The sequence below is a fragment of the Ixodes scapularis genome, unplaced genomic scaffold, assembly GCF_016920785.2.
Source record: "Ixodes scapularis isolate PalLabHiFi unplaced genomic scaffold, ASM1692078v2 PGA_scaffold3__209_contigs__length_174095766, whole genome shotgun sequence".
Taxonomy (NCBI): Eukaryota; Metazoa; Arthropoda; class Arachnida; order Ixodida; family Ixodidae; genus Ixodes; species Ixodes scapularis.
In genome coordinates this window covers 116,895,239-116,967,327 of record NW_024609868.1, presented here as the reverse complement: position 1 = coordinate 116,967,327, position 72,089 = coordinate 116,895,239, and the positions used below count along the sequence as shown (strand labels likewise).

The window sequence follows — 72,089 nt, the reverse complement described above, 5'->3', positions numbered from 1 at the left end:
GTCTGTCCAGTGGTAGATGCAGCATTAGTAGCAGAAAATGTGGAACCTGTAAAGGGCGACAGTCTGCGCGAGAAACGCTTCTGGTATTTTAGCTTCAGGACAATTTGATTTAAGTAAAATCTCAATTTTAGGGCTTAAGGGACTAATAACGAGATAGACACCTTGGCTTACGTTTGTTATACATTACTCGAGGGATGATATAAACAAGTGCACAGATACCAGCCGTGTAGTCCATTGAAATACTATCTGAATCCAGCAAAGGTCAAATGCGAGCAATGTTCATAATAAATGTTCCTTGCTTTTTTACTTTGCCTCTGCACTTGGGCTGTCTTACTTGTGATTCTCTCCCCATGGCCCAGACTGTATTTAGCATGTTGCTCGAGCAGCATGCAGCTTTTCTGCTTCGGCGATCTTGTTTAAAAACTGAGATACAAAAAAAAATAGTATACATAACCTGCCAATTCATTCAGACCATCAGCAGCATTTATTGTGCGAGATGTAAATCTATAGTGATGCTCCTGCAATTGTGGCCATATTTCTTTATTTTCATATACCAGCTGTGATTCATGCGTTGCCTGTCCTGTCAACCATACTTAAAATGCTGGTTGAAGTTTCGCCTGTAGCTACGGGCCATACCTCAATAAAGGCACATATAAAAATTTACACTTCCTACGAAAAACACGCAAAAAATTAAATAGAAACGACCGCGCCGACAGCTAGTTTCGTCACAGCCTTCACAGGGCGAGCGGGGCGAGTCGGGGAAAATTCTCTCCTCGCCGTGACGTCACTCCGGTTCGCCGTAAGGGGGCGCCACGCGAACTTCTCGGGGCTAATAGAGGAGGCTATGACACAGGCCGGTGACCTCTCTCGACATAGAGAGACTTCTTTGAAGTTCGTGTTAAAGTGTTTTGTGATGGATCGTATGGGACGTATGGATACGATCGACAGGTGAGGAACAACTTATTTACGGGCTTTCTTGGTCATGTAAGACGGAAGTAAAGTGCTGCAGTCGATTTGTTTTTTAAATATCGTGATAGAACGCAGTTTTGTTCTTCGTCATTATCCGTTTGCTATTGCGCCGAAATTTATAATTATGCGTGGTAATATTCTAGTTTTTACTGGAAGGTAAGTAACAAGTTTGTGTGATTATTGAAAGTGCGTTGTTTGTGCTTATGTGTTTATTTATACTAATGTTATTTTGTTGCCTTTACAGTATTTGTACTAGAATCCTTACTGTATTAAGGTAATAGCATTATTGTATACAGAATAAGTTATGTTTTGTTCTTAGGCACCTCGAGCCCACAGGGAGAAGTAAATTAGTTGACTGGAAATAGTAAGTTTAGTACCCCTGCCACACGGAAAAGTTAATATATCTTGATTAAATAATACGGCATTATCAGCTCGCTGTTTTGAGTGATTATATGAGCGTCGCAAGTTGATTTGTCGGCCCCATATTACATTACTTTAGCCATGTGGCCGGGGTATGATGCAAGAATTCAGTGACTGCACGCGATAACATTGCTTACATGATCGTAAGTGACATTCCACTAGCGTGTCCACGTTGTCTACGTCTATCTGATTTTTCAATGTGACCTGTTTTGCTGTGTCCAATCACTGCGTGTCTTGCCATTTTGTCGAAGTATTTCTGTGTAAAATATGCATTCCTGCCGCAATAATTGCGTGTATCAATGTTTTCTCCTATACGCCTTCCTCGCACCATTTTATACCGATCACTTAGCGGTGTAATATTTTGCCCGTGTAATGAAATGTTTCCGAGACCCGTTGCTATGTGCAGCTTTCAATTTAGCTAATAAGACACGCTTATGTGACTAAACGCACGTTACGACGATCGATCCACACGCGTTGCCTTCGCTTCGCCGCGTGCCCCCGATGGCCTTCCCTCGCGACGTCGCGAGTAGAGCGCTACGGCCTTGTCTTCTAGGAGGTGTTGATTCGGCTACGCCTCCTGTACCGCCGCGGCACCTCCCCCTCTCCCTTTTTGTGTCGGCGGAGTGTCGGCGGAGTGTCGGCGAAAAGGCATGCTACATCAATGTGTGACCCCGACTGGAAGCCCGCACTGAGAAACCGGATCGAGAAGCCCCGCTGACTAGCGTCCAAAACGCGATGTCCGAACGTAACGACGTCCCATTGGACTCCGAGGCTCTTCTTCAGACTTTTTGGGCCTGGGTTGTGCAGGGGAAACGACGCGGCTACGTGCGAGCCATCGTCGACGGAGGCAGTCAACGTAAGTTTATCCGAGAGGATGTTTCGCGCAAGCTCGGCCTCAAGGTTCTAGGAGAAACCAGCCTCCGACTGAATACGTTTGGCCAGTGCTCGACACGACCACAACGGCGACGACTGGTCGAGGTACGACTGCGCAGTCAGTACGGCCAAGAAGAAGGCGTTGTCGAGGCTGTCGAGGTACCCTTCATTTGCAAGGACGCCGTTCGGGTACCCGCCGACCACGTGTTTATTCTCCGAGTGGAGCAAGACGGACGCTGCAGTGCAGGTGCGCTCCTGTTTCCTGGAGTTCCGGCGGAGGAAGGCATATCTCTGCTAGTCGGATCCGATCAGCTACGGAGGGTCACCGGAAACCAAGTGCTGCGGTGTGAAGAAAATCAAAAACTGGTTGCCATCAGCACCATTTTTGGGTGGACCTTTCAGGGCCCCGTGTCCCACCATGGCTTTCTCAGCGGCAACGCCAACAGGATGGTATGCGTTTTGAGGGTCGGACCCTCGGAGAAGGAGGACGTCGGAGACGTGCTGCGCGGTTTTTGGAAGCTGGAGAGCATCGGCATCGCTGATCGGCCATGTAGCAAGACAGAGGAGCACAACGAGGTACTGACCGAGTTCAACGAGACAATCAAGAAAGTTGATGGACGGTACGAGGTAGGCTTGCCATGGAAAGCCAACACCGGAAACCTGAAAGACAAACGTACGCTGGCGTTGAAACGTCTCGGAGTTTGACGAAAAGACTTTCACGGAATGAGTCCCTTTCGACTGAGTATGACAGCGCCATCGGCAGCTACATAACAGCAGGACACGCTGAGAGAGTTCCAACGAACTCTCCAGACGCCGAGTCGTCACGCTACCGGACGTGCTACATGCCGCACCAACCGGTCATTAAGAACGAATCGGAGACAACGAGACTACGGGTCGTCTTCGATGATTCTTCACATCCTATCTGGAGCTGCGTCACTTAACAAACACCTGGACAAGGGACCGAACCTGAACGCTGACCTCGTCGGGATCTTAGTGCGCTTTCGTATGCACCCGATCGCTGTGACGGCAGACATAGAAAAGGCATTTTTACAGATCGGTGTCCGACCACAAGATAGAGGCGCACTCCGCTTCCTATGGGCTCTGAGAGATCCGGTGACAGAGAGTTCTGAATCACTCGTCGAGGAATGGAGGATGACTAGAGTGCCATTTGGGACTTCCGCCAGCCCTTTTCTGCTTACCGCCACGCTTGTGCATCACCTGAACGGTGTAAATGGAAACCTGAAATCAACAGCAGAGCTGCTTCGCAAGTCGTTTTACGTCGACGACTTGCTGGTTGGAGCCTCAACAATCGAAGAAGCAGCGCTACTACAGGACCAAGCCAGTCGGATATTAGCAGATGCAGGGATGAAACTACGAAAATGGTCAACCAACGCTACAGAGCTGCAAAATTCGTTTGACGGGGGTTCGACGACATCCGCCTTTTCGGAGCTGAAGGGAGTGCTTGGGCTGTTACGCGACGGGACACGGACACGCTGGCTGTTCCCGTGGAGAGGGTACTCAACTTCGTTACGTGCAGCGGAAGGACGAGGCGCCATGTGCTCCGTGCGGTGGCCAGAGGTTTCGACCCGCTGGGACTCCTGGCATTTTTCGTGATACGAGTGAAGGTTTTGTTCCAGCGAATCTGGGAGTGCGGGCGCGGAAAAACGACGATTTGACCGACTAGCTGCTAGTGGAATGGCGTCGGAGGAGTGCCGAACTCCCGCAGATTCTGACGGTGCTGATTCGTCGCTGCGTCATGAAGGAGCCAAGATAGATTGGGAATTCTCTACAACTACACATCTTCTGTGACGCGAGCCCGGTGGCGTACGGCACCTGTGCCTATCTGAGAGTGGAAGGAAAAGAAGGGAAAGTCGAGGTAAACTTGGTGTTCTCAAAATCCCGTGTGGCGCCTATAAAGCGACTGACACTCCCTCGACTCGAGCTGATGGCGGCAGTGATTGGAAGATGAATAGGCCAGTACCTCGGGGAGGTCATGAACATTCAAGAGGTGTTCTACTGGACATACAGCATGATCACGCTCCACTAGATTCGAGGGTCAGCGGCAAAATGGAAACCATTCGTGGCAAACCGAGTGATTGAGATACAGGCTGGAGAGGGGCCTTCCACGTGGAAACATTGCCCTGGGCTGGAAAATCCTGCGGATTTGATGACGCGGGGAATCAGCGCGGAAGACCTTTAAACAAGTGAACTATGGTGGAGGGGTTCAACTTGGCTTGTCAAGGCTGAAAAGGCGTGGCCCAACCTTCACCATCTCCGAGGGCGTTCCGGGTTCCCTGGTTGAAGAGGAAGGGAAGCGGGAATAGCATGCGTTGCAGACTACAACCGAGACAACTGCACCGCTGTTGGAACTGGAGTGTTACGGCACACTGGAACGAGTCCTCAGGATTACGGCGTGGATCATGCGGTTTGTCAAGAACTGCAGAGCAACGCGATCAGCAGGAGGGCCCACTGACGGCTGAAGAACTAGGATGGGCAGAGACTTGGTGGCTCGCAAGGACGCAACAAGAGGCTTATCCACAAGAACTGACAACGCTAATGGCGAATAAGAAACTGGAAAGCCGATCCAGCCTCGTCTCCCTCACCACCTTCGTCGACCCCGATCGGCTATTGCGCGTCGGGGGACGATTTCAGCAGCTGAACGAGACCGTCGAAGTCAGGCACCCGCTACTGCTCCCACCCGAACACCATTTCACAGAGCTGCTAGTGCGAGACTGTCATCAGCGAACACTGCACGGCGGGCTTCAAGATACTTTAAACCGAGTCCGTGAGCGCTACTGGGTACCGCGGGCGCGACAGCTGACCAAGAAGATCATAAATCGGTGAAACGCTTGTCGACTCGCTCGACTGAAACCGGCTGCTGCTCCGACTGCACCGTTGCCGCAGGATCGCGTGAATCAAGTGGACCCTTTTGAGATGGTCGGCATCGACTTCGCTAGTCCGCTAATGGTGAAGACGTCTAATTCTGACGAGAAGTCGTATACCGCGCTTTTCACCTGTGCGGTAACTCGAGCCGTGCCTCTGAAGCTGGTCTCTAGCCTATCGACGGAGGCCTTCATCATGGCTTTCCAGAGCTTCAGTGCCCGAAGAGGACTGCCCGGTGTCATCTATTCGGACAATGCTTTTACGTTTAAAAGAGTCTCGAAGGACCTGTCCGGTATTTGGCCGATCTTGAGGAGTGATCGATTTCAAGATCATTGTTCACAAAATCGAATCAAATGAAAATTCATTGCCGAAAAAGCAGCGTGGTGGGGCGGCTTCTGGGAACGAATGGTTCAAACCGTCAAGCGAAGCCTGCGGACATTCTCGGAAAAAATCGGCTCGGCTTTGAAGAATTTACAACTAATTTGCACGAGGTGGAGGCCGCCTTGAACTCCCGACCACTGGCAACAATCGACGACGACCTGCCAGACCAACCGATCTTGACTCTGGCGCACTTCCTGTCAGGCAGGCGACCGACAACCTTGCCGTCAAAAAACCTGGACAGAGTAGGAGAGTCAACAAAGGCTGAACTCTCCAGACGTTGGCGGCATCGTCAAAAAGTAATGGACAGTTTTTGAAGAAGGTGGAAAAAAGAGTATCTGCTGCAATTACGCTCAGCGCACCAATCGACAGAGACGCAGGTCAACAGCCTGAAAGACGGAGATGGGGTCTTGGTGCATGAGGAAATGCACCGCGAATACAGTGGAGAGTGGGGCGAATTGAGGGGGTGCAAAGGGGATGGGACGGTCATGTGCACTCGTGTTTGGTGCGCCTTCCCAACGGAACGATCCTTAGACGTCCAGTACAGCTGCTGTACCCGCTGGAACTCGCCACGTGAAAAGTGACAGTCCCTCCTCGTTCCGCGGGGAGGGCGCGGTTCCACAATACGCGAACAACGTACATTAGGGGAAGACCCCACTTATACGCAGCCATCGGGATTGCGGGTGAGCCCCGTTTCTTCCCGGTTGGCAGCCCCCCCCCCCTCCCCCCCCCCCCCCCCCCCCCCCCCCCCTTGGATGACTTGCAGCTGCGAGCCAGACACTCTGGCGGCGGAGGGGGCCCGCTGAGGAGGAGCCGGGGGAAAGTGGGGAGACAGGTTTCGGGACGGGACGTCTTAGGCGAGTGTCTGTGTGTGTGTGTGGGGGGGGGGGGGGGGGGGAGATGAGTGTGCGTCAGTCGAACGGAGGAACTCGAAAGAGAAAGATCGCGGCGACGCCGACCTGAATAATGACTGTCTATACGTGTATTCCTATATTCCTGTAATCCAGTTGATGTAATATAGTTGTTTTGTTTATTTCTGAATTCCTTTAGTTAGTATAGAACCGCGCGCGGCTTCTGCCACAGCGTGTACTTGAATAGTTGTACTTTACTAAAGTGTTTTTCTCTGGTACATTCCAGGGGAAGTACAACTCACCATTTCAAAGTACATTCCCAGAGTTAGAAAACAAAAAATGGCGTATCGTCACGTGAAAACGTTCTATTGTATTTCGAGACGTTATGTGGGCATTTCTGTGATGGAAATGGCGGCTATAAGTCCGATACAAATAGGCACCCTACGAGATATTGTGTTAAATAGTTCGTCAACGAGAGTAAAAAAACTACTCTGTGGCGACTCGACGTTTGCCGCCATTTCCGAAGAAACTGGTAAACCTCCGATTACCCCTGGAGCAATGCATACTTGTTAAAAAAAAACACTTTATACTGGATGAAAAGGCACCAACGAAGGATTGTGTTAAAAAGTACTTGTGCTTTACTTTGAAAGTAGATTGTATTTATAGTACTTTACTTCAAGTACATTGCACCCGGTTTTCTTCCTACTTTACTTTAAGCACAGAACCTCTCATTTACTTTGTACTTTAAGTATTCTCAGGTATACTTTACGCAGCACCGTAAACTACCAAACATTTTCTGCAAAATTGAGCTCCGGCAGTGCTAAACCTCAAAGTAGAAATGATACATCCGCAGTACTTCATTGATCAAAAAACAAACAAAAAATGCATATCAATTAGGCCTCTCAAAGAACAAGCTATTAAAGCATTCCTGTGAAAACAAGCTAGAAAAATCTCGCTAACGGATCAAACCTATATACTTTCTAGTTACATTAAAGTAACCTGAAAAGTAATTCGCTACTTTTTTACGGTAGTTAATAAAGTACTCAATCACTTTCTGTCTAAGTATTTTCTACTCTACTCAAATTACTTTAGAGGCCAATACTCAATAACTTAATTACTTTTTTTAGTAACTTGTACACGTCTGGCTGTGCGTGGCGCATTTTTAAGGCCTTCAAAATGTCTCGTCCGTTCCCTCGTTCACGAGTTTGCCGGATTGAGCTAAAAAAAACATTTCAGCTCAATCCGGCAAGAATTAGAAGGAATTTAGAAGGAATTTTTTCCTTGCTGCTTAATCTTGATGATAAAGAATCTACCGGTATAGATAACATTCCAAACGCTTTTCTGTGCCGTTACGCGGAGTGGTGTGCTAAGTATCTTGCAATATTATTTCGGAATTCTCTTGTAGAAGCCAGAGTACTGACTGAGTGGAAATACGCCAGTTATTCCCATTTTTAAGGCCATAGACAGACAGCTGGTGACGAATTACCGCCCCATTTCATTGCTATGTGATGTGGCATGAAACATACAGCCAGCCAAGTGCCAGGGAACGGAATAATCTTTATTTTCTCAGTGCCGCGCTTATCTATATTTTCCAGGGCTCACGATAGCGGCGTGTTGCGGCACCTTGACACAATACACCTCCCCCCCCCCCCCCCTTTGTTTTAATTGTAACGCCAGCGCTCCGGCTGTCGCGACGTTCTTGTGCTTCGACGAAGCAGTACTGGTTCAGCTGACGCCGTGTTCTTGCATGGCTCACTGAGGTCTTGAACACCAGCCGGAGTAGCTGCCGGCAGGCCGCTGTCGGGAACTTCTGCAGGCGGCGCCGTTGGCTCTCGTCGCCCTTGGTCTTCCAAGCCTGTCGAAGAAGGCTCCAGAATGTTACGTTCTGGAGCTGGTGGAGTTGAGTCTAGTTGAGGTTGGGCTGGAAGGTTTCGAGAAAATGGTGCAGGACAACAAACAAGAGTTTGCTCAGGGAAGGGAAACGTCGCCTGTACTAGGTGGTCAGCGTGGACAAAACGCTCTTGGTTGTTCACGCTTACAACGCAAGTCAGCGCGCTGATTCGTCTCAGGACGATGCCCACTAGCCAAGCCGGATCACCTGGTCTTGTTCCCTTGACAAGGACCCCGTCGCCGTCTTTGAACTCCCGCCACTGAGAACCAGGTCGCTTTGCATTCTGACGCTCCTCCTGTGCCAGTCGATCGCTCAGCTCCGGATGCAGTAGGCTGAGTCGCGTTCTCGGCGACCATGACAGGAACATTTCCGCTGGCGTCTTGCCCGTTGTTGTACATGGCGTGTTCCTGTAGTGAAAAAGAAACTGATCGATACGATGCTGGATGGTTTTGCGAACTCCGGCTTGTCCTTCATCTTTCAGTTGCTTTTGTAGGTTTCTCTTAACAGTGAACCAGACGTTCGGCCGCGCCATTAGACGCGGGGTGGTAGGGGGGCGTAGTCTTGTGGCGTACTCCATTGGCTGAGAGGAACGTCTTAAACTCCGTCGACACGAACTGCGGCCCGTTGTCAGTGATTACTTCTTCCGGTAGTCCAAAAGCTGAGAAAATGGTGCGCAACGTTTTGACGGTTTTTGAAGCAGTTGTAGAAGTAATATAGACAACCTCGACCCATCTAGAGTACGTATCAACAAGCACGAGCAACCAATGAGGATTGCTGTACGCGAAATCCAGGTGAATCCTTTGCCAGCGTCGTGAAGGCCGCTCCCAAGACGTTATGGGAAGGCACGGCGCAGCGTTCTGAGTCAATTGACAAGCTGGACACTCCTTTACAGTCTGCTTAATGTCCTCAATTTGCTTTGGCCACCAGACGTGGCTTCGCGCCAGCATTTTCATCCGAGTACCGCCTGGGTACCCCAGAGAGAATAGCAACACCGAACGTTGCAGAGAACTCGGCACGACCACACGTTTCCCCCAAGTGATGCAGTCATTTTCAAGCGATATATATATATATATAGTTCATGCCGTCTCGAAAAATATGGCAATAGCTCGTCACCGCTTACTTTTGCGGGCCATCCATTTCGCGTGTACAACAGCACCTTAAACAGTACTCTGTCTTTGCTCGTTTCCGCACGAATCTTATCGGCTGATAAGGGTAGCTCATCTATTGCGGAGAACTGGACGTAGCCGCTTACGTCATGCGTGTTCTTTAATGGAATACGCGATAGTGCGTCTGCGTTCGCGACAGATCGTGCCTTTCGATACTGTTACGTGTATCGATACTCTGCGAGCAAAAGCATCCAACGCTGCATGCGTGCGGCAGCTGATGCCGGAGTAGGCTTGTCATGCCCTAGCAAACCCATCAGCGGGAGATGATCCGAATAGATTGCGAATTCGCGGTGGAGAATGTATTTATGAAAGTGTTTTATACCGAAGACGACCGCAAGAGCTTCTTTTTCCAAATGTGCATACCCCGTCTCTGCCTTGCTGAGAGTTCGTGATGCGTATGCGATAGGCTTTTCACAACCATTCACAACGTGAAATAGCACAGCGCCTAACCCGCAGGCAGAGGTGTCTGCGACTAGACCTAGCGGCTTCGACGGGTCGCAGAATGTTAGGATGTTGTCTTGTGTAAGTCACTTTTTGCTTTCTTGGATGCATCTTTCTTCGACTTTTGACCACCGCGAGTTCCGTTTACTGTGCAGAAGCTCTTAGCGCGGTTTTAGCTTCGCAGACATGTGGGGAATGAACTTCGAATAAAATGCAAGCATTCGGAGATTCGCTTTGAATTCCGTTTGGTTTTTTGAAACTGGCGCATTTTTTTCACAGCCTCAACTTTTTCCGCGCATTGCCGCACACCCGAGTTCTCAATCATATGGCCCAAGTACTTGACGGAAGTTTGAAAAAACTTACAATTTTCTTACTTCGGACGGACTCCATGGCTATGGAACCTTCCAAGTACAGTTTCCACTCGCTTCAGGCATTTGTCGAGTGAAGCACCCGCAATAAGGATGTCGTCCAGGTAGCACGCTACTCCATCGAGTCCCTTGAGTATCTCGTCCACCACGGACTGAAAAAATGCCGGGACACTTGAGATTCCGTACGGCATGCGGAAGCACTTGAATAACCCCAGGTGTGTGTTTATGGTTAGCAACTTCTGGGAGTCTTCGTGCACCTGAATTTGTTGGTAGACTTGTCAAGTCTAGTACTGTGAAAACTTTCCCCCCAACAAGCACCAAGAAGATGTCTTCTACAAGTGGAAGCGGGTAGTGATCCGTCTTTATGCATGGATTGAGTGTGATTTTATAATCCCCTCACAGTCTCTCTTTGTGCTCGGCCTTCGGGACGACAACGAGTGGCGTGGCCCAGTCGCTCTGCAGGACCGGCTCCGGAATCCCTCGTTCCTTCAGATTCTGGATTTCTAACTCGACCGCGTCCTTTAAGGCGTAGGGGACTGGACGAGCCTTGCAGAACACAGGACGGGCTCTGTCTTTCAAGATGACTTGCGCTTGCGGTCCTTTTATCAAGCCTACTTCTGAAGAGAACACCTGCTTCTACTACTCTAGTAGACCGCTGACTTTCTGTTTCACATCTACACTGAGCACTTGGATCCAGTTCAACTTGAGTTCGGCAAGCCAGTTCCGACCCAAAAGGCACGGTTGCGTTCCTGGCACGAGAATTACTGGCAGAGACTTTTTTTGTCCTTCGTACTCTACAACAACAGTCGCCTGCACCCTTGTCTCTAGCGGTGTGCCGCCGTACGTTTCTAGCTCTATAGCGTACATGGTCCCAGCCAGCGTTGTCGTGGCAGTTGCGCGTAGACTTCTTCGTTAATAATAGATACGGCTGCTCAGGTATCTATGTGCATGCTGACCGGCCGCCCTGCGATCTTGACTTCCACCAGATAAGGTTGCTCCAGCTGCTTGCTTTTTTGAATGTGGAAGAGTTGCAACTGGTCATGCTCGTGCTCCGCTTCTAACGCGTTAACGGGCTTCCGTTTCCGCTTCATGCATGCTTTGGCTAAGTGCCCGACGTTCTTGCACCAGTGACATCTTGCTCTGTGAAAGCACGACGCCAGCAGCTGTATACAGCTGCTGGCGTCGTGCTTTTCTCTGCACCTATAGCAGGTGCCGTTCGGAAAAAAACTTGAAGGTGCGCTCACCTTATTCTTGTGCTGTGGCCGGCCCTTTTTGCTGACTCAATTTACGCACCCTTCTCCCGGGACGACACTATCCGACGGATAAAGCCCTTGGACTCTTTTTCGGTGAGTTCGGTGACTCTTGCAAGCTCGCAGGCGGTCTCGAAGTTCAGCTCCCTCTTCTTAAGTAGCGCTGCTTGAATCGCCGGATTCCTGAGACCCGCGACAAATCTGTCGCGCAAAGCGTCGCCAAGGAAGTTTCCGAACGCGCACTTAGCTGCCAAGTGTCGTAGTTCCACGGCAAACGTCGAAACTGACTTGGTTTCCAGCTGGTACCGACGGTTAAACTTGAACCTCTCTGGTATTACTTGGCTTCCTCGAGATAGTGTTCTTTCAAGACTTGTACCAGGTCCTCGAACGACTCGTCCTCCGGGGTCGCAGGCAGCAGCAGGTCCTTCAGGGTTTTGTACGGGCGTCTACCGAGGGCGGTAATGAAGGCGGACTTCTTGACGTTGCTGTCCTTGATCTGGGTCACCTTCCAGTAGTGCTCGAACCGCTCAACATACGAGTTGAAGTCCTCGTCACCTCCTTCCACGTAGGTGTCGAATTCCCAAAATTTCGACATTGCCACGAAGCTTTGTAGCTCTGTCGACCCTTCACTCACGAGAGCGGCTATCTGTTCGCCCTCATCTTTGTCGCTAGATGATGTGGCATGAAACATGCAGCCAGCCAAGTGCCAGAAAACGGCAGAATCTTTATTCTCTCGAGTGCCGCGCTTATCTATATTTTCCAGAGCGCACGATAGCGGCGCGTTGCGGCGCCATGACACAACACTATGCACCACAGGAAAAGTACTGGAATACATAATATCAGCTCAAATTTTTCCTTTTTTAGAATCAAATAACTTGCTTCATCCCAGGCAACATGGCTTTCGCAGAGCCCTCTCTACTTCTACACAGTTGGTGGAAACTACGCACTATTATTCAGAAGTTTTAAACCGGCGTGGTCAAGTGGACGTAGTCCTCCTGGATTTTTCGAAAGCCTTAGATAAATTTTCGCACCCGAAGTTATTAATAAAACTAAAATCAATTTTAAGAAACGACACGATCACGAACTGGATTAGTGACTATCTATCGTCCCGTCGCCAAGCCGTTATAATTAATGGTACATTCTCCGATTCCGTTTCTGTTGACTCTGAGGTACCGCAGGGATCTGTTCTCGGGCCCCTAATGTTTCTCGTATTTAATAATGATGTCTTAAACGACATTCCAGTCCAGATTAATCTCTTTGCAGACGACTGCGTCCTTTATAAAGAAGTTACTACTCCTGAAGAATAATCTCCTTATTGAGAATTCCCGGGAAAAAAATAATCAGTGGTGCAAAACGTGGCAGATGACACTCAACGCAACAAAGTCCGTGTGTATGACCATCACTCGAAAAAAGAAAAACATTTCACAACTTCCTTACAAGATAGATGGCCTATCTTTGCAAAAAGTGGAAACTTTTAAATACTATCATACGATCTGCGGTAGAACAACCACATCGACTACATTGTAAATCGCGCGTACCAAAAGCTAGGCTATCTAAGACGGTCCATGGGTCATTCTAGCATATCAGCAAAATTGATTGCCTACAAAACTTACGTGCGGCCGTGGTGTGAGATGCACACACGGAGGTAAACATAACGAAGTTTGAGAAAACACAAAGAAAGGCAATTAGATTTATTTGCAACACCTACAGCTGGTCAGTATCACCAAGCCCGCTCTTAGCAGATGCTAACCTTAAATGCCTGGAACCAAGACGCCGGAGGGACAGATTAAAATTTTTGTACCTCATTGTGAACGAGAGACTAAAAATCAACAATAGCAATTATATTTCTTTCTTCCGACCACGGGCCACGAGGAGATGACACCGACTGTCAATCAAAGAATTTTCTGCTAAAAACAATACATTTCCTCATTCGTTTCTTCCACGCACTATCCGCGAGTGGAATTCCTTGCCAGCCGACATGGTCGAGAGTGTTTCTTTATCACAGTTTCTATCACAAATTGAATAGATAGTCTTGTTTTGAACCTTGCTGTGTGCTTTCTTTGTCGGTTTCTTTTTTTTTTCCGTCTTGCGAGTCATTCCTAGCCAACGTGGTCGATGGGGTTCGTTGTCAAGGTTTTTGTCGCGAACTTAGTAGATATGCCTCTGTCAAAACCTTGTTGCACGTTTGCCTTGCTGTTCCTTCATATGTGTGATTCCAATCGTGTTCTAATTTTGAGATAGCTGCATTTTCACGTTTTTTTTTTTTGCACGCTTGTGTTTCTTTTGGTGTGAATTGATGCTTGTATTTAGTGCTGCAGTGCTGTGGGGCAGTGCCAACGCTGTTGATTTTATGTAAAAGAGCATTGTATATTTGAAGTTATGTTGTACCACTCCTGCCAAAACCTTGAAAAAGGTGAGCAGTATGAATAAATAATAATTGAATAAATAATAAAGAAGTCGAATTAAATAGAATAGTCAGGGGAAGATATCTCGGAACACGGGCTGGTTACGCGAATTCTACAAAATGGAGCAGTCTTGGCGTACGACTCCCTCAAAGTTTGTTATATAAACATATATCCTAATTACAGCATATAAAATGTTCATCAATGAGTTTTAGTTAAATAGTCTTATAATTGTGATGGTGATATTGCCATATAATATCCGCCAAGCCATATAAATACGCAGTGAAAACCGCATCCATATAACTTTTGCCCCCTTCATTTGAAACTTTGGTGCAGCTAAAAATAAACTCCCTGTATAAAAATGAAAGGGTGCTGTGGGTGTGTGGGTAAGATAAGAGAGAGTGAACAAATAAGAAATGGCAAGCGTGAAGGTTGTTGAGAAATGTAGGAGGGAAGGGGGGGGAGTTAGGGTTTGGGATCTCAAAGGTAAAAAAAAAAAAAAAATTAGAGGTAAACATTGTGCCTGCAAGAATTAGACAAAATAAATAGAACACATGTGTATTAATGGGGTGTGAAATAAATTAACAGGAGCACTTTATTTCATCACTAATACATTAGAACTAAGAAGGTTAGTGAATTAAAATGGCGATGCGAGCTAGTTTGTGCATACTTCGGAAAATGGAACACAGCGCTCAAACGACGAGGACACAAATAATAGAAGCGTGGTTGCAGGAGGACGAAGGACGCAGCAGCTTCAAATCTCAAGCAGAACTGAACTGTAATATTTTTTTTCTCACGCGCTCGTCGTCTTTCGAGATATCCGTGGCTGTCGCCACATAGCAAGCACCCCCCCTCCCCCCTCTCCCCTACCTTTGGAGACGGAGTCGTCGCAGTGCACGATTTTAGATATCTTTCCCCGAGCCGCTATTTAATAACAATTTTAAAAACAGAATAAAAAAAATCAACGGAAAACGTGATGAATTTCAGTTAAAAGTAACGAGTAACTTGTTACGTATCTTTCTAAAAGAAATACCGTCCAATAGTAACGAAAACACTTTATTCGTTCGTAGTAAATCTTTATGGTAACAAGTACTTTAGAACGGCACTGAACACAGTTAACGAGTTAGCAGTAACGTCGTTACTTGTAATGCGTTACTTTCAGCACTGCAAGATGCAGACTATGTTTGTTTCTCTTTGACAGTGGAATCGTGTTTACAATCGGATGCAAGCAGGCCACCTGCGCTCTTTTCATCTCGAGCCCCGCCGGCTTCGTGAGATAATCGCGTCCCGTGTAGTCTCGCGCAGGAGGGGAGCAAGAAGCTGCGGGCAATTTCGGAGTCGACGATTTGCCCGGCCTTGACCAGCGTTCGGAGCAGCCCACGGACCCCGTCCAAGCGCTGCGGTCGCCGGTATCGCCGCTTTTCTGGAACAACAACGGCGACGTCAGATCGACCGGCGACTCACTCGCGGTAAGTCCCTTCCGCTCGTCCTCTCGCTTGGCAGCTCGCTGGCAACGCCTTCCTTTGAGCCAAATGAATGTGGCTTGCGCATTCCGCCATCGCAATTTCGCGATGGCAGAAGTCTCATTCGCTGTGTAGCGACAATAAGCCTCTCGAGGTTCGCCACCTTCTGCGTCTCTTGAGTTGGCGATGACTATACGAGCGTAATCAAATATGTTACTTTTTTTTTTCTTCATATTTTCAAGTTATAATTTAGTAGTCCGTAGAAGAACTAACGTGTGAATTGCATTTTTGGTTCTTCGCATCGATCGTTGAGCTTTTCCTTTCTAACACAAAGAAGATGCCTGTGTTACTCATCAGTGTTTGATGTCCACGGTCTCTCAGGATAGGGAGCTTGCAGAAAATGTTCTCTTATGAATAGTTCAATCTTGCATTTTGCTTAGCAATCGTAGCGATAAATTGCTAATAATAAAATTTCAACGTTTTTTTTTTTTCACGTGCAGCCGAACACTGGGGAACTTTTGACGTGCAACCGAAATAGCAGTTACAAGGCACCCACCACGCAACAAGCCTCCGTGAGATTGTGGGCACGTTGGTCGGGATTCGAACCCATCACCTAGGTATCTGTCGGCCGGCGCTTTGCCTCGGAGCCACCGCGGCGGCTCATGAACTCTGACAGTTATACGCTATGATTTAGAACATACCATTTCATAGAATGCCCGGTTTACGGAAACGTCAGTTCATCGAATACATTTTCATTTCACTCAGTTGCATTCAAATATATTTTTAAGCAAGTTTCTAGTCTGAATAGATTGAGATATGGCGTTTACGTCACAACGAGCCATATATTTTTCGTCTCACAAACGCCAGGCAGAAATAGTTTCGCAATTAAGAGCATGCTCATCAAGCGCGACAAAGTGCTGCATTTTCAGTTTCCTTCGCCATAGAAAGAAGTCTGTTCTGGCAATGAACCTAGTTGCGTTCAAAATGAATTTCCATAAACTACACTCTAAAACAAATTCAGTAAGTTACCTTTTCTGCAGAATACGTATACAGCCAATCGCGGTGAACAATGGCTGGTTTATTTCTAAACCATTACCGAGAACTTAACAATACATTCTGTATTTTACCACTGCCTTTGCCACACAAAACCGGGAAAAAGTCGGCTTTGTTTTGTGAAAAATGTCATGTGTCTTTTAAAATCCTACACTTGTTACTGATAAATGTAATCTGATGTGAGTCTCAATGTGATAACCGGTATATAAAATCAGTACTTCCTGATGCCGTGGTTCTGGTCTCTGGTGAGAATTTTAGAAGAACGCTAAAGCAATAACAACATAATAGCGAGCTCTGATTTTGTATTTTATTGTTGTTTTGATGACGTACATTACAGCAGCCTATATGTTTTATAATTTTCTTTCGTCTCCGAGGTTGTTTTTTTTTTGTTCTTTTTACCGTTATTGATATGTGTTTGAATGTGAAATTATGAAATCGTTAGCTTTTAAAATAATTGGATTTGTAACTGTTTTTGTTCTTCTTACAAACGACTAATCGCACACTGAACCACGTTTCTAATTCTGCAATACTGCTTCTGGGACACCATCCAAATAGTTGGAGCTTTCTTAAAGTTTAAATTTATATCTTTCTTTTTTTTTAGATGTATATTGAACATTTCTTTTTAAACACTCATCATTCATTATCATCATTTATTAAACCTTGAAAGCCCTTACGGGCATTACGCAAGGTGGGAGGTACTCGCAATTATAATTATAATATATTATAATTATATTATATAATATATATATATATATATATATATATATAATATATATATATATATATATATATATATATATATATATATATATATATATATATATATATATATATATATAATTATATATATATTATAATATAATTATAATATATATAATATATAATTATAATATATATAGATATTATAAAGGAACAAACAAAAAGTGGGTTCATACTGGAGAACACTGCTAAAGCAACAAAAAACAGGAAAAAAAAACACTTAATACATCTTTAGGAAAAGCAGCTGATTAAACAGAAAAATCCACAAATAAAAACATTCCTATAAAGACGAAATTGTTTTGCTATTAATTCAACTGCAGATGAATGGTCAGTTGAGATATGAATGTGTTATGATCTGTCTGGGTCACGATGCTGTTAGGCAGGCTATTCCAGTCTGTTATTGTTAATGGCAAGGTGGAGTTAAGAAACGAAACTGACGAGGCGAAAATTTAACGAACTTTACAGACGTTATTAATGCGAGTAAATATGCGAGTGGCTGGGAATAATAGTGAAGTTCTGATGACATGGTTATGATAGTAAATCTTGTGACAAAGAGACAGGCGTGATAATTTTCTTCTATATGAAAGCAGATCAATGTTATCTTTCATTCGTAAAGAAGTGATGCTGGTGTCTTGTGAGTAATCCGAAAAAAAAAATGAATCTGATTGCGCGATCTTGAAGTGCTTCTATTTTTGTTATCAATGAATGTCGCCAAGGGGACCAGATGGATGACGCGTATTTAAGTTGCGATCTTACGAGTGTAGTGTAGGCTAGTTGTTTAACTGATGATGGGTGCTAGTTGTAGATTCCGTCGAAGATAGCCAAGAGAGCTGTTAGCATTAGACAGCACGTGTGTTATATGCGTGTTCCATGAGAGATCGTCAGATAAGTGAACGCCAAGATATTTGTAAGATGGACACTTGGTGATTACCTGGCTGCACATGGTGTAAGTAAAACAGTGAGGACTATGAGCACACGTGAAGGAAACAAGATTTGTTTTAGAAAAGTTAATTGTCATGTTCCACTGTTTACACCAGTCGGCTTTAAGCTTATGGTCAGCTTGTAGGGTTATGTTATCTTTCAGGTTAGATACAGATCGGTAAATCACGCAGTCATCAGCAAAAAGTCGAATACAGGATATTATGTGGTCAGGTAGGTCATTTACAAATGTTAAAAAAAGCAGAGGTCCGAGAACACTGCCCTGGAAGACTCCGGATGATACAGGAGAACAAACTGACGACTGGTTGTTAAGCACAGTATGCTGAGTACGATTGGTTACAAATTGTTCTATAAATGATGTTACGAGTGGATGAATGTGAAGTTGATTTAGCATGAGCAGAAGTAAACTATGGGATACCTTATCGAATGCTTTAGAAAAATCAATGGATATGGCGTCTGTCTGTAGGTTATTATTGAGGTTACTGTGTATTTTAGGAAAAAGCTGTACTCGTTGTGTTTCGCAAGAATATGATTGGCTGAACCCGTGCTGGCTTAAAACAAGGATGAGGTTATTTTCGAAATGCTTCATGACATTTGAATATATTATGTGCTCAAGTAACTTGCACGGGACACTGGTTAGAGACATGGGGCGATAATTTGATGGTAAAGTTCGATCCCCCGATTTGTGTATTTGAACCACTCTGCCAATTTTCCAATCCGTAGGAAGCTCGCCGGAAGACAAAGATTGTTGAAAGATAATTAACAGAAAACGAGCTGGGTGTAATTTAGTGTTTTTCAGTAATTTTAGAGTTAATTTTGTCGTCCCCAGAACTGGAAGACACCTGTAGCCTTCCTATAGAGCTTATGATACTTGAATACGTTATTTCAAAGGCAGCCATGGCAGTGTGATATGCGTTGTTAAGATAAGGTACGCTAGTGTGGTTATCTGTGGTAAAGACTAAGGTGAAATAGTCGTTAAGACTGTTGGGGTTTCTTATATCCGCTAATGGCAACCGATCATCGCTCATTAGTTGTACAGGTTTAGACGTTTTTGGATTAGTTACCTACCAAAACTTTTTTGGTTTATTGCGAAGAATGTTAACTAAGTCAATGTTAAAGAATTTTGCCTTTGCCTCTGTAATGGATTTCTTATAAATTTGAGCAATATCATTGTACTGATTCCAAGCGAGATCGGTAGTCAGTTCTTTGGCACGGCTAAATAGTATTTTCTTTCTTGAGTTAAGTTGGTTAAAGGGCAACTCCGGCCAAAACTCAAAATGAATTAAATTACTGGTATCGCTTCAGTGACACAAAATACGACCCCAGCCAAAATTTCACGTCCGTGCGACGCCGCATTCTCAACTAATGCCGATATTAAAAACGCGACCCGCCGCGAGCCGCTGCTCCTTAGCGGGCGGCCAGCGGGTTGCCGATCGCTAAAGCAACATTGGGCCGTGATGTCAACATCGTACTCTTTTTTTCCTCCGTTCCGGACGGGAGCACGGCGTAGCCGTCGTGTGCGCTTCTTTGTGCCGCTACCACCGCTACTTCGGCTTGTTATTGCGTGTTTAGCCGTTGCTTTTACCTGTAGCCCGTGTAGCTTCGGTATAGCCTTTTGTTTATTTGCTTGCGAGGTCTCCTAGACTCGTTTTAGCGAGCAACTCGGTGCGTCCAAGACTGCCCAGCTGTCCCTCGAAAGATGCCGAGTACAACTTAAAGCGCTGTGGGCTGCTCAAACAAGCCGCTGCGCAACCCGGAGGTGCTTTTTCACAAGTTTCCAACGGAGCGGAAATTGGAGAAGGTGTGGGTGAACGCTGTTCGACGAGTGGAGTTTGGAAAGCCTTGGACGTCGACCCCCAGATCGAAGCTCTGCTCCGATCATTTTTCGCCGGAGAGTTACGAACGAAACCTACGGGTGTTGGTTGCTTGTGGCTTGTCAGCGAAGGGGTCGAGGCTTAAAAAGGATGCCGTGCCGTCGCTCTTTGCCCATCGTACATGTACCGAAAAGGTAAACATGATAAGAGTATCCTGATCAATAAATAAAACAGTCATTGTCAAGTGCAGTGTTGAGGATTGAGCATTCATGCTCCATTGAATGGGGAATGGTGGGCATGTAGAGTACAACCACTAACTAGCTCCAAACACTGAAGTTTGTAATGAAAACGAAAACAATGTTCTGCTTTGCGTCACTGCTTGTTTACTACGCAATCTCGTGCGTAGTATTCAGGTCCGTAACGACTACTAGCGAACGGCCGGCGCGTGAAGCTCATGCGATATAAACATTCGCCTCCCAATCGTTCGAACCCGTTACGCAGCAGTATTAATTAACATTGCGCTTGTGAATACCACAAGGGACATAAAAGAAATCGCGAAAGTTCGGATTTGTAAGTTACAACTCTCTAATTTGCCCGAGTTCGGGTGGAGGTAAATATAATATTTAAAAATGCAAAAAAAAAAAAAAAAACACTTGCTTTAGTCAAAAGTTACGAAGGAAAACTTAAAATCCTATGTATTCTAATAAAAAAAAATTGTTGTGGGTGGGGGTGGGAATGCGGAAGGGAAAGACAATGTTCTCACCTTGCTAACGTTATCTGTTTTCCTTTATCACCCACAAAAACTTTTGCTAGCTTTGAGAAGAAAATAACTGCCCAAAGAACTTTTTTCTTTTTTTAGTGCGGCAAGTTTTTTTTATTTGTACAAAGATTCACTACCTGGACGAACTTATGTGGTGAATTAGTGTCGTAGCTTACAAATTCGGCTTTTACGCGCCTGAGAAAAAATAACAAAAAAACAGACGTGTGCAGCTCGACACACGTCTGTTCGGTTGTTGCGGAACGCGCCGGAGAGCCTCAAAGCTTCGTGTCTGGGACTAACCCGCCGCGCGAAAGCGCCAGCACTGTACGTCACTGGCAGCGCGGCGTAGAGCAACGCCGCTCCATCCACGGAGCCCCGATGACAATTTAGGCCTAGCGACGGGTGCGGGAGACCGCACGCACGCCGACAGCTGCCGAGTACGGCACCGAACGAGTTCACTCGTTTTCCAGTCGCTAGCTTTTGGGTATACAAGCAACGAGTACGGCACGGCATAGCGCACGCGGGGCAGCGGCCGCCGAGTACGCCACCGAACGAGTTGACGGGTTTTCCAGTCGCTAGCTTTTGGGTATACGCACTAACTCTTGCTACATATGCTGGATAACTACCACGTATACAGAATTAAAACAAAATCAGTTTACATTCTATGTTTAGACGACTAGCGCAACAGGGGTAGGTGCCGCTTGGACTGCGTACTCGCTGAACGAGAACGATCTTGGCGTCACGTCCACATAGCGGCTGATTTCCAGTGTTGCCGGAACCTCGAGCGGCTAGTTTCGGTTTTGTCGGCCGCGCCCCAAACAAAACTTTGAGACGTCGATATCTTTAAAACTACGCACAATAACGAGAAAAAAATTACACCTTGCAACTCAGGGGCGCTAACTGCACTAAAAACAGCCATAATCCCAAAATCGAAAGTATGGACCGGAGTTGCCCTTTAAGCATTTTCGCGAACGAGGGATTCGATGTGTCACAAGTTATATTTATTGATGGGATGTAAGTGTCGGCAAGGTGTGCCAGTTTATTTCTGAAGAGGATCCAGTTTTCATCGACTGTCTTGCTCATATATCCACACTGAAAACTATCAACAATATTTCAAACTCATTGTTGATTGCGGAGTAATTAGCTTTATTATAGTATTTAATGGTTTTAGAATATGGTGATTTCCACTGAGTCTCAAATGCAATGTTGAAATGAATTACGTCATGGTCAGTAATGGGTGGGTTGTATGTTATATTTTTAACAAGTGTAGTGTAAGTAGTGAGGCACATATCTAGAATATGACTTGCTCTTTGGGTTAATCTGGTAGGTTGAGTAATCACCTGTTAAAGATTAAATGCAAGACATGTGTCTATAAGTTCGCCTGAAATGTGATTCGACATTCGATACATATATGATCGTAACGCGCCGATGAGGTCTGTATTTGCTACTAAGAAAGTAGTAAATCCTGATACTACACTGGCAAAAAAAATATATAATTTAACTACACAATTCTTCAAATATTGTAACTAAATTTATATACTGCTTAATAAAAAATACGAAGACCTGTGTATGGTGCCTCACACCGGAACTTCAGGCTCTGGTGCTGAACAGATAGACGAAAGGAACTAGGCGCGTTCTTAATAGACTAAATACACAACATGCATTAAACGTTATGACCTATTGAGGCTTAAATTAACGCAACGGTCAATGCTTCATCGATTCTCATTAAGGTTACATAGTAACAAAGTTTCGTATTGCGAAGTCACAAACTAAGATCGTTTATAAGAAGTTAATAAAACTTTGCTTCGTACTAAACCTTAGTACGCAGCTTCAATCTGGGGCCCTGGTATCATCCTTGCATCTGCAGTAGAATCCACCCAAAATTGAACCGATCGTTTTATACTTCATAACTACCACCGCACAACTAGCATTACCTATTGGAAGCACGCCTAACCTTTTGCCTAATCTCACCCTTCGTAGAAAAATACCTCGCCTATGTCTGCTTCACAAGATTTGTCAGTTTAGCCCAACATTTCACCAACCGCTACTTTCTGAAATATCTTATATACATCATCACGCAAGAATTATGTGTGTGTGTGTGTTTGGGGGGGGGGGGGGCGGTCTAGAATTAAAGATAAAGAGAGCGAGAGTGACAGAAACTTAAAATGAAAAGAATTAGAAAAAGAGAAAGCTAAAAAGTTGGCAGTAAGGACGAATGAAATTAAGTTTACTGGGAGGGGAGGTAAACTTCTAGAGCATATCGGCGACGCCGAAAACTCGAGGAACTCAAATGCGGCCCGCAAGTTCGTCTGCTTCTGTTTGCAGGGGTTGCACTGACGTCAGAACGTCGTGCTCTGATTGGCTCTGATTGAAGGATAGTGGGTACACCTGCAGCTTGCTTTCAGGCCTACCCTTAATTCTTCAATCAACCCCTGCAAAAGAAGCAAACGAACTGGTATAGATAGTTCTGAATTTTCCGGCGACTGCGGTTAGAGCCAGAAGGGGAGATGATCTCTTCTGGTGGATTCTTGATTTTGATCGCGGAGAGCTTGGCAGCAGAGCGGGCATGACGGATATCCGAGTACCTCGAGCAGTGTAGCAGGATGTAAGCGGAAGTATAATTAATTGTCGGTGCATTTGAGGCAGTCAGGGTTGTCGGTAACGCGTATTTTTGAGAGAAACGCTCGTGTCAATGCACTCCTACAGCTAAAGCGCAAGAGGGTCCTAGCCCTTGTTTTTCTTTTGCTCAAGACTCCTTGCTAGAGATGGCTGGTGTGCCGCAAAAATGGTGGGTGCGAGGTCACTTACATACCATCTGATTGCTCGGTGTGGTCCCTTGAAATGCAAATTGGAATTAAATGTGGTAAACCGTGGGCGGGTCCATCCAGTCAATTCACCTTTGTTTAAATAATCTTCCGTGAGAGGGCACCCATTGAAATTCTACCTAAAGCCTTAGGTGCAAAAGGTCTTTAGGGTATATCTTGCGTCGATGAGAGCCCCGTCGTGAGATCCCGCCAGAAAAAAATCGCCCTAGAGCCGTTCTAGAGTTCCTGAATATGAACAGTTTTTGCGGAGTTCGAGTTGAAATAAAGTTGGTACTAAAGGCCCGTTCACACTCTTGCAACCGACTACGACTGAGAGAGACCAAACCGGTTTTTAAGCCTCTTGCGACCTCTTAGGACCGGATGCGCCGCAGCGAAGCTGGTCCTAAGAGGTCGCAAGAGGCTTAATAACCAGTCTTGTCTCTCTCGGTCGTACTCGTTTACAAGAGTGTGAACGGACCTTTAGGTGCGTCATGATATGTGTTAGGGTCTCCCATTGCAGCATATCTACTTCTTATGTCTAATTTTTACCCCAAACCTCTATTGATTGAGAATCGCTTTCCCACAGTCCTAGTTTCACTTGCTAAAGTCGTTTATTTTAGAACTGAAGTTACAAATTTGTTCAATGATGTCTTGTACTAATATTGTATTTTTTGCCTTTTTCAGTGTTTATAATTATTCATTTAATTATTTATTCAAAATACCCTGCGGGTCTATTTCTGGACTATAGACAAAATGGGTTTAATTGAAGTACACTATAAACACTTTTAAAAGCACGTGCGTGAAACGAAAGATCTCTCGTTCTCTCAACCATGAAAGATTTGAGCAGAAGCACGATGCAATTTTTGCACTTCAACCTTCTTTTGGGAAGAGCGCCAACACTGACGAGAAATCGTGTATTGTACAAAAATGTAAAACACTTAAGTACAATACGAGCGTGTTGGTAACAGTAATTAAAAATGAAGATACATAAAACGGGGGGACGGTCTACGAATACTTGGAAGTCTTCATTGTCCGTCCCCCCTTTCTATGTATCCTCCTCATGTTAAATAATTACTGTAAAACACTATTTAGGTAAGAACATCGTGGGAAATAAAAACTATACGACACTCAAGTAATCTAGGATAGCAGCTCAAAATGCAGTAGGGTTGGAAAGTCGGGTTATGTTGTCAGGGAGACTATTCCAGTACATAACTGCGCGTGGCAATGATGAGTTATTGAAAGCAGATATATGTCGAAAAGCACGGTAATAACTTTGACTGTTAAGACGATATGATGTTCGGTTAAGAGGCTCAGGGAGCTGGATGATGACTCTGGTGTTAGTATAGCGTGACTTATTATAGCGCACCTCACACGAATTCAGTGCAAATCCACGAATGATTTGGTTTTTAATGATGCTTTGACAAAAGGACTCAATGTATATGCAAAAATATGCAAAAGAGAAGAGGCGACAGAGGACATCCTTGACGGACAGAACGAAGAACATGAATACGCTCGCTGACAGCCTTATTAATAATTAAATTCGTCGAACACTCTTTGTAGGCCATACGGACCCCTTCCAGAAGAACACAACCCACATTAATATATTAATAGGAGTTCTTGTGACACCCGCGATCACACGCTTTTTCCAGATCAATCTGTAGCATTGCAACTCTCCGATGAATATTTTCGCAACACTCGAGAACGCACCGAGCTACACGAATGTTGATTACTATTGTTCTTCTTTTGATTCTGCAAGTCTGGTGCGGCCCAACTATGTCTGTGATTACCGACTACAACCGCCTGGCTAGTATTTCTATTAGTACTTTATAATCTACATTGGTCAACTGATAGGTCGGTACGACGATACCTGCCGCAGTTTTTCCGAATCATCGGTTTTAAGAATGAAAACAGTATGCGAGGATGAAAAGGACGGGGGAAGCCTTTTTAGCTTTTAAGCTTCATGACACCCACCACATAGCACAGGACTGATTTCGTGCTTAAACCCTTTATAAAAGGTAGCCGTCAGACCATCTGGGCCGGGTCATTTTCCAAGGTTCAAATTATCAATAGCTCTCTCGAATGCTTCTACACTGAAAGCATCCTCTAAAATGTTCATTGTTTCGCGGTCCAACTGCGGCACTAAGGACAAAAACCTGCTCTTAAAAATACTTATATCTACCGAATGATAAGAAAGGAGTGTTCTTTAAAAGTCGACAAACGCGCGTTCCATATCTGCGCAGTCACGGGTGGCAGCCCCTCGATATTTTATTTCTGCTATTTCGTTCCGATTGGCGTATCTTATTTTTTTTTTTTCGCACTGACTGTTTGTTTTGTTGGCGCTTCGCCCAAAAACACTTTTCTCGCTCGCGCGCGGACATGCGAGCCACGATAACGTTCTTTATTTAAAACTTCAAGTCGCGATTTCACTGTGTAGATGTCGCTCTTGAAAACGCCAGGCGATCGACTTTCCTCTTCACTTAGCATCGCAAGGTTCCGTCTCCGAAGGGTTTCGCGTTTGGCGGTCTGCGGCGACTGGGAATCGACCGGGGTCGATTCCCAGCCGCCGCAGAACTTTTTTTTATTGAATAAAACATTTACCGCACAGCGATTGAAATAATATCGTGTGACTTTCGTAGTCATGTGACCCCAGCGCATGACGCCCAGCAAATCCACTTTCCCACGTCGCAATTCAAATCCCATAGCGCCTGCCGCCCTCTGTTGGATGCAGCTCGAATGCAATGAAATAACGTAGGTGTTATCAGGCGATGACACCTTGGCTGTGTTCCAAATCTTACCCAAATAGAGGAGGAGGAGGAGGAAACTTTCCGAGTTACTCCGGCGGGTCTTGTCGGTTGAGAACACAGATTGAAAAATGCTGGACGCGGGTAGGTTTTAGAAAGCCAAGGTACAATCCCCTTACCCTGGAGTAAGATCGAGTAAATTTTGGAACACGGCCCTGGTGATGAAATCCCTGCTGCGTGTCTTTCCCACGGGTCTGGCACGCGCCACGGACGTGACTTCGGGAGCGGGACCAGGATGAGCCAAGGTACAATCCCCTTACCCTGGAGTAAGATCGAGTAAATTTTGGAACACGGCCCTGGTGATGAAATCCCTGCTGCGTGTCTTTCCCACGGGTCTGGCACGCGCCACGGACGTGACTTCGGGAGCGGGACCAGGATGAGCTCCGATTGGTCACTGGCCAATGCCCACGGCCTGTCACTGGTCATCGGGATGGGAGAGTGTGAAGAAGCCCCGCCCTGCTGCGCTGTGATTGGTCGGGTTTGGCCCCGCTTTCCTGCGCTGAGATTGACCGGTGGCCGGAGTGATGCACATTTCCTACTACTCGATGGCGTCAGGAATCACTGATTTTCATATCTCGATTATTGCATGTGGACCCAAATCTGCACGAATTTATTAATTACAAGAAAAGAGTACACCTTGTCTTAGCATATCGCATTTGTCGCCCCCTAAAAAAAAGCATTCACAAGAACTTGTTTGTGTCACCCTCTTCTTATCCATCTCTGTTTGCGCTTACAGGTTTCGAGAACGTTCTTCAGCGCTATCATTGAACGCTGTCGAAAATAGCAGATACAAGAGGTTGGCTGCAGTTATGGTTGCTTGACATGCTAATGGCAAGAGCTTGACGCCCTTATCGACGAAGATATGGAAACAACGGGAACACCTTAGATGTCCTCTGGAGTGTCCAGTCTCTCAATCTGAGTTCTCCGCACGCTTGATAGGGTTATACTCCGTTGAAACTGCAACCTTCCCCACAAGCGTGAGAGCTTGAGATCGCTGCTTTGTAGCGTTCTTCCGCAGAACGAGCACTCGCGCTCGACATGAACGTCTCAACGTCAGGAGCTCGTGCTAGCTCGCGTTTGTAGCTTTGGCTGCGGAGTCAGCTTAAGGGTGAACAGAGTATGGTGCCATGTAGTTGCGCAAGCAGGTCAAATTATTACTGCGTGAATGAGCCCCGCCTCTGTTGGATTGAGCTTGGTCGGAACCCAGGGTGGTCAGTGTCCATTGAATAAGGTGTTGAATGTCGTAATCATGATCCGCGCTACATTCTACATTGTCAAATTAATTGTTGGCTGCTTGAAAGGGATGCATAAAGCGGTTTGTTAACGCACTGAGCTATGATTCTGTACAGAGGTGGCGAAAGATGGTGCTTTCTGTGTATAAAATGTTCATAGAATGAGCTTACCTGTGTAATCAGTAAAAAAACTAAAAGCGTAAATCGGCACGTAAGATTGCAGGTGGGTCGAACCACTCCTACGAGCGTACCTGGACCTCGACATTAGAGGAGCCATTTTTTTGGTGTTTCGCATGATTTTGTCAGTTTAGTAATAAAGCCGACTCAATTAACACAAAACCAGCAGAATTCTTTGTTGGGCCATTTTGGCTACGTTGAAAAGCTGGATATCATGACTTATCCAAGTACCGCCCTCGTTAGATCGTGTAGCGGGCGCTCCTATTGAATGCCAGCGACGAGTCGCCATTTTTAGATCACTGATTATCCCATATTCAGACGCGCACGCTCCTATTAACGTGCTCTGGCTCCCGGTGACGCGCCGCCATTTGCGAGCAAGCTTCTATTGGTCTGTACAGTAGATGCCGGCACCGCGCCGCTACGACACACTTTATTGAAGGCGACGCTCGGCCATTTCTGCCTCAAGTGCCTCCCACCATGCAGCTTGGCGATGCTTTGAAACTTAATCAGACCCATCCACTATGTACCGCCATCGGCTGATTGTGCCGCGGGCGCTCCTACTGGATGCCGGCGACGCTTCGACATTTTTTGGCTCATGGCGCATCCCACATCCTATTGGTCTGCTGTGGCTTCCGCTGACGTGCCGCCGTTTGCGAGCGTACAATATTGACTCTATTTTCTATCCATAATTTCATTTCAACGCTTACAACGAAAACAACTCTCCTAGTAATCTATTTGTAGCTGCTGGCGCCGCGCCGCCGCGACAAACTAGATTGGCGGTGAGGTTCCACCATTTTTGGCCCAAGTTCGTCCTAACATGCATTCGTTTCGCGGTACTTGTGTATACAATTCATCCAGCGCTTTCGGCAATTTCAACAGTTGCCGTCATCTCTCGACAGTTCCGTCACATAAACGTTTTTTTTTTATTTTTTTTTTATTTACAGACGGCCACCATAGGTAACAAATTCACTCTCCAATTGTTTACAAAATAGTCCGCCAAGATCATTCTTTAATTTTTTTATACACTAATTCCACCATCTTCGGCCATCCTTGTGGAACATCTTAGCCGAATACGTCAAAAAAGGGATGTATAATATTTATGTGGTTTCCTCTAACGGCCGACGGACGCTCCGGCTCACGTAGTAAATAGCCAAACCTTTTCTTTTTTTTTTGGTGCGGGGGGGGGGGGGGGGGGGGGTACGCTTAAGACATGGATGGTTAAGTTCGGGTATTTTAAAGCGAGTTTATTATTTACAACCCTTCTTCTTGAATAAGCGACTTTGGAGATTACTGCGCTTTCAAGGTGAGGTCACATCATAGAAGGGGTGGAGACGTTTTAGCTCTCGCATTCTGATCACAGTGGTGAAATACACCGATGTTCCAGTGCACATATAGTGGAACCGACCGATGTGTCTTCGTGGAAAGGCTACATATTCTACAAAAAAAAGGTAATGTCACATTAGTTTCTGCCCAAAACCATATTATAAAGAAATAGTAACACTTTGTATCAGTCGTTTAATATTTACTTCTGTGTAATTAATGCTTTAAGTAGTTAATTCAAAGGTACGGTTTAAATTAAACATTTTCTGGGCATTATAGACCATTACATTTAGCGCTCTCTGGGTGGCACCATTTTGTTCGACAGCAGCGCCCTCTCCACACATCCGGGAAGTTCAGCGGCTTCGGCGGGGTAAAACGAGAGAGAGGGCACGCGCCCGACTCCGCTAGCAGACGACAAACCGGGAGGTTGCCATTCTCCATCTTTGGGCTGTATCGGCGGGCTGTACGGAACATAGAACTCTCGCTCGTGGCTGCCGTTGTGAAGTGGTTCGTGTTCTTAGAATAGTTGTGGCTACTCCAAAATCAGCCTATAGCTCTCTGTTGTTCTAGTTCGGTAAATTATCAACCAGCATATCTTTTTTCCGTTACTTAAATAGAAGTTGAGTCAGCCGGCAGTACTACCCTCAACTACTGCGCATATTGTGGCAGGAGAGCACGTTTTTATTTATTATTTCAGACTTCCACTCATAGTCGCTAAAGGCCTACACCAGTACGAACTTTGTATAGTAGAAAAAGGTACAGCAAGCGGATTTACTTTTCGCCGGAGAGACCGGCCAATCTGAAGCAGTTTTCCTTATTTCTTTTTTATTTGCACGCAGGTAACAGCGCAATTGGACCCTGTTAGTCTTTTTTTTATCTAGCATAGTATTACACGATAGCTGGCATACCAAAATATTAGCATCTGCGCTTGACATTTCCAAAATGACGCGATTTTAAACAGAGTTCGCACGCCAGCCGGATCCCAGGTACTGCCCACTCGGCAGAGCAGAAGACCTGCAGGGTGAGAGGGAGAGGGCATTTTTCCTCTCTATCACCCTCTCTGCTATGACCCTAATGGAACGGTCTATAACCAACTATTAAATCAACCCACTTTACAAAAATATATGAGACATGCGCAATATTTTATGGCGTTAAAAAGAAATCATATTTTGACGTATGTTTAACTTTCGCTTTCCTACCAGATCGTAAAATGCACCAGTGGTGTTGCTACCCATGGTAAAAGCACGCATGTCACCCCCACATTGCCTCCCTCGTTGGAGGAAAAGAAGTGTGGTGGTCGCGGCAAAATAAAACGATCGACTGCGCAAGCAACATTCTAAGGCTATGATTTAATGCTTGGGTTCACCTCCTGCAAGATGTGCGTAGCAGCCCAAGTTGAATGACCGCTTTGACCACGGGGGAAGGACTGCTGACGCAAAGATGTGCTCCTAAAAAAAATCCAAACCCAGACGCGTGCCCAAAGTGCACGATGGAGACTCGGGTATATTTCGCGCACTGTGTTTGATACAAAATTATAGTTTTATATGCCTATAAAAAATATTATTGTATGGTTACGATCAAGACTGGTGACAATAGTTAATCAGTTTTTTTCTGCTGATACAGGTCCTCGGTTCCCAGTCTTGTTGAGTTCCCAGGAATAATTCCCGAGACCTCAACAGGTGGCCTTTTTCTTTCAGCGGCCACCACTCGCCTCGATGGCGAGCTTTGCGCTTCATTTGAGTTGGAAGTATTTTTATTCGTGAATAAATATGACTCAATTTTTATCGCCTTGTCATGCACTATGACTGTCATTCACGTGCCCCAGGAACGACAGTTTTTTTATCACACAGAGTGATCGAGGGCGCAGATACACACACGTCATTTTCATATGTGGTACGCCTCGGCAATCTCCCTCATTGTTTGCTGTTTATACTCCCTCAGGATGACTTTGTCTTCTAACATCGGTTCCCACCCACATCTGTCACAATGAATGACGAGATTGCCATTTATTGTGACAGGTATGGGTGTCTCAATGAGGCAATGACCTCATTGAGAGCGCGTGTTCTTTTAGCCTATCATTTATACCTCGGCCTGTCTGGCCGAAGTACACTCTATTGTATAAGAGGAATATCTGATAAACGACACCCTCCCTTCACTGTACAAACTGTTTTTGTTTTTTTACACGCGTGACTCGATCCTCTGTTTACCACTATCTACTCTCGAGCATAACCTTCCCAACTTTGATGGGGCTGAAAACAACACCGAGCCGTTATGTCTCTGCGCCACGTCCTTCAGTCTATAAGGCACATTGTGCATGTACGGTAGAACCACTGGCCTTACTTCAGGCTGTTTACTACCATACCTGTCCGGATGTTTCAGTCCCTTAATGAGACTCTCTGCCACTTCCACGAGAAGGCCGTGAGGATACCCACTCTTCGTTAGACTTTGTAATTAAATTGAAAAGCTACACATCATCTCATGTGGACATGTTTTAACTAAGTCCGTTTTTAGGCGGGCACGTGTCGTAACTCTGGCAGCGTTCCAACCCCTGTCCGCGATTCGCAAACGTTGGTCCATAATTTCTTTGGTCGTTACATCTTGGGGGATGGTTATACCACGAACTAGGCGAAGATGTGAATTGGACCGAACTATGACCTGGCTGTCCAGACCGTCGTGGTCCACCTCCAGACGATTGCTTCCGGTCGGTAATGCCACAGGCGGTACAGGGCGCAATAGCTTTGGCGCGTGCGTCACGCGTGCTCCGAGATGTCGATCTTCGCTCTCAGCACGTTCATTTCTTGCAGGAGAGCGAGAACTGTACCGGCGCGAAGACGTTCGAGGTGCTGAGTTTTTTGGAGGCGATGGTGGCGTATGATTCTGTCTCGAGATCCTTTCTGTTAACGATCCTGCTTCGAATCCCGCACTTCCGGTGGAAACGTTGCCAGTCGATATAGAGTTCGGGTAAGGCGTCGATGCCATTGTTCACTCCCGGACTCCACGTCGTGCACGTTCAATGTTCCAAAGTGTCTGAAGGACTACGTCGAATGGAAGAGCGGCATGTAGAACCATTCGCTCTTGCATTTCAGACGACGCGACGCCGATCATGAATTGTTTCCGGATTTATTCTCGCGTTTGGTCTCCAAAACTAACCGGAATCGTTAAGGCTCGCAGCGTTCACGGAATTTCATTGAGGGACTCACCCTATTGTTTTTTACCGAACGTGATATTGCAGCTGTTGCAGAGTCACGTTCACGGGTTGAGTGAACTCTGGTTCCAGGAGTTTCACCGTCTCTTCGTAGATCACTTTCGCCGGTGGACGGCGAGCTTTTTCGCCGCTTGCCGCTGCCGATGTTGCTATTGTCTTTGCAACAGCACTCTCGGGCGTTAGTAACGAGTGGAATATATGCTGGAATGCTTTCCCGAGACAGTTAAGCAGCATCGCCTGCCGACGTTTGGCGTCGTAATCTCGAGCGCCGGAGGGCAGCAGATATAGCTCAAAAATCCGTATCCATCGTTTCCATGAATAGGGCGGCGTACCCGGTTTCTCCTGCTGCCGGACGTTGTCATCATGGGAAAGTGACCATCTGCTTCAGAGGGAGGCCGTTCTATAGTGTAGCCATCTTGAATGTGGCGGGGGGGCAACCTAAGGACGCGCCTGAACGAGCCAAATAACTCGCCGAGGACCAGCAGACGAAACAAAGAGCGCAGCTGATGTCTTGCCGCTGAGGACAATAGGGTCCACGGACTCCTCGTCGCCAAAAATGTATGGTGAGTCCCGGGCTAAGGGGACACTGTTCAGCGAGCGACTAGTGTGGTCCGAGCGTTCTAGACTGTCCTTTTTATTACATAGAGCCGGTCGAAGAAGAGAACGATAAAGAAGAGAAGAATAATGATGGCATCGAAATATTTACAACACTGTGAAGAAGATTAAGTGAAAATCAAAGCTTGGTGAACACGGCAGCGCTGAAACATCCGGACAAGTATGGTAGTAAAAAACCTGAACTAAAGCCAGTGGTTCTAGCGTACATACAGAACGTGACTCAGAGGCTGAAGAAAGTGGAGCAGAGACATAACGTCCCGGTGGCGTTTTAAGCCCTATCGATGTTGGGAAGGTTATGTGCGAGAGTAGATCGTGGTAAACAGAGGAGTCACGCGCGTAAAGAAACAAAAACAGTTTGGACAGTGAAGGGGGGGGGGGGGGGGGGTCGTTTATCAGATATCCCTCTCATAAAATAGAGTGTACTTCGGCCAGACAGGCCGATGTATAAATGATAGGCTAAAAGAACACGCGTTCTCAATGAGGTCATTGCCTCATTGAGACACCCACATCTGTCACAATGAATGGCAATCTCGCCATTGATTGTGACAGATGTGGGTGTGAACCGATGTTAACAGACGCAGTCATCCTGAGGGGGAATAAACAGCAAACAACGAGGGAGGTTGTCGGGGCGTACCACACATCCCGACTTGATAATAACGTGTAAGTGCGCCCTCGATCGCTCTGTTTGATAAAGAACTGGTGTTCTTGGAGACAAGTGTATGGCAGCCATAGTGGATGACAAGGTGATAAGAATTGCGTCCTATTTATTGATGGCAATTTTTAACGTTTTGCTTTCAAATTTACTCTTCGTATTGTATATAACAAATATGCACAATTTTTTTTTTTAATATTAGGAAGCAATATGAAGTGAAGTGTTCGAGAAAGCGTTTGGCTTTAAATGACGCCTTCCTAGCACAAACACGCTGTCTGATGAGGTGCAAGACAAAACCACGTGCTTGCAAAGTATTGCAATTCACCAAGACTGTAAAACCTTTGTTGTCCTTGTCAATGTCACACGGTAGAGAATCTCGAACATCCTTGTTTGCTTGACAATTTCCACGGTCTTAGCTCATGTTTTCTTGTGCACCACTGCCCGGACATGGATGAAATTCATAGTTTCTATACCAGGTAATTCTGCAAAGATTTTCAAACACTTCTAAAAATGGGGTGTTTGATAAAAAAAATTACTGTTCTCGGGAACAAGGTGCCAGCTACAACGAACGCCACGGTTCGCAAAAAGAAAAAAAGCATAATAATTTGCAAACTAATTACCTAAAATGTACGAGATGATTTTTTCTTCTTTTGTGAAAATAGACATGTTGTTTTAATTAGAAACTTTGCTGAGCGTCATCGAAAGGCCTTAAATCAGTCAATTTCAGGACGACTGCTGCGCAAGTTACAACTTGTGCAGCAGGCGCAAGGTCAGAGATGCGAAAAGGCGAATGAAAAAAATATCATCCGCGTTGTGTCATCACGAGTCTTGCGCAGGATGCACGAATGGGAACTTCAGCGCACCCACGCGCTTCACACGCCCATTAGGCATTCCTAAAATACACTGATGTAAGGCTGAATTCCATGGAGCGAATATGCGGCGAATAGCCGACGAACTTAGCCCGGCGGAGCGCTCGCTCTTGCCGTGGCGTCAGAGAACTGACTGTTCGCCACATGGCTAGCGGAGCTATATCGTTTGCCCGGCAAAAGCCGCCGACGCGTGGCGAAGGACACGGACCAATCAGGACATAGTACGCGGTTTGGCTTCCGCCAGGCCCCGATGCAGTCTTACAGACGAAGCATGCCCCCCTTCCCCCCATCAGGAAAATCTCTTTCCCAGCAAACACTTGAAGGATTATTAAGACTCAAAAGTACCTTATTCTAGGTTACTTGCATCCACTTCTTACGAATATGACGTGTTTAAAGAAAGCTTTGTGAGTGGTTGATTTTAGTGGATATTCACTTCCCCCCTTGGCAACACTGACAGGCGCGCTGTTCGCGTCGGCGGCGTTCGCAGCTTGTTCGTCTCATCGGGTTGAGTGGTGAAGGAATACGCGTCAAGCGTATCGTTGTAGATTTTTGCCGCGTGAATTTCACTGAGGAAGTTTGGTCCACGGAGTCCAGCCTTTAGGGGCTTTCGATAACGCTCAGAAAGTTTCTAATTAGAATCGTACATTTATTTTCACTAACTCAGAAATTATTTTGTACCTTTTGGGCAATTATTTTACTAATTCTTATGATTTTTCCATTCCTGACGTCCGCCCTAGCCAACAGTTTGTCCCAAAGATATGTTGTTGTTTTTTCTTTTTTCTTCAGCGCCTTAGTTATAGGGACGTTTGAAAGTCTTGGCAGAAGCAGCCGGTATTAGCCCCGAGAAGTTCGCGTGGCGCCCTCTTACGGCAAACCGGGGTGACGTCACGGCGAGGAGAGAATTTTTCCCCGACTCGCCCCGCTCGCCCTGTGGAGGCCGTGACGACGCTAGCTGTCGGCGCGCTCGTTTCTATTGGATTTTTTTTTTGTCGTGTTTTTCGTGGGAAGTGTAAATTTTTATATGTGCCTTTATTGAGGTATGACCTGTTGCTACAGGCGAAGCTTCAACCAACATTTTAAGCATGGTTGACAGGGCAGGCAACGCATGAATCGGAGCTGGTATATGTAAATAAAGAAATATGGCCAGAATTGCAGGAGCATCACTATAGATTTACATCTCGCACAATAAATGCTGCTGATAGTCTGAATAAATTGGCAGTTTATGTATACTACTTTTTTTTGTATCTCTGTTTTTAAACAAGATCGCCGAAGCAGAAAAGCTGCATGCTGCTCGAGCAACATGGTAATTGCAGTCTGAACCATGGGGAGAGAATCACAAGTAAGACAGCCCAAGAGTAGGGGCAAAGTAAAAAAAACTAGGAACATTTATTATAAACATTTCTCGCATTTGACCTTTGCTGGATTCGGATAGTATTTCAATGGAAGACCAAGGGTGGTATCTGTGGTATCAACCCTCAAGTAATGTATAACATACGTAAGCGAAGCTGTCTAGCTCGTTATTGGTCCCTTAAGCCCTAAAATTGAGATTTTACTTAAATCGAATTGTACTGAAGCTAAAATACCAGAAGCTTTTTTTCACGCAGACTGTCGCCCTTCACAGGTTCCACATTTTCTGCTACTAGTGCTGCATCTACCACTGGACAGACGTTCGAATGCTTGCTTTTACTCCTGTTTCCCTCTTTTGTCAGAGAGTCCAGCTGTAGAAAGCTTGAAGACTGAGGAAGCTTTTAGAGACCTGCGGCAGTGTCTCTTTTAATTGGAAATGACAATTCAGACTAAACGGTGTATTTTCCGAATACTCAAGGCTGGAATAACAATCTCAGGAAAAAGTATAAGCATGCAAAATTACGGCACTATTGCTGTGCATATTTTGGGCAGTTCAATACATATCATGCAGGCAACTGGGGGCGATTCGGCCGTCTTGGCTGCTACCATACAAACTAATTTCGAGTAATTGTGCATCTTCTAAGACATATGCCTGCATACGTGTATAAACTACATAATTAATTCACGGAGAAGCTACATTTAAGTAAAACAACCCTGTTCCACGAGCACTTCAGAAATAATCAGACACAGGGCCCTTAAAACATCTGCGAACCAGCGCATGCAGAGTGGCAGTGCAAAGTCGGCGTCGCGAGCTCATTTGCCGACCACCAAAAGGTTCATGACATAAAAGCCACTTCAAATGCCTTGAATGCGGGATGTGATATCGTACTAAATCGTGAACATGCAAGGAACAGAATTCCAGCGACTGAAACACTTGCGCCACCGCTTCACCGACCCCTCGCGAAATTGCCTTGTGTCGTTTGGACGGACGCGGAGGTTCATCGGCGGAATTGCCTCCGCCGATAACTTTCGGGATTTGTAACCCAATTTTAAAGGTAAAAGGGACAAGCAGGCTTATAGAATGCACGGAAGCACGTCAATATCGGCCTAACTCAACGTCTTGTACACCAGGTGAACGAAGTCCAGCTTCTCGAAGAGCTTGCGGCACAAAACGCCAAACCAGGAAACCGGTGCTGGGAAGCGAGCCGATGCGAGATCGCGGAGCGGAGTCCTCCCTCTGACGTCACGGTACGCCTCACCCAATCCGGGCGCGGCGACCGCAGCGACGCTTGTGTTCGCTCTCGGGGCTAATACCTGGCGTTCCCACATGATAAACAACTCACGATTCACATTCAGGATTTTGTGGTGGCGGTACGTTTTTCCAGGGGCTAGGAAGGCAGCTCTAAACAATCGGCGCAGGTGGTTCGTAGGTAGGTAAAGGACGTTCTTTCAACTTTTCAAGTGTGTATTCGTCAGCGTCGTTTTTGAGATGAGGATTATGACTACTATATTCCTTAAAGATACGCACGAGGATATTGGCAATATTTAACGGACACTTACATTATTTATTTCTCGTATTGCATTGTCATGGTCATGCTTGTTAACAGAATTCTCCAAGCTGGCATCGGAGGTGGGTTACAAGAATTCATTTTCATAAGATAAAAGCCCCCGCCACCTATAAATTACGTGCTTTGCAGAATAACAAAGAGGAGAACAAACACCGGAGTATGGTCTTTGGACGAATTCAAAACAAAAATTAAAACATGCGCCGTGGCCAACACCGAGCCACCTTGGAATGAACTCGCATATTCCGAGCAAATAGCGAAACAACGACTATTTGCATGGGCGTACCAACCGGGAGAGCAAGGGGGCCGCTTGCACCCCCAGTTCTAAGAGTAGGGGGGAGGCATGTGTTTTGCCCCCCCTGAAACAGCCGCCACTGGGCAGTGCAGACACTGGCCGGCGGCGCCCAAGGAATACCAAGGCAACCGCCCCCGCACCCGCGGGGGCATTTTTTTATCGCGCAGGCGATACAAACCCTAGCAACGGCGCTCACGCCGGATTGGCTGGTTCGTGGAGATAGGCGCTGCCGCCGTCAACATTAGGCAGTGGTTACAATGCGAGTTCCCGAAGCGGTAGCGTAACTTAGTTGTAAGATATCTGCCTCATACGTAGCAGACCCGAATTCTATCCACGGTGTGGGCTTCTTTTTTTCTTTTTTTGCTCGAACAATTTGTTTTGTCGAGTCATTTGGCGATATTTGACATTTCTTTTTTTACGATTAACATTGAAAAAAACAAATGTTGTCGACGAAACATCGCTGAACTAAATCGAATGGGACTCTATTTACGGATGTGCATGGGGGATAGCGGGGCTTGGGTTGCCGGCTGCAAAGCGGCGTGTACGGGGGTAGAAGGCGGGGGGGGGGGGGGGGGGGCTAAGTGGGTAATTTTGTAATTAGCAGCCGCACACTGTCGCTGCAAAGCGGCGTGAACGCAGGCGGGGGGACCTGGGGGGGGGGGGGGGGGGGTTATATACGCGGCGCTGTCCGAATCCAAAATTTAAGTACTCGCGCGTTGCCGAGCAGCCAATCCGGTGTGAGCGTCGTTGCTAGGGGGTCTATCACCTGCGCCGTAAAAGTTAGTGATGAACCGAATTTCAGATTCGGCAAAGTTCCGCACGAGCCGAAATTTAGAAGGAAAGTTAGGTAAAAATTCGGTAAAAATTCGGCAAATGCGCCTGCGCGCGCGCACGAACGCGACGGGGCCATGGATCGCAAATGGACGCCGCGCAGTCGCGCGGTTACCATCGTACAGTTACAACCAGCGGTTACGGCGAGGTGTGGAGTAGGCGACACGGTAACTGTGCGTTTCTGAGCTTTTGCGAGTGTGGTTCTCTTCAATACTTTCTGCCGCAAGAACAGAAGATCGACCAGTAATTTACGCAGTCCAGTGCGCAAGTGACAAATGATGCGATGCATTCTGGATAACGTGATTTTCATTTGACCTTTCCATTAATGAAACGAGGTAGTTGAAACATTGACTCACAATTGACAATTACGCTCAGTGTTCGCAACCCACTGCCGTCAAACGGGGCAGAGTCACGAGAGTTTATCATAATGTATGGAATGCAGGTGGCATCCTCGTCATAATATGATATATATTTTCGCCCTTCTTTTCTTTCCTTTCTACGCACTTTTACATATCGGTTTTGTTTTTTCACACGTGGTGGCGGGCTGGCAGGCGCTCTGCGTAAGGGTTTTCACCCATCTGCCTAGCCCGGGCCGCACACCACCACATAGGCCCCCTCCAGTTTGTGAAAATGAAATTATTATTATTAATATTAATATTATTATTATTATTACTATAACAGTCCTATTTTCGGCTCACAAGTAGTTTGTGCCAAAACTGAATTATATTGCTTTTTAGTTCGCGTTATTTTGCGATTTTCATGTATCTGCATAAAACTAAACACATAACTATCTATCATGCTCGACGTTGCACATTCGACATTCCTAACTCTCCTCGTCTTTCTAAACGTTCGAGTGTGTCCTAACACCAGAAACCAGAATTTTAAAGGTTAAAAAAGGCACGTTGTGAATATGGAACGCACACTTTCATGCAAAGCTGACGTCAAGTGACTCAAATCGAAAAACATGCATATTTACAATTCTTCTGGTGAAGGCTCAGCAACCGTTGCATTTATTTGCGTGCACGAACCGGCGACTCCCAGAGAAAGTAAGAACGCAGTGATTGCCTTTGCTTTAACAATGGAAACACACCTGCAAGCGTGCGCTGATGAAGTCTCAAAATCAAAACTCTGGTAGCGTCATTCGTAACTGCGCCGGCGGCGGCTACTGCCCAACCTCGTTGTCACGCCACTTTCTGGAAGCAGACACTAAAATTGCAAGTAAACACACCAAAGCGGCACCGATACACTTATCTTGCAGAATATCACCTTATTTAGTAATAACTGCGTCAATAGCAAATACATGTCGTATTTAAGTTAAGAAAAGAAAAAGATACACCTTTTTCGTGAGAAAAAACTAAATATCAGAGTTAAGTCTGGAAAATAGCTAACGTAACACCTGTTCACAAAACCGGTGATCGCCAACAAATAAGTAATTACCGTCCCATCTCTCTCACCAGTGTTCCATCTAAGCTCATGGAGCATATACTTTACTCAAATATAATAAACTTTCTTGACTCTCATAACCTTCTTTTTGAACATCAGCACAGATTTCGTAAATCTTACCCTTGCGAAACCCAGCTAACCGCCTTCCTTACTGATATTTATTCAAGCTTCGACTCGAATATTTAGACCGACGCCATTTTCACTGACTTCTCCAAAGCATTCGAAAAAGTACCACACCACCGTCTTTTAACAAAGCTTAACGATATTAATAGTCATCCCTCTGTTGTTAAGTGTATTTCTGAATTCCTAACTCGCCGTAAGCAATATTCCTCCGCTAAAAATGTAAAATCTCCCACCTCTACCGTAACGTCAGGCGTCCATCCACTGTGCGCCTGTTCGCCGATGATTGTGTCATTTACCGACCCATTCTTTCATACCATGATCATCATGCTCTCCAGGAAGGCCTTGAGTTTGTAATTCATTGGTGTGAAAAATGGCAGATGACGGTAGACTTTAATAAATGCAGATCCCTATCATTTTTCCGCAGTTCGCGTGCCCACACGATTTCCGTATTACCTAAATAACACTCAAGTAATAGCATGCTCATCTTATAAATACCTGGGTGTTCATCTCACCTCTGACCTATCATGGACTATACTCACATAACTTCTGTAATTTCTGCTACTAACCGTTCTTTCGGATATTTGTGCCCTAACCTCAAACTTGCTACACGCTCCGCAAAACGACTAGCATATACTACTCTTATGAGATCGAAGTTATAATATGCCTCATCTATATGGTCCCCATGGCAATCTTGCCTTGCATATAATCTAGAATCCGTCCAAAACAGAGCCCTTATTCGATTTATTTATAATAATTACTCACAATATGCCGGCATGTCAGGATTACGCCAATCAGCTAACCTTCATTCACTTTCCCTTCGCCGCCAAATATCACGCCTTTCTCTCCTCCATCGAATTTCTTATCACATTAGCCACCTCAAAGCATCACTGCTACACCTCCTCATCGTATTTTCCCGCGTTTAGATCACCTATGCAAATTACGTCCAATTCGATCATCTACTGTTTCTGACCAGACTTCCACACTACCATTGGCCATCGAGGATTGGAATTCACTACTTCATAACATCGTCACTCTAAGTGATTCTACTAAATTTGTTGAAGCCATTACCCTCTCTTTATCTAACCTACCTTGCTAGCTTACAGTGTCATAATTGTGTTTACTGTTCTATTTGTTTTTGTTCTATTGCAACCCCCTTGTATAATGCCCCAGGGGCCCTCAAGGAAAATAAATGATGATGATGTCGATGAACAGTGTATTTTTGGGAAATCTCTGCCGAATCTTTAGAAGAATTCGGCAAAAGATAGGCTCCGCCGAATCCCAATATTCGGCAAAACTAATAAAAATATGCGACCCGGGGGAGGGGGGGGGGGTTTGCCTTCCCCCCCCCCCCCCCACTAAAAAACTAGTTGATACGCCACTGACTATTTGGCACCTTTGATTACTTTTACTGATTGATTTTTCATTGTTTTATAAATTGCAGCCACTTGCTTATCAGATGCTTTTAGGGAATATACAATATAGGCTGAAAACAAGACTGATAGTCGAAGGTCGGCGAAAACAGGAAACCGGTCACAGCGGACCGCCTATCCCAGCCTGATTAGTGATAGCCTGTACAGCCGAGGCAAGTTGTGAAAAGCTCTAGAGCGAACTTGATCCGTTTAAATTTCCGTCTATACGCGACATCTGAACCACTAATATCTACTATAGGGGGCTGGATAGCACACAGTTGATCTCCGTGCCTGGCTAAGCCGAAATCACCGGAAGTTCAATCAATACCTGTGCATTGAACTTCCGATGTGCTGGAACTTCATGCTGGGCATTCAGTCACTGCTTTCGTGCATTCAGTCAATGGTTTTTTGTTCATGCTTTCTTGTGTATTTTAGTAGGTTTTATAACAATATTTTGAATTAAATTTCGATACTAAGGCATTTGAATGTCGGACATACGCACACTTGTGCATATGTCCGACTAGAGCATATGCACACTTGTGCATGTGTCCGCAACAAGCAGGATTTCTTGAGATGACAAGAAAAAAATCCAGCGTCCTGGACGCTGTTCAAATTAGCACCCAGAAGAGTTGAAACGCTTGCGAAGCGCTCACTTCCGGGACAAGCCGCTTAGTTCCGGCGGCTTCAAACCGGTTTGCTGAATCTGCCATCCAGCTCCCTAGTGGAGATCAGAGGTTTTCACCGGCCCAAGAATAAGGCCTGTTCGCAAACCCGCGTTTGCTTACGGCCGACTTCTTTCGATTTCTTACAACGAGAGAACAGGCTGGTACGCTGACGCTATCTATGAGGTGGCCCTGAAACTGCATTTTACTAGAGCGACGGTTTCGCGGTATATGCGAGTTCAAAGCCACGTACTGTCAATGAGAAAAGCTGGTTTATAAACACTGTCAAACGTCTTTTTTTTTCGAGCCAAGAATTAAAGAACAATAGGCGAAAAAAAAAAAAAGGAAAGATACGGAAACGTTCAGTGTTCCACATCTACCCGATAGATGGTACCAGTGAATTCTCTTGTCGTAAGGGACCCCAAGAAGTTTTAAGGCACTAGATTGACATCAGTCGCAAGGGTGTGAGCCAGCGTTATGAGTGATACGAATGGACGACGTCTTTAGGACTACCCTTGCCATTATTTTTTCATCCTCGGTGTTTTTGCGCCTAGAGTGTAACTTCTACTATAATCCTAGAATCTATTCTTCTTTTATTTAGATCCCCAAGCGACACCACAATCTCATATGGATATCTCAACGTTGGCGGTGGTAATGGCGCTCTTCGCCGTAACGGCGGTGAGCGCAGTCTGGTGGGTGCTGAACCGTCGCCACCAGCAGGGACTGTTCCGGAGACATGGCATCCCTGGACCCAGGCCCGATCTTCTGGACGGCAACTGGGCTCAACTCAAGGAAGACCGGATTGAGGTGGGCTCCCGTGGCAGCAGAGTTTGGAGCGACCCCGCTCCGCTGCTCCGCGACACGTACAGTCGGAAATCGCACGACGGGCCTAGAAATCACCAAACCATTACATGGTGTAATTCCCACTCCCGTCAAATTCTAAGTAGAAAACCGTTTTCCCGGCGCATTTTCATCTGATGCTATGAGCGTCAAATGTCCTCCGTTAGCAATAGACGATCTACAAAGCTGCTTGGAGGTCTGGTAACACTCTGTGCGAGGCTATCTTGGTAGTGTCGAATTTTTTTAGTTTTGGTCTCTCGGCATTTCGATGGCAGTAACGCTATGCCAAAAAGTGGGGTAGCCGATTTGGGGTTTTCAGACTTTCGGGGATAGCCCAGCGAAACGGAGGACTAGGCCGTCGTTTCTTTTACTTAAAAAAAAAATGTTTCCAACTTTTTTTTTTTTTGTGAGTGAAAGCGCAAGAAGAAAACGTACTTCTTAACGCAGTCTATTCCCGCATTATCTCTACTCTACATCAATACATGTGACTTCCATTTATTAGGGGCCGGGGGGGGGGGGGGGTGTTTGAAAGCTTCAATCGATGGAAATACTTGCCCTGATAGCGCAAGTTGCCCCACCGTATTCTCTTTTAGAGGTTGCAAAGAGCTGTAGTCGGTTTTAGATTACTACGACCTCAGTAGAGCACGGATGCCTGATGTCGCGACGGTAAACGGGGATTTGTCTAGCTCCGGCAGAACGACTGCATGTCAGTATCGGTTTTGTAAACCGATATGCATTTGGCATAAACACACGCAATATGCATTTGCTGTCGTCGGTGTTGCTTGATACCGCGTCTGCAGCATCGTGATCTTTTTTGTCTCAGCCAAGAAATAAATGAAAAATTGTTTCTTTACCTTAGTGAACTTAGGCAAGCAATGTAATTAGTTGAACCTTGCGCTTGACGAAACCGCCGCCATATTCCCCTCCCCGTGTTTGTTGAGTATTTATGTTTATCCTACAATTAAAGAGTTAATGTAAACTTAAAGAACTCTTCTTGAGCGATACGTTCATGTCTCAATATTATGATAATATTTAGTTGTTGGTTAATTATTCAGCTTTTAATAGACCACGGTCAGAAGCAACATTTCTTTGGAGGAAGAAGAGCGGGAACGGAACGAGCGGCGATGTGTGCAGCAGCGCGAATGGTTCCGCAACCGCCACGAGGCCGCTATCGCCTACAGTTCCACTGCGTCGAGCGCTTCAGATTCCCTTGCAAAAGAAGAGCAGATTGCTCGCCTTGAAAGCCACCGCAGAGAACAGAAGCTACAGCTCCGCTGCTCTTCTTTCTTCACCAAAGTGGAAAGGCTGAAAGCTTTCTTTTGTTTTGCGCTTCCGACATGTCTGCAGGCAGTTTTTGTATCATCAATATGAGAGGATCGTCATGCAAGGAAGAAACGCAGACTGTGTTTGCAGACTGTCTTTTATGCGCCGTATTAGCAGTGTTTTAGCAATGCAACCTAGTTTTTCTGAATTTACTGTAGAATGTTTGTTAAAAGTACCCGAGGAGGTTTCTTGAATCGCCAAATTATGACAATAACTCACTCTGTGGTCTCTGAGCAGATTACAAAAAACAACGAATCATAACGATGCGTGGCCGATTTTTCTATTTAAGAAAAAAAAGAAAACGATCGAAGATCAAACACATCGAAATTATCTCCGGCGATGAGAGGAGCATTGATCCGGCAGCCAGGACGACGTGTGTCTAAAGGAAGCGCGAGGTTTCGTTGAGAGTACGAACGATGTTACGACAAAATGTGTATGCTTTTGTAGATTCTAAAAGCAAACAAGAGTAGTCAAAAGATGTAAATTTTTTCGAGGAAACGAAACATTATACTGCAATACCAGTCTCAAGAACAAGGCACTATGTTTTGTTTTTTCTTTTTTTCCTTTTTTTTTTGTCTTCCGGGGGAGTGATGTGTCCGGTCGTAGGGTCTCGAGCGCGCACTCGCTAGGTTGAATCGTAGTTCGCATTCGAGATATCACTCCGCGGTTCCAGCCGTCAAAGTAGCGAGGATCCTTCGCTTGCTATTGACTGACAGCGGTTCTGGGTATTGGAATATGCTCCTCTCATCGTCGGAAATTACCTCGGTGTGTCCCGAGTTTTTATTGCTTTATTATCATGGAAATCGGCCGCGTATCGTCCTGATTTATAGATTTCTTAGATGCTTGGAGCCAGCAGAGGGAGTTACCGCCATATCTAGGCGATCTCAGAAACTGTTTCAGGGCACCCTCAAAACAAGAGAGCAAGTTGATATGCATTTTAATCGGGCTAACGCATTTTTTTGCTAATAATTTCTTTCTTTGAATATATTAATTATAATTAATGGGGCATTTGCATTTTGAAACGAGACATCAAATGTGAAGTTCCGTATTTTACTCTCGACAATGCTTTGGCGTCCCGGACGTCGTTGAACAAGCCCAGATGCTGCACATAGTTAATTATTTCGTTATTAGATACGGTTTACTTTCTGGGGGTCAGGATTCCTGGATGAAACCACATACAATGTAGCTCAACTATGACAGCACTGATGTGGAACTCGAAGATCCTGACGCCAACTCCTGTCCGCTTTCTGTGCTAGAACAGCAGCAGACGAAGAAACTTTCATGGCGTGCAAGTTTTTCTCTATGTTTATGTAAAAGCCGTCATAGCTTTTACATAAACATAGCAGAGTGACGTGTAACGTCACTCTGCTATTCCAGCTTCTAGCAATTGAAAATGAAGTCACTATACTTAGTTTCGTACTTACCTACCCTTACCACGCTGTTCAAGTCACTTGAGCGAGAGAATGGCTTCATCCATCGTCTCATTTCCGCGACGGAGCGTGATGCTTAGAGTCTAAATCAAGACACAGGCTTGCCTAGCATTTTTGACAGGGCTGTGCACTGTGTGCGAAACAAACTGTATACGTAGAAATAAAGCAGCACTACATTATTTAGAGCTTCCTGGAGCATGCTGCTTTGCGCTTCATAGTTACATTGTTTAGAATAAAAAAAGAACGAAAGGTAACCAGAAATGCTGAGCTCTCCAAATAGAATGAACAGATATCGATCTGTACTCCGTTCACACCTATGTTGAGACTGAGGTGGAAGCTACGTGCTCGTTACGTATACTTAAAACTATTATTTTGTGACATTTAAAAGCGAACGCTCACCAGCGTAAACAAATGACGGAACCAGAATATCGCATTCTCTTTCTTTTCGCCACTAACTCCTCATTTCTGAAAAAAGCCTCACACTCACCAAACGACATAAAAAGCGCTTCCAGAGCGCACCCTCAAGTGCTTCCTAGAAGATGGTTTCCGGTAAGCCAATCCCGCACCAAAGTATTTGGTCGCACGCCGCGTGCCGCCTCGTCTCATGCCTATTGACGGTCACATCCCGCAACATTTTGTGGATGAATTATTATCGGAAGTGTATTTAGATACTCTGCTCCGCAATTAGAATATATACACCCGCTACCTGCGCAGGTGATGGAACACTGGATCAAGGAGTACGGCAAGGTGTTCGGCTACTACGTCGGCGGAGTTCCCCACATGGTTCTCACCGACGTGGAAATGATCAAGCAGTGCTTCGTCAGGAACGTGAGCACCTTCCACGACAGGCCTCCTTTACCCATATGCACCGGTCCTTTCGCAAGCTGCATTATTGCGCTTGAAGGTAAGCGCACACCATTTCCTTATGCACGTTCCGTTTCCGGCGCTACCCCCGAAAAGCTCGCAAGGAAGTCACGGTTCAATAATATTCACGCGCCTCGTTCTACGTTTTCAACTGATAGATTATGAAATGTTTTGAAGACTATATTTGTTTTGAAAGATGTTGGAAGTTTGAAAAGTTCGGGAGTGTATGATGATCCGGGGACGACCTTTTGAAAATTACAGGCCACGGTGAAAGATGATAAAGGCGTCTGAACGGCGCCGTCTGACTGCGGAGAAAGTGTGGCGAAGGCTTGCTTGCAGTCCTGGCCAACGCCGTGAACTGGCGAAGCATGTCTGGGGGCCGTATGGGTTCAATGAGCGCCACTCGTGGACCTAGAATATGGTGGTTTAGGAGGAATGTTGTGACGAGCGCAATGGAGAGAACAGTCCCATGATACAAGCCTCGTAGTCTGTATGCGGTGCAATCAATCTCCTTGGAGTGGTTGTTGCTAGTATTCTGCCTCTGCCCCATCACGTTTTCATGAACAGAGGTAAGGCGATATCACGTGCTGTGTCAAAGACATCTGACTGATCTTATCATTTGGACACCACTTCTTGACCGGGTAGCCCTCCTAAAACTACCCCACAATTCCTGCGTTAGGGCGGGTGAAGACCACCCCACGTGTTCAAGACTTCGGTCGAACGATTCCACTGAGACCAGGGTTCTAGGAAGTTGTCCGCACACTTGTGGTGGCGTAAAATTACGGCAAGTTTGAAACAATTTGTCGCACCTCGATTGGAATGGTTGCGAAAATCATCCGCGACAGCTAGAGTTTTCTTCCGCCGGATCTTGGGCAGAAAATATCGACCAACGATCGTGACAGTGGGAAGCAGTGCCAGAGAGAGGACAGTAAAAAGATCGGCAATTCAGACCTTCGCTAGAATATCGAGAAGTCTTCCAGATTTGAAATTTTGCGCCTTCTTCGCGAGGGACACTTTGACGTTGATAAGACTAAGGCACGACCTAAAAACGCAATGTGGTGAACTGAAATCATGAAAGATATCGAAGAAAAAATACACCGCTGGTGATCATTACATCAACATATATAAACGCAACAAAAAAAAAGCCGCCAATAACCAAAATAACTCTCTCGCAAACCTAGGCAACACGTGACCTGGGTAACAGTCCTAGGCAACGAATTGGGCAACAAACCTAGGCAATTAAGAGACTAAGCAACAGACCCTCATCCACAAGCTAGATGTAAACCATCATCACTATTTTTTTTAACATTATCTGTAAAATAATATTTTATTATCACTAGACGCGGCGCCACAGGCTTTCACAGTCTAGGGAACTTGCCTTTCTGCGGCGCCGCAGCTCTCCTGTGCCAAAATCAATATTAATATCAATGTCAACAAGCAAGGGTCGTATAAGTCGTGACCGACAATTTCTTCGTATATCCAGAAATCGCTCGCTTGCAGAAGGCAGCCGCGTAAGTCGTTGTGGGTGAGTTACTGCAAGTCCATCTTCGTTCAATATGGCATTCGAAAAGTTGTCATCTCAGACAATGGTCCACAATTTTCACGAGCACCAATCTCAAAGTTCGCCACCATTGCTAGGATATACAGCTTCGGACAGATAACGTCGAGCTTTTGCGATCCACAAAGCAGCCAACTTCAGGAAATTGGAGTGAAAATATTGAAGACCTCCATGAAGATCATAAGTGATCATTATGAGAGATTTCTTCCCATCAACTACACACCAATTAGAACTTTCCTGCTATAGAGGGTGTTTTTGTTTGTATTTTAAACTTGCATGATTTGTTGAAAAAACCCTTGAGAGCTAGACCAACGCGGTTTGTGCATGTGAGTTATATGAACTGGGAGACCTAAAATAAGGGTCTAATCGTGACGATCAGTCAGCCAAATAACTAAATTATGTTAACTTTTTAATTGTTGAAATTAATCATATGGTTCTCACTAGAAATTTGCTGATCATAGAAAACCAGTGAATCATATTAGAAAGACTTGGAGCATGTGAGAAGCACGGCAGAGCGCTAAAGTTACCACTCGTTCAGCACGAGCGAGGCAACCGGTGCGATAACGCGCCCGTGCAGTTTTTCTGTCTCTTATCATAGCCCCAGCCTTGTGCCTGCTGCATGAATGGTAACTTGAGCGCGATACTGCGCTTTCCACGGGCTCAAAGCATTTCTAATATTGACTGGTTTAGTGGTTTTCAATGATGCTCAGCAAGCTGCTCATTCGAAGCATCTGTTTATAGTATTTTCACTAATTAAAACGGAAATTCACGTATTTTAGTCAATCACTTCACATGTTATGACGATTAACTTCTATATATGCCCCCCACGGCCGTGTGACTCACGTGCACAATCCGCGTTAGTGTAGCTTTCACGGCCTTTTGTGAGCAAATCTGTTAAGCATAAAAAACAACTTGTATTTAGTAGAGAAACGCGTCCCAGTATATTGTTGTTAAAATTATTGATGTGTGTCATGTATTAGTTACATTAGAAAGAATGGGGATATAATTGAGGCCTGTTCACACATACAGCAGAGCGCTATGTCAGCGCCACGCGAGCGCTCGACAGAGCGCTCATGTGGCGCTTCCTAGCGCGTGACATTGTTCTAATATAGCGCGCGATTAACGCTTTTATAACGCCTTGTTAGCGCTTTACTAAGGTGCCTTCATGCGTGCTTTGCTTAGGGTGGAGACATCTGGCCATTTTGTCCCACACTTTTACAGAGCAGCTGTTAAGGGCTAGTTTCCCCAGGATCGAGTCTCCGCAAAGAAATCTCGACACAAAACTCTGGATAGCTACCGCCATTTATGAGCGACGGTGGCAACCAGACAACCGGTTTGCCGACCTCGCTCATAGATGGGGGCTACTTTTCCAGTCTTTTAGAGTGCCTTCATTTGCCGGCCGCTTCGCTGACAGGGTGGAGACACCCTCCATTTCGTGGCGAACTTTGCGATGCTTTCACCGGCGTCGTATTGCGTCTATCTTTCCAGAACTTTCGCTAAACAGAACGTTTTTGCACAATGACTTTATCACACAAACTCTACAGGACCCACACCCAATGTTGAGCTAATACTGAGCTCAGGCGCCATATTTTGGCGCTCCATTGGCTCCCTTGGTGTCTCCACCCTGTCAGCGGAAGTGGCCGGCAGACGGGGTCACCCTACAGCCTTTCCACTCTGGTGAAAACCAGAGTGGAGAGGCTGAATTTCTCTAGGCTTCGTCCTAGATGTCGTCCTCGAGGTCGTCCTAGAAGTTCCTTGAGGTCGTCCTAGAAATCGTCCTTGAGGTCGTCCTAGACGTTGTCCACAAGGTTGTCCTAGAAGTCGCCCTCAAGGTCGTCCTTGAGGTCGCCATAGATGTCGTTCCTGAAGTTGTCTTCGAGGTCGGACTAGACGTCGTCTTTGAGGTCGTCCTAGACGTCGTCCTCTAGGCGTCGTCCTTGAGGTCGTCTCATCTTAGTACAGCTTCGCTGGTCTTCCTTCTTCACCAGACTGAAAAGGCTGAAAGTTTTTATTTTTATTTTTTGTTCGGAAGCGCGTGAAAGAGCGTGTCCCTGCACGCGTTTGTGGCCCTGACTGTGCTTTGGCCACATTTTGTTTTCGTCGATTTCTTTGTATTTTACCCATTAGCGCGTGCTGTCGGCATCGGGTGCTAAAAAGGGTGGCATCACCCTAAACAGGAGGAGATTGAAGGATTGACATTCTGTTTAGGGTGATGCCAAAAAGTGGCATCACCTTAAACAAAATGTCCTTCTGTTTAGGGTGATGCCATCTTTTGTAGTACCCGATGCCGAAAACAAGCGCTCACGAGAAAAATACAAAGAAATGGACGAAAACAAACTGTCACCATATCACAGTGTGCGCCACAAATGTGTGCCGGGACGAGCTCTTTCATGCGCTACTGAACAAAAAAAAAAAATAAGCGTGTACGACAAAATGGCGAGACGCCACCACCCTAAGCAAAGTGCACAAGAAGTCACCCCAGTAGCGCCTTGTTAGCGCTTCTTTTACCGCGGTTACTGCTGCGGATTAGCGCGTGCACTGCGGCTCCGGTTCTTGTGGTTGGGTGTGCATCAGCATCACCATAGCGGACATCTGGGACGCTGAAATAGAACCGCGATAGATCCTGTTACATAGGCAATTAGTGCATATGTGTGTGGACGCCCAGAAGATTCTTCTCGGTACGCGAAATCTTTCGCCACCGGGATACCGACGGGTACCCGGAGAACCTTGTTTTCAGGCTGAGGCACCGAGACACAGAGCTCTTTCGGAGGTGATTATTTTTCAACTGCGTGTCTTTGAAACAAGGGTCACGCATGTCGGTCGTACCCAATCAATTAGTCGCTCGAAGTCAATGACTCTGGATCGTCTGCCCGACCGTTTGCTTGGAGAGCGGCACTCTTACTTTCTCTTCTTTCACCACCAAAGGACAAACAACAACAACGGAATCGCCGTGCACGCGCTGTTCCGCAACAGCAAGAACCGCACAAGGAGCGTGAGAACGCTTACACTGCGCTGCTGAAGCGTTAACCGAGCGCTGCTGAAGAGCTAACCGAGCGCCTGCTGAAGCGCTGCTCAAGCGCTAACCGAGCGCTACGTCACGCGCAAGTCGGTGCCACATGAGCACAGCTCCGAGCGCTCATGAGGCGTTAACTTGCCGCTCCGCTCTATCTGTGAACCGGCCTTTAGGTATTCATTTAATTGCGGAAAATTGGCGCAAAAACCACGCAGCGCTGGGGCAGAGATAATATATTAAGGGTGCAGGCGAGCTTGTGAATGTTAATTATGTTGAATAAACCTGAGACTGGGGCAGAAATGCACACATAAGTCGAAGGAACAGAAAAGGACAGGACGACGTCCCACACCCAGTGCACCAAGCCCAACGGATGTTTGAAAAGGTGCAAACGATCGCAAATGTTGTCTCACACTCATTTTGAAGCAGCCGAAGAAAAAATCTATTTTTTTCTTGAATACATTACTTGCAAGAGCTTGGCATTTCACCTATCTGAATGAAAGCACCATTTAATGGGCAGAGGTATGTGTAACGTTTGTATTAAACCGCAAATGTAGGAAAGTCGGTAGGTGCGTGGTATCATGTGCACACATTAATGGGAACATGCATAAGCGACAGCATTGTATATGTTTTTTTTTTCATTTACTGCATCAATTTATGTACACCTGTCTCTGTTTGTATACATTGGACACAAAGTCAGTAGCTTCGATGAAACAAACATGGAAATAACATTGATGGCAAATGCTAGCGTCTCACACTCATGTTGGAGCAGCCGAAGAAAAAACTTAATTTTTTTCTTTATTACATTACTCGCAAGAGCCTGTCATTCACCCATCTGAATAAAATCAGCATTTAATGGGCACAGGCATGTGTAACGTGTGAATAGTTTGAAAATTCGAAAGGTGCATGGAATTATGCGCACATATTTATGGGAAAATGCATAGGTGACTGCGCTATATATGTGGTTTACTTTTGTTATTCATTGTATCCATTTATGTAAATCCGCCTTTGTTTGCAGGCATTTGATGAAAAGTCAGTAGCGTTGATAAAACAAACTAGAAAATAACATTGATGGCCTCGCTGTCCAACACCATGTGAATGACCAAGAAGTACCGATATGCTGCAGGTGACGAGTGGAAAAAAATACGTGCGGTGCTGAACCCCTGCTTCAGCGCTTCCAAGATGAAGCTGATGACGCAGATCATGGGCTCGTGTGCTGATGCCATGATCGAGGTGGTGGAGGATCACGTCAAAAAAGGAGAGACGGTGGAGATGTACCGTGTGTCGCAAGGTCTTTCCCTGGACGTCATCGCCAAGTGTGCTTTTGCTTGGCAGGTCAGTCACCGCTTGATAAAAGTACAGATCTTCTTTCGTGGTTACGAACTCCAGAACCTGTTGAATTGTTTTTAATGTTACTGAACAGGTTGAACCTTTTGAAACTAATAATTTTACAAGATCGTACTAAATGGGACACTGAACTTCAAAAGTGAGCCAATTAAAGGTAAACTGAACCAAGGGAGCTATATTGCAAGCATCGGCGTATATTTGTGGCGTGCCAGTGATATCTTTCTATTGATTAGAGTGCCCTTTATATACCTTGGTGGCAATCCGAAAATGCGGATGATAATCTTAATATTTGTTGTTGTTGTTTTTTGCACTGCCAGCCTTGCGCGTGTTGCACGAGTAGTAACCAGAGCACCCGCACCTTTTCCACCTGCTTTCAATATTTCTCGAATTCACTAATTTAGGTTTTTTTTTTTATTTCGCTCTAGCGTTCTGCAAGTTTTTAATTGTTTCTAATTTCTAATTGCCTTCTCATACGAAATCCGTTGTATATTTTTTGGGGGGGGGGGTGTCCAATTCAGCTGTTGCTAGTTAAGACTAAAGCTTTGGCTAGCTGGGCCATCATGCCTAGAGCGGTAAGTATATTGCGCACAAAAGACAACACGGAAGAAGGTAGAACACTCACAGCACTAACTTCCAACTGAAGTATGTACAGACTCGTACGATGTGAAAAATCCTAAGCGAGCCAATCTCCAAAAATCTCTTGAAATTTCTAAAGGAAGCAAATTCAGCTATATTTGAGGCTATTTTGTGCGCGAGCTGCATTTCAGCGGCTGTTCAAATTCTGTCCTTATTTTCCACTTGGTCGGCTAGCGATTCCTGTGCCAACACCAATTTAGGAGCAGTTCTTTGGATAAGGTTTGTGGTGTTCCAGTACCAAAAGACAAGCCTTTGAAAAAAAAGTATTGCTTGGTGAAATAAAATAAAAACCAGTTATCCTCTTTCGTCCAGGTAAGTTTAAGCACCCCAAAACACATCGCTCAACATGCCGACCCTGACAACAAAAAGACAAATCAACCGCTGCTCAAACTAGAGAAGCGGTTGATTTGGCTTTTTGTCGTCGACCGTCTTTAAAACCGTCGCTTAAATCAGCATTAACTCAGCGACAGCGGTTGAAACGGAGGGTAACAATTTATTTATTATTTTATTTCTTATTTTAAAATACTGCCAGTCCCAAGATGGAGTTTAGCGGGAAAGGATACAAAATAGAATAAAATTGCATGCATAATATTTGGGACTTCAATAAAAAGTTTAACAGCCGCTAAAGCAGTTTGGATTCATTCTCACAGATGCTGCTGCAAGCCTTCTAAGCCAAACGCTCGCTCGGGATTTTTCACTGTTTCATTTCATTTCATTTACCTGAATGGCGTGTTTTAAAGACGCATTACATGAGGGGGTGGGCGGTAAAATCGATTGATAAAAACATGATCACACCATATGTAATAAAAAAAGAACAAGTTGCGAAATCAGGTTAACACGTTGCACAGAACTCCTTTTCGACTTAACATAAAAACGAAATACTTAAAATAAGACAAATTATAGAGATTCTCCTCGGGACGCAGGCGCTGGCACGTTTCTATAAATGACTCATGATTTGTGTTAGGAACCACCTGGTCACGCCAGTCTTTCCATTCTGTAATCTACAGTATGAGGGGAGAAAAAAAATGTTAGCGTGAGAGCGGAACTGCGACTGTACTGCAAAATCCGTTGTATACATGCCAGCAATAACAAGATACATGGCACACATAAATAAGTGCCTCCTTGAACACTCGCGCGTGTCATCTGTGCATATCTAGATACAGAATCCTTCTAGGATAATAGCAATGAAGAAAGTACATAAAGAAAGTAAACCAAATCATGAGCCATTCCACTCTCCACCGAAGCTGTTTAGCACACGGCACAAACGTGACACGGAATTTTGAACAAAAGTACGAACACATGTATTGTCTTGATCGGTGGTCATTGTGACGAAATGTAATCAAACACATTTATTGTGGTCTTGATCGGTGCTCCTTATTTGGCATGGACGACTATCTCCGCCCAGAGGAGCCGATGGAAACTAGACACGCGCGACAAGATTGCCACCCGGCGAAAGTAAACACACGCGAGGGGACCGCCACCTCGGTAGAGCGGATGAAAAGGAAACTAAGCACGACAAAGACGACAAAGAGAGGGCGGTGCGAGCGTAGACATGGCCGACGCGGGTCGGAGAGCGGCAAATCTTTGAGAAACCTTTATTATCTATCTGAAAGTTTACTGATCTTGAAAATGGCGCATATTGATAACTAATCTACTGAAAATGCATGTCCAAGGGATGAGACGTATAAGCTTTTGCATAAAATGAAGCGATTTTGCATCAAATTCGCTACCTGAGTTTTTGTAAACGCACACAAAAAATCCAAGGAACCCTAGCAATAAACAGCTTCGCTGTAGAATACCCTGTCAACGATAATCTGAGCAAGTGTACAGATATGAAGAAAAGTCGCCGCATAACTCCGTACATTCACAGGGTTTCACATTATCTCGGGAAATCAATGCGCGAATCAATTTTAACCTTTCCTTTCTTCTTTTTTTTGGGGGGGTTTAGTATGTTGTCCCGGCTTTGCAAACACAAGTCGGATCGACCTGGCAAATAGGCACAGGGTTGTTACAAAAAATATAAAAACTGTTTTGCTGATTGCACCACGGGCGAAGTCTTTTTCAGCTCCCTGTACCTTGTAAAGCAGTACATTGGCCATACAGGCAGACGAGTTAAATATCGCTTTAATCAGCGGCCCCACTGCTATTATGCAGACACTGCCTGAGACAGGATTGTTCCCTGTATGATGAATCCAATCTCATTTGTCATACAAAAAGACTGCTTGCAGACATGTTCGACGCATACACATGTCTGAAAAAAAAATGCTTTAAACATGGTTGAGGCTTGACCGCAATTAATTACGTCATCATGTCTGCGGCGGACGCCATGTCTTTGTATACAATGTATGCGTAGTGTGACTCTCGATTAAGAGAACCTAAATATATAACGTACAAAACTGCTACCACGCCACCTCGGCATGCACTGCCACAATTGCGGTTGCGAGGTATTTCTGCGTCGCAACCAAAAATGATGCTGAAATGTGTTATATTAGCGAGAGCTTACAATCGGGGTACCTGATAAATAATCTAAGCTAAAGCATTCGCGTACCTGAAAAAAAACATTGTCACCGCTAAGTAATTTTTTTTTTTTTTTATCCCGTAGGGAACGAATGTATCCAGATAGGTAGGGGTGATTTCCCGAGGGTTCCAAGATGCTTTTTTTCCGATTTTATGTAACTTGTTTTGCTCGTATAGATTCCACAATCTCGAAAAAAGATACTCTTAGCAAGTTGTACTTCGTTTTCCTTTTTAAGTCTGGACGCAGCCGACGCTCCGAGCTGGTAGGACCAATCGCAGCATGAAAAGTGCAAGGCACAGGGTCTTCTTTGCAACACGTAGAGACACGTGACAACCACCATAATGTCGCGCCTTTTCGCGCTGTTTGATTGGTCCAATTGGCTGGTGGCTTCGGCTGAGTCTTGACTTAAGGTGAAAGAGATCATAGTGCTGTGTGGGTTCTACTTTCTTTCGTGTTGTCTTTTGTGCGCCCTTTACTCATAGTATTTGCTAGTCTTATATGAAATAGGGTCCACGTGTAGTCAACTATACGCAGCTTTGAAAAGATATCAATTTACGTGTCATTCAGCAATATTACGAAAAACGTGCCATAAAACAATTATATCTTTCAAGCGTCTTTACTGACATCGATTATGCATATTATACATAGTCATGTACTGGTTTCTGAGGCTAAAGCCAAGTAAACTTGTCAAAAAATAAAACATAAATATTCTCAATTTTTATTGTCTCTCCCGTACTGTGAAATCATAGTCCATGCTTTTGCTACATGCGGTAAGAAACATGAATTACTTAAGGTTGTTTTGCACGTTATTTAATGTTCCATATCGAGGGATATATTTTGTGCTGTGCAGTTATGCAGCCCACAAAGTATACGTTCCTTCTAATAAGCCATATACATTCTCTTCTTCTATTGATAGGTGGATTGCCAGAAGAATCCTAACGACCCACTGTTGCTGAGCATACGAAAAATGTTCGTAGAAGCAGACGACGGCATTCTTCGTCATGCCATTCGATTTCCAATTTTGTGCAAAATAATTACCAGCTTGATTTCCTTCACGAGTTACATCAAAACGTTGACGCGAATCTTTGACAACGTCCGTCAGGTCATTGAACTTCGCCGAAAAGGTCAAAGCCCCAGGACAACCGACATGCTACAGATGATGCTCGACGCCCAGGCTGGCATCCTGGACAACACCAACAACACGGGCGAAAGAAAAAAACTCATGGAAGACCGTCATCTTGTCGGCAATTGCTTCATCTTCTTGGCCGCAGGCTATGAAACAACGGCTACGTCGCTCGCCTTCGTCATCCACCTGCTGGCCAAGTATCCTGAAGAGCAAGACCGAATCTTGAAAGAACTTAACAAAGTGTTCCCGGAAAAAGACCAGGATCTGACATACGACGGCGTCCAAGAGCTCAAGCGTCTCGACATGGTCATTTGCGAAAGTCTGCGCCTGTACCCTCCTGTCGTCCTCTTCGTCAGCAGACATTGTCGACAGGACACCACAATCATGGGACAGTTCATTCCGGCTGAAGCAAATATCATGGTTCCTACATGGCACATTCACCACGACCCTGAACACTGGTCAGAGCCTTTCAAGTTTGATCCAGAGCGATTCGCCGAAGGACTGAACGGCAGTCAATCTGCAGCGTACTTGCCCTTTGGATTAGGGCCCCGAGTGTGCATCGGGAAGAGGTTCGCTCTGCTCGAAATTAAGATGGCACTGTGCAAATTGATTCGCAAGTACAGGATCAGGCAATGCAAGGAAACTCAGGACCCAGTGAAACTGGTAGTTCCCACCGCGGCAATCAACCCGGAGAAAGGAATCAGCGTTAAATTTGAGCACAGGTAGCTCTCGTACACTCTTAGAAAAAAAAGGTTTATATAGTCCTCCCTAAAGAGGGAACGCTCTCGTAACCATTCTTCCTTCAAAAAAGAAGAAACTGTTGTGCCTGAAAGCAAGGGAGCAAAGTTTCTTCGTCGCCTGCCTCTCAATATGGCGGCCCCGAGTCGAGCAAATCTGGGTCAATAAAGCTTAACGAGGAGGTACGTCTGTTCTAGGGGGCGAGAGGAGCAGAAAATAAAAGCGTAACACGGGCTTCCCTCGAACTGCATTTATCTCCGAAGCCACCTTCCCTGTAGGTAAAAAAACTTGCGTTTCGGTAGCAGTCACTCATTTTTATCGTCGTCAGCACTGCGATGTTAAACGGAGACAACCGATACCCGGGTACCTCGCGCACTTTACGTCTTACCTTTGCTATTCCTCGAGCCACAATTCCTTCGTTTGCACCGCACATGATGGAGGAGTGGTAAAGCATTTGCAAAACCAAAAGCCGCACTCAAAAGAACAAATTCGAGGCAGCCCGCTTCGCTTATGTTTGCACGGTACCGCGAAGCGTGAAAGAAGCTTAAATCGCTCGCCACGAGATGGCAAGGTCAAGCGGAGTAGTTGCAAGTAGCTCGGCCAGGTGGCAAAAAATGTCCCAATTCGTGTGCTACAAAAATAGTTTTATTTGATGACGCCATCATTGCTCTTGGGGCACGTTTATTGCCTTTATTAGTGCTCAAATAGATACATTACGCGTACCATAAACATCCGCCAAACATATACAACGAGCTCATACTCATACACGGTACATACAAACACCACTACAAGAGCCACATTTCTTTTTTTCCCTAAAACAGCACCTTAACCCGATTACTCCTTCGGAGCTCTGCGTATCCGGCTTCTATATTCATCGTTTTGAAGGCATGCATTTTGACGGTGATCAACTAAGCAACAAATAATATTCCCAGCATGATCAATTCTCTTTTCAGTAATGTCATACCTCTGAAAGTATTTTGAACGTCTTGAATGATGAATCACTTAGTAAAAAAAAAAAAACTTTCAGCCGTTCCACTTTGGTGAAGAAAAAATCAGAGCAGCGGAGCTGTAGCTTCTGTTCTCGGCAGTAGCTTTCCAGGCGAGCGATTTGCTCTTCTTTCGCAAGGAAATCTGAAGCGCTCGACGCAGTGGGGCTTCTGGCGATAGCGGCCTCGCGTCGGATGCGGAACCATTCGCGCTGCTGCACACATTGCCGCTCGTTCCGTTTTCGCTCTTCTTCCTCCGAAGAAATGTTGTCGCCATCTATGAGCGACGGCAGCAACCAATTGTCCGGTTGCCGAGGCTGGAAAGGTTGACGCGATCTATGAGCGACGGCGGCAATCAGACAACTGGCAAACACAACACTCTGTACAGCTACTGCCATCTATGAGCGACGGCGGCAACCAGAGTTTTGTGTGGACCATGGGTGTCGACATTAGTTTGATACCGGACACGATCCTGGGGAAACTGGCCCTTAACAGCTCCGCTGTAAAAAAGTAAACGATCATACTATAATTATTTGAAAGCCAATAATACAAGCCGCTCCACTGCGGTTCCAAGCCATGTTTATGCTTTCCCGCACAGCATGTCGTAGCCAGCTTTTCTATCGTAGTGTGTGTTCCTCTATGTGGGCTGTTCGTGTACAGCTGCAACTGTCGTCTTGAATTAATCTTCACCGACAGAGATATCGCATTTCGATCAATATGAATGCGTCAAAGACGCGACTTGCGGCAGGTGTTAAGTGTATGGAGCTACGTCGTGGTGAGCACGAAAACTTCTAGAGCTCATCCCAGCGCGAATATTGGAGGGCAGTTTCTCTAGGAACTGTAGTATATTTAACAGCAAAATAAGGAACAGCTTTTTTGACAATATTAGCATCCTCCCTCAATTATAAAATCCCAAGCTGTAAATATGTGTACTTTACAAAATATTTCAAGACTGCTCAGTCCTTCCCCCAGAGCGCAATCGCTCTCGGGGAGAGGATAACTGGATAACGCAGATGACAGTCACATTGGCCACTATATGATGGGAGCTGGATCGGGCAAGCGTTCCAACATAACTATCCGCAGGTCGATCGATTGCACCGTAATACCTCAAGCGGTCTTAGACTCTTTAAAGGGACACTGACGGGGTATTTATGCTAGCCGAGGCTTTTATTTATGCATAACACATGAGAGCCCAACTACTCAGAAGCCAAATTGCGGCTCAAAATTCGTTTTTATTTCTTTTTATTTTCCACCCGTAAACCGCCGCTCGAGATCTGGCCGGTTTGAGTCGCCCTTACTCCCCTCTTTGCGAACGCGTGCCATTTTCTATGGTTTATACACAACCGCCAAATATAATCAACGTCGTGGGTCATTGAAGGCACATACTCAATTTTAAGATTAGAAAAAGAACTATGATACCGATGTTTTGTGGCTTCTAAAAAGCGTCATATACGTTGATTGAAAATATTGTTGGGTAGTCATCTGACGAAGCTATGAATCACCAGGCAATAGAATAAAAACAAACTTTTTACGGCGTGTAAGTGAACATTTATGTAAATCAGAATGTCAACCTGCGACACCCCGCCCCCTCCGATCATGGCCAGACCAGCGGCATCAATGCCCGACAGTTTACGTCATCTCATCTTGCTGTCACACCACTGATACGCGAGCACACGGTCACATCGGCGACAATGTAAAGTCTTCGTAAATCCTTCTCGCCGTCCCACAACGCTCTCCGCAACCCGCTACGACGCCCGGAACTCTGCAGTCAAGGCCGTCGGCGCGCAGGCGCAGCTGTTGGAAAACCTTGACGATGGAAAGAAAATGGAAAAAAGCCTCATACAAGCGTAAACGTATGTGGGACATCCTATACCAGCGAAAAGGCGGCTCCACCATAGTGGATTAAGGCGGAACCATACACGCGGATGGAAGCACGTAAGAGAGTCGTATTATGGGACATCCTAGCTATACCCGCTATTAGATCATGGCGGACCCATGGAGGCGGACGGAACCATACAAGCATGACGTATTATGGGATGTCCCATACCAGAGAAAAGGCGATACCACCATGGTGGAGTCACACGCTGGTATCGCTTTTTCACTGTTATACAGGGCGATTTTTCGAAGCTTTACATATTTGTATAAAAAGGTCGTGACAGCTACACTTATGCGGTTTGTGCACGTGAGTTATGCGGTCAGGGGTACGTAGTATAGGGGCCTGATCGTAACGATCAGTCGGATAATCTAATAAAAATTGTTGATTAACTTTTAAATTAGGGAGAATAAACATGTGGTTTCAATTAGAAACTTGCTGAGAGTCATCGAAAACCACTAAATCAATTCTTTTTTAGGGGGGTATAACGCATTGGTAACATTTCACGCATTCAGTAAAAACACATCATTTGGATGCGTTTCTAGGTTTCAGTATCTTATCGGAGTGCATCTCTGCGTCCACGGTCCTGTTCCCCAAGGGCTTAGACGTGCAACACACGTGCGTCCTCATTTCCTCCATCCTACGAAAGAGGCGAGAAGGTGGCTTCGCACTGCGGCCACCGGGCAGCACGATCGCGGGCGCAAAGATGCTCTCTGATAAGAAACCGAAGGCTGGAAACGCATCCAAATTTAGCTTTTTTTTAGAACAACGTGAAAATGCTGGTTTTGTCTTATATCTCCACAAAAAAAGTTAATTTACTGTTTTTTGATTATGCTTAGCAAGTTTCTAATTGGAACCATGAGTCTATTTTTCCTAATTAAAAATTTAAGGAACATACTATAGTTAAAGGGAGGCTGAAGCGGTTTTCTATATGAGAAAACACATTTAAATCTACAATTGACCTCCAGGATCTCAAATATCAAAATTATTTCTTAATTTGGTGAATCGAGGGTGCATAGAATCATTTTCAAAGTACCACTGAGGGTACTGTTTCCCGGAGAGTGACGTCAGAGAAGGAGCCTTCGAAATCTCCGCTAACACATCTCCAGCGCCTATCAAAGCAATGCACGCACACGCTATGTTCTAAAAGGGCAGAAAAAGACGTCACGACTGGTGCCAGTGCAGAAGGATATACCTAAAAGCTTGCGATTGGACGCGCGGCCCTCGAGATCCTCTTACGACGTCACTACTTGTCGAATGTTTATTGTGTTTCCTCATGTTTAGTTATATCTTTGGGGAAAACGAACGGGATATTCAGATTCACTGGATAAAACTGCACTAGAATCAACCTTTATCTTGTTTTCTTAAAGAAGCCTTGCACTTCCTTTTAATAAACCGGCTCATAACTACAATTATCCCTTATACTATACCGCCCTGGCCATATAACTTACGTGCACAGAGTGCGTAAGAGAATCTTTTACGGCTTTTTATCGACAAATCTGTAAAACATACCAAAAAAACACCCTATATAGAATGTCCCCTAAAACGATATGTCTGTATGGTTCCTTCCCCGTTTGCATCGTTTAGGAGAGACTGGCGGACATCCAGCCTCCCATTGGAACGCTGCATGTCAGCGAGTCTCTACATTAGCGAGTGGTTTCAAACAAGCATGATGTTTGCACATCAATAAGCTCTCGTCCGAAATCCTCGAGGAGCGCTAAGAGCAGTGGCGAAATGCAGTGACGTGGTAAATTTCGTAGCGAGTATTTATTTCTAGAAGAATTGCATACAGCAAAACTTAACTTTGCTCAACAGATGACAATTATAAATTCAATACTGAACAAAGATGTTTCTTGAGCTGTCAGGCCAAACTCCCACTCTTGCCACTCCGAAGATCCTAACTTGTGCGTAGAGGATCAGCACAACCCACAGTTGTGCTGCGAGCACACCTGCGATATAAAAATTGAACAAACATAGATGAAAAATGAAAAAAAAAAAAACGTTTACAATTCTCTCTAATGCGAAATTAGAGCGCAGCTCTCAAAAAGGAGGATGGGAGGGTATTTCACTCCTCCCCCTCCCCTCTTCCTCTTCTGCCCCCGCCCATTTAGCAGGAAATTTTCCTAAATTTATCCGGAAAATTTTCCCACTAAATTTAACGGGGAAATTATTGTCACGTGACCTCGACACCAATTCAATTTTCCCTCTGGATGTAGCGGGGAAAATGACGTCGCATGACTTTGTGTCACGTCAACCATAAACAAATTCAATTTCTCCCCTAAATTTAGCGAGAAAAATAACGTCACATGACCTCAACGTTAATTCCATTTCCTGTCAAGTTTAGCGGGGCAATTATCCCGACGGCGACGCCGCGAAACGGACACTTAAGAGCTGCGCTCCGAAAAACTAAATGCCTCACATGAAATAAAGTGAAAATAAGAGATAAGACAAAGAAGAGAATCTAAGATACCGCTCTAATATCATTCCTTTTGTCCGATCTGAAATATTTTGATTTCAAGAAATGTTTATTTCTTTATTCATTCCCAGAAAACCCCTCCCAGATTCAGCATGAATGCAATAAATCAGTACAGGCTAGACCTTGTAAACCATAATGCATATGAAAATGAATATTTGCCACATAGTCATGCATTAGTCGGTGGCTCAAATCTCTAAATACATTTGTAGTGAGGATCGTTCTTGAATAAAACTCCCCAACTTTGAATTTGAAAGTTTAAACATCCATAAGGAACACTGTATGCCACTGATTGTTTTGTGACATATCAGAAATGGCGCAGCACTGTCATCCTTGCATACCTAAGAATAGTTGGCATTTTTTTAGCATGGCATGGTGCTGTTCTGATGCCCATACAGCCCTTTTTAACAAAATTTCCTTTAGAGAGCTTTTTTCTTGGTTCTTAACTCGCATGACAGATCCCGTACCTTGAATTTTCACTCGGCATCAACACTTTCATACATTGATGTAATAGTGAAGTACAAGGTGTATGGGCTTGAGTACGGCTCAACAAGCACAGATGAGTAAAAAAGTAAATTATTAGGTAGAATGTGGATACAATTATCAATATGTTCATGAAAACAGTTAGCACAATCAATATGAAGAATATGTGTTAGACGCACACTCAAAGAAACCTGTTGCATTTATATTCATGCAAACTACTTCGGAGAACCAAGCACTGCAGTCTGGGGAGGGAGTTCGGTGAATGAGTCTACCGAAAATGAGTGTAGGCGGAAAAAGTAGTTTGATGTGCAACAATGAGCATTACATAAGAAAGTGACTTGTCATAATTACTGTTACAGTGCCGACTGTTTCTTATAGATTTAAACAAACTGCCGGCCGCGTCATTCGGTGAGTTTCCTCCGTACATTACAGGGTTTGGCTCTTTCAACTGCTTTGCGAGAAAGTTGATCAACTCGAAATATTTACCGTAGTTTTAGAAAAACAATTTCCAGGATCTTGTCTCAGCATCGTAAAAAATATAAAAAGCTAAAAACAAGGTAAGTGCAGGAGTTCAATAAATGAATTACAAAACTATTTTGCCGTAGTAAACGTATAAAGTTCCCCTAGGTAGAGCTAGTCATTATGAACGATTGTGCCCATTGCATAGCATAAAAATTTAATTTGCGACCTACAATGATTACAGGCTCAATTAATTCTGAATAAGTAGAACACCTGACATTAAAAATCGGTGTCACCATGACTGTCTGCAAACACCCACATAATAATTTCCTTGAACCTATGGATTTCAGGAAAATACTTGGTGCGAGCTGTTTAAAACAACAATAATCCTTTTAACACTAATAGAAAACCTGTAGTCGGCCACAACTTAAGCAGTGTGATTTGTGGGACAGAGCTACTCTTTCCATGTCGTGGGCCAAACCCCGGGAGGGAGCTTGGAAAGTGTAGAGCGGATGGATGGTTGTGCATGGAGGCATTGCCAGTAGGTGCGCGTGTTGTTTTGGGTAGCCAGTGCAGAAGGGACACTTAGCTGTGCCCTGAGCGCCTTGGAAGATATGAGTATCGTGTGGGGAGGATAGCATGTGGGTATGTGCTCGGCGTAGAGAGCTGGCCTGTTGTCGGGAGGGTGTGGGAGGCGGTGGTACGAGGGCGAGTCTGGATTCGCGGAGTTGTCGGAGTGTGTCGGAGCGCTGTTGATGGTATTCATTGCGCTGGAGTTGGGGGTCATAGGACGTAGGCCGGTTAATCGCAGGTCCCGGAGTGGAAGTGACTCGGGAAAGTGAATGTGCTCGTTCATTGCCTGGGATTAGAGCGTGGCCAGGGATTCAATAGATGCAGAAGCGAAGGGTGGGGGTGGTGTTGAGGGCGGCTCGAAGCTCGCGCGACATGTAGTAGGGAAGTTGGTTGTACTGAAATGTGCGGACTGCCTTTTGGAAATCTGTCAGGAAAGTGATGGAGCTGTGTCCCTCGTGGGGGTTGGCGATGGCATGGTGAATGGCGGAGCACAGCGCCTGAGTCTCCAGGGGGTCTGCCGAAAGCGCTTCGGTGTATGTTTGCCTAAGCGTTGTGTTGGTCTGGGGACAATGAATTGCGGTGCGGCCGAGTTTGGTGCCACGGCCGTAGCTGGCGTCCGTGTAGTAGATGAGGTGCTGCTGTGCCTGAAGTATGGCGAGTTTTTGGAATATGCGTTTGGCTCTGTGCTTGCGGCGTTCCGGGTTGCTGCCGGGATTCATATGTTTGGGAATGGGGAGTGGTGATTTGGGTATGGTATCCCAGGGAGGCGTGGTTGTTTCGATGGGAGGGAGGTGCAGGGTGTCGTAACCGAGAGAGTTGAGGATGTAGCGACCCTGCATTGACGTGGTTTGGCGTTACTGTTGACCCAGTCGGTGCAAGTCGACTCGCTCCTCGAGTGTGTTGAAGGGGTCCATCTGTTGTAAGTGCTCTAGGGGAGCGTACTGTGGCACGCCGAGAGTAAGGCGGGTGGGTTTGCGGAGCTGTGTCTGGAGGTGTTTGAGCTGACGGGTAGTGAGCGGGGTGTATACGGGATATGGTTGAGTACGAGAGAGTAGATGAGAGCTTCGATGGCTCGTCTCATGTCGCTCTCTTTGAGGCCTCTGCGGCGGCGGGAAACGCGGCCGAGGATGTGTGTGATATGATTTATCTGCTTGGAGAGGGTGGAGGCGGTGATATCGCTTTCACCGTTGTTTTGAATGGTGAGGCCTAAGAGCTTGATTTGTGGACGTTGGGGTATGGGAGTGCCGTCGAGGTGTACGATGATCAGCCGCCTGTCGGGATTGTTTTTGCGGTTGGATATGACGAGGAGTTCCGATTTAGATGGAGAACAGGCCAGACCTATACTAATGGCATAGCGTGCGACAGTGTCGCAGGCGTGTTGCACTGTCTCTTCCTGCTGGCCGGGGGAACCGGTATCGGTCCATGGGGTAACGTCATCGGCGTAAATGGATAATTTGAGGTGGGAGATGGTGTCGAGTTGTGCGGGAAGTTTGCTCATGGCAAGATTGAAAAGGGTGGGAGAGAGGATAGAGCCTTGTAGGTACTCCTTGGTGTAACGGAAAAGGCGTGGAGAGGGGAGGGAAACTTCTGTAGGCTTTTGGCGAGGCCGAATGGCTCGAGGAACTCTAATGCGGAGCACAAGTTCGTCTGCTTCTTTTGTAGGGGTTATGGTGACGTAAGAACGCCGAGCTCTCATTGACTCTGATTGAAGTATAGTCGGTAGACCTCAAATCAGGCTGACTTGAGGTTGTGGGATTTCCTTTGCTGTTACTCGTCTTGGGCAATGACAGCACACCGGTTCAACAACACGTAAACATTTAACGACCGCTATCGCCTGCGCCGCGATCCCAACCGCCCCCGCGCATCCGCTGCGACGGCCCTTTTCCAGCGGCGGAGCGCCGCTCGCGTGGCCAGTTGCCCTTGGCCCCCACTTGGTCAAGAAGACCACTCATGATTGTCGGAGAGGCAGCGGGCCAAAAGCTTAGAATCCCCAGGTTGCCCACACATCTCCCCCATTCCAAAAATGAAAACAGAGGACGTCTTAGATGGTCTTGGGGGGGGCCTTCCTTCTGAGTCAGTAAGGGTCTTCTCAGATGGGCGAGAACGGGTTCGACGTCAGTACTTCCGGACAGTACCGATGCAGCTGTGGGGGGGTGGTCTGATGATGGGAGCTGCGTCGCCGCTGTCTGGCGCGAGGAACTAGAAATTATAAACAACATGAGGCCATGGCGCGGTAGGAATAATTGGCCGCGCACACGAAAGACGCCTGCCCCACTGTGAATGCGGGAGCGCGGCTACTTTCTCTTCCCCCCCCCCCCCCCCCCAACAAAAAAAAAAGAAAAAAACCACCGAAGAGGGCATGAACATAATGCACTTAGAGCTTGTGCTACTCCCGGTCGTCTTCACTGCCATCTCAAGTTGTACCGCGGCAGGGACGGTGTGGAATCTTCCGAGTGGTGGTCCGGATAGTCGCCATCTGGAACCTGCGACAGATCTACCTCCTCGGGTTCATAGAAAGCTTTTAGGTCGGCGACATCAATAAACCCGCACACTTCACCAGATTCGCACTGCACCAGCTCATAAGACGGGTTGGACAGCTTCCTACTAACACGGTTGGGGTCATCCCACCTCTTTGCTAAAGAGGCCGTGAAGCCTTCAGCAGCATCACTCAGCGGATGAGTTCGCCTCAATACCAGATCTCCTACCTTGAACAGCAGATTTCGCCCCCCCCCCCCCCCCCTTGTTGTACTGGTTTGCCTGCTGCAGTCTCGAGGCGTTGAGGCTCCTCACGAGCTTCACGCAGGTTCTCCGTGAAACGCATTCGGAGATCTTCTGTGAACTGTGTGGTAGTGCGCTGCATGCTCGCAGGTTCTGTGCAAAGGAGGCCGTTTCCCGGGGGAAACACGAGCTCTTTCCCAAAGTTAAGTTGAGCCCGAGTAAAACCCGAGGACCGGTTGATTGTTGTGCGGGTAGCGAATGTCATTTCTGCCAAATTAACGTCGCAGTCTTTGTGTCGCTCTGTATGCGATACAAGTATCTGCTTCAGGTTACGGTTCACTCTCTCCGTGATATTCGCCTGTGGATGGTATGGCGAAGTCCGTTTGTGCCGTATGCCTAGCGCCTTACACGCATCCACAAACACCTTGCTAACAAAATAAGGAGCGTTGTCTGTAATAAGCGTTGCGGCAAAGCCAAAGCGCGCGAACGTCTCGAGAAGACAGTCCCAGATTTTCCTAGAGTCTAGTTTGCGCAAAGGAAACATTTCGACCCAATTCGTGAAATGGTCGGTCACTACTAGGAAATACTGATTGCCGCGTGGACTACGGGGAAAGGAACCGAAAAAGTCGCAGGCCACACACTCTTAGGGGTACTTGCTTTCGACCGATTGCGTTAAACCTGGTGGTTGACTAACTCGGGGTTTTGCATTCTGACAAACCGGGCAGCTACGTGTGTACCTCATCACATCCTGCTTCATACCTAGCCACGTTGCAATTTGGGACAACTTTTTGTAAGTTTTCCTCCCACTGTTGTGGCCTGCCACGGCGGGATCAGCATATATCTTATAATTGACTTACGCAGTTTACGTGGTATTACAGTTTGGAATGGCGGGCCGTTGGACCCATCGTCCGCCTGGGGAATGTATCGCAGCAGGATGCTGTCGCTGTTGAACAGGTATGAGTCCAAGTCTCTGGGATTCCCAGTGTCGGCTGCGTTTTCGTCTGCCAGCTGGTGCATCACCTTCTTACGAAATCCATCGGACAGCTGGGCCGCTCGCAGCTCCTCTCTGCTCACCAGGGTTCCCCAGCGCGAATCTGGTGTGATGGGCGCCGCGTTGGCCAGTGCCCCCAAGTCCGGATCCACCTGCATTTCCTGCCCGAGAAGTGGAGCACAGGACAACACATCTGCAACGTGGTTAGCCTTTCCACGCTTGTACTCGATTGTGTCTTTGTAGCGCTGGAGCGAAAGGGCCCATCGAACGAGTCGTCCTGCAGGGTTTCCAAGCCCTTTGAGCCACGAGAGAGTCATGTGGTCAGTTTGAATGCTAAACGAAGCGCCATTAAGGTACGTGTCAAACTTCTTAAAGGGGTGGTGCAACGACTTACAGACTTTGGCAAATTAACAGCGGAAATAAATCTACGTCACCTATGAAACAAAACCGAAAGCCGCATTCTCTTGCGACCGCTAGTTCTTATTTAAAGAAACAATGAAACAAATCGAGGGTCGAGGTACCTCTAAACTCTCCACGCCGACTTTCGAGTGACGTCTCTGGGGGTTCACGTGGTCTCCCCTTGGGCCCTCTCTTCAGAGACCCCAGCCGCTTCCTCCGCGATTGTCGACTTTTAAAGGATAAGCCTCGTCGAAGATTGCGGCGAGCGGTGGACACAAAGGACGGTTCGCCAAGGGGCTGACGGCGAGTGTAGCAGCGGAGGGAGACAGGGTTTGTCGACTTCCGCGTATCCCCCAGAGACGCCGTCATTTTAGTTCCCGTAGCCGCCACCGGCGGCTGCAGATTGGCAAATAATTAGTTTTTTGCCTAGCGATTGCGCAGCAGAATAGCCGTTTTTTTAGGAAAGGTGACGCGTTTTTGATCACTTGGGCTTGCATGAACAATATAAATATTGCAAACTGGAAATTCTTTCAACATTATAACCGTTTCACTGCCCCTTTAAGCGCAAAAATAATTGCCAGGCACTCTTTTTCGGTTGTTGAGTAGTTTCGCTCCGCTCCGGTTAACGTGTGACTGGCGAAAGCTACGGGACGAAGAACGCTGTCATGTTCCTGCAAAAGGACTGCTCCTAGCCCGTAATCGCTTGCGTCGGTCTGCAAGAAGAACGGACGATTCAAGTCGGGCATATTTAAACAAGTGCTTTCAGTCACAGCCCTTGAAAGACACGTGAATGCGGCATGCTGCTCTTGCCCCCAACACCATTTCGTGTTTTTTTTTTTTTTTTTTTTTGCGGTGCAATTGGTTCAGAGAATCAGTTATCTCAGCGCATTGCGGAATAAAATCTCTATAAAACGCAATCATCCCGAGATATCCCTGTGGGCTTTTGACGTCATAAGGGGGTGGGTACTCCGTTATTGCGCGCAGTTTATCTTCATTCGGCGGCAGCGTTCCGTTATCTACAACAAATCCGAGAAGGTTGATTAAAGGCGATGCCAACTGGACCTTATCTGGATGAATCGTAAGGCCGGCCTGACCCATTCGTTCGAGTGTGGAGTGAAGGTGCACGAGACGCTCCTCGAATGTTTGTTAAATCACTACCACGTCATCCATGTACGCTATTGCAAACTCGTACTTTACGTCACCAAGGACAACGTCCATTAGGCGTTGAAAGCTAGCGGGAGAGTTGGACAAACCAAAGGAAAGGCGAGTGGATTCGAACAACCCCCTGTGGCAAATGAATGCGGTCTTCTTTACATCAGCCGGATATACTTCGATTTGAAGAAATTCGCGGCTGCAATCGAGGGTTGTGAAACCAGTCGCGTTTCCAAGGGCATATATTACTGAGGAAATACTAGGAAGCGGGTAACTGTCTCTGACAGACTAGGCGCCTGTAATCAACACAAAGTCTTGATGTGCCATCCTTCTTTGGAGCAAGGACCACCGGGGAAGCCCATGGTCTTTTTGACTGACGTACTGCGACTGTGTCGATCATTTCCGATAGCGCCGCATCAAGAAGTGCGCGCTTGTGAGCATTTATTTGTCTCGGATTGCACCTCCGCGGGGGTGCATCCTTGGTTTCGATGCGGTGCCGTAGGAGATCGGTTTTCCCAGGTTTTTCCGTGAACATCGGCGAGAAGGGTTCCAGCAGTTCCTGGAGCTACTTCGGATTGTCTTCGCCGGAACACGTTAGCACGCCTTTGAGCACGCTGTTTGGAAGTAAAGACATATGAGTCTGTAAAGTGTTATGAGCTGGGCGCCCGGTTATCGATGCGAGAGCAGACACGCCGGGAGTCTCAAGATCGCGAGGAGTGTGAGCTGGGCGCCCGGGTGTCAACGCGGACGCCGACACGCCAGGAGTCTCATGACGAAAAGTTTTGCGAGCTGGCCGCCCGGTTGTTGATGCGAGAGCAGACTCGCCGGGATTCTCAAGACCGCGAACGGTGTGAGCTGGGCTCCCGGGTGTCCATGCAAAATCGGACACGCCGGAAGTCTCACAACGAAGAGTGAAAGTGTTATGAGCTAGCCGCCCGGTTGTCGATGCGAGAGCAAACGCGCCGGGAGTCTCAAGACCGCGAACGGTGTGAGCTGGGCGCCCGGCTGTCGACGCGAACGACGACACGCCGGGAGTCTCATGACGGAAAGTGTTGTGAGCTGGCCGCCCGGTTGTCGATGGACGAGCAGACACGTCGGGAGTCTCAAGACCGCGAACTGTGTGAGCTGGGCACCCGGGTGTCCATTAAAAATCGGATACGCCGGGAGTCTCACAACGGAGAGTGTTATGGGGAGAAAAATGATGAAGGGACACCGAGGGTCGATAGAAAAGCGCCCGTCCCCGGAGTCCCTGCGAGCCTCCGGGAGGCCCGGAGGCGGTTGCGGCGACTCGATCTTGTGGATTGTGTTTTCGGCGCGGCCTGTCGGAGGGTAGAAATTTCTTACAACCGCCGGCCGTAGCCGTTTTCCTGCGTCTGAAGCAGCTGCTGCCGTTCGCTGCAGTCCCGGTGTATGCGTCCGGGCTGGCCGCATCGAAAACAACGGGGCGTGGCCCAATGGAGGGGCTGTAGCGTTGTGAATGCGTGCCCTCAAAACCGCTGCACCTCCGTGATTCGTATGCACGCGGATCTAGGGCTCGCGATTCGTATGCACGAGGATTTAGGGCTCGGGGGACACACGCCTGATTGGTTGATTGATTGATTATTAGGTGTTTAATGGCGCAAAAAGCAACATAGGCCATGCTGCGTCAAAGAAGTAATAAAAAAACTCTATAGTAAAAGGAAGGAATTATTATACAGAGGATCTATAACTGGTGCAGGTAGCCAGTTTTTTTAAGAAAGTCTAAAATGTGACCAAAAGGAACTAAAGGTTCATCTCCCAGTAAGAAGGCTGAATGAAATGGAAGATATCCAGAAAGTGAAGGGAAACTTGTTCAACGTTCTTGATCAAACAATTTGCAGTGCCATAGAATATGCAGCATAGTTAGCAATTCACCGCAATGCTCACAGACTGAGATTCCCTCGCCACAAAGAAGATGTCAATGGGTGACACGTGAATGTCCAATTCTCAAACGACACATTAAAACTTCATGGCGGCGATCTCTATGGCACGAACTCTCCCATACCTCCAAACGAGGTTTGATGACATGTAGCTCATTATTTATTTCTTTGTCCCAGTCTTGCTGCCAGGCATAATAAATTGCTTTTTTGAGAACCGGTTTAAAATCTTCTTAAGGCAGCCAAATGGGTGTTTCCAGAGCATCCTTAACAGAGGCTGCTAGCCCATCCACCTTCTCAATACCTGAAATTCTCACATGGCTTGGTACCCAGCACAGCTTGATATTGTATCCCATTTGGAAAGCCAGGTTTAACTCTACCCGTACTTGTTGCGCGAGCCGATTCTTAGAATCATTGAGGGAACAGAGAGAGAGGATAGCACTCTGGGAGTCCACAAACACAATAGCTTTCCTGATGTTGTTGCCTAATATATATTCAATAACCATGAGCACATTATAAAGTTCTGCAGTAAAAATGCTGGCAACAGAGTGAAGCTATCGAGCTTTCACAAAGTGTTCTGAATATACAGCCGAACCGACAAAGTGTGGAGTTTTTGCACCATGAGTGAATAATTGTGCATAATCCTTACACTTAGCTTGCAAGGTCA

General features: G+C 46.1%; 1 protein-coding gene and 1 pseudogene across 1 annotated transcript; one reads left to right on the top strand and one right to left on the bottom strand.

Moving 5' to 3' along the window:
* The first annotated feature begins 15,347 nt into the window (after window positions 1-15,347).
* On the top strand, window positions 15,348-57,654 carry LOC8053579 (cytochrome P450 3A5). The gene is made up of 6 exons (XM_040206155.2): window positions 15,348-15,361; window positions 15,856-15,927; window positions 42,632-42,837; window positions 46,338-46,527; window positions 52,182-52,390; window positions 56,473-57,654. Exons 3-6 carry the CDS (start codon window positions 42,658-42,660, stop codon window positions 57,406-57,408), a joined length of 1,515 nt encoding a protein of 504 aa, XP_040062089.1. The 5' UTR covers window positions 15,348-15,361; window positions 15,856-15,927; window positions 42,632-42,657; the 3' UTR covers window positions 57,409-57,654.
* Window positions 57,655-64,148: 6,494 nt separating this feature from the next.
* Window positions 64,149-65,765, bottom strand: LOC120836996 (annotated as a pseudogene).
* Window positions 65,766-72,089: the final 6,324 nt, after the last annotated feature.

Bases quoted from the DNA above. Each gene is read 5' to 3' on its own strand.
- LOC8053579 (XM_040206155.2), top strand. From the start codon at position 42,658: ATGGATATCTCAACGTTGGCGGTGGTAATGGCGCTCTTCGCCGTAACG. The intron at 42,838-46,337 runs GTGGGCTCCCGT...CTACCTGCGCAG, and splicing joins TCAAGGAAGACCGGATTGAG to GTGATGGAACACTGGATCAA. The intron at 52,391-56,472 runs GTCAGTCACCGC...TTCTATTGATAG, and splicing joins AGTGTGCTTTTGCTTGGCAG to GTGGATTGCCAGAAGAATCC.